The 71643-nt window shown below is 44.0% G+C and overlaps 1 protein-coding gene across 3 annotated transcripts; it reads left to right on the top strand.

Moving 5' to 3' along the window:
* Window positions 1-15333: 15333 nt before the first annotated feature.
* On the top strand, window positions 15334-56551 carry MAP3K7 (mitogen-activated protein kinase kinase kinase 7). 3 transcript variants are annotated; one of them, XM_029047091.2, is made up of 17 exons: window positions 15334-15549; window positions 20603-20713; window positions 23202-23267; window positions 24520-24565; window positions 25483-25621; window positions 26969-27093; window positions 28803-28931; window positions 30666-30796; window positions 32227-32308; window positions 33697-33836; window positions 34508-34634; window positions 37320-37400; window positions 43785-43852; window positions 50657-50762; window positions 52881-52942; window positions 53742-53857; window positions 55215-56551. In XM_029047091.2, the coding sequence occupies exons 1-17, from the start codon at window positions 15406-15408 to the stop codon at window positions 55393-55395; spliced, it is 1854 nt and encodes a 617-aa protein (XP_028902924.1). In that variant the 5' UTR covers window positions 15334-15405; the 3' UTR covers window positions 55396-56551. The 3 variants fall into 3 exon arrangements, with proteins under 3 accessions (XP_028902924.1, XP_028902925.1, XP_028902926.1); XM_029047092.2 differs by lacking the exon at window positions 37320-37400 and having other exon boundaries at window positions 15335-15549; XM_029047093.2 differs by lacking the exon at window positions 15334-15549 and having other exon boundaries at window positions 20689-20713; window positions 25463-25621.
* The last annotated feature ends 15092 nt before the right edge of the window (window positions 56552-71643 follow it).

The following is a 71643-nucleotide window of genomic DNA, read 5'->3' as shown; positions in this document are numbered from 1 at the left end:
ACAGTCTTGTCTGCGGCTGTTAAGTAACAGGAGGTTCTCTCCTCCCTATCCCACTTCTATACTGGTGTCTACCATCTCCAAGAGCCTAGAAGTGATGTGGAATAGCCACTCTTACCTCACCACCCCGGGGGTCAGCTGGCCCTGTCAATCAAGATTTTTTTTATTTTCTGATTTTATTTATTTTGTATTTTATTTGGCATTTGTTAAGTGCTTACTATGTGTTCTAAGCGCTGGGGGGGGATACAAGGTGATCAGGTTGTCCCACCTGGGGCTCACAGTCTTCAGATGAGGTAACTGAGGCCCAGAGAAGTGAAGTGACTTGCCCAAAGTCACACAGCTGGCAAGCGGCGGAGCGGGATTAAAACCCATGACCTCTGAATCCCAAGCCCGGGGTCTTTCCACTGAGCCACGCTGCTTCTCAAGAGGGAAGCTGATTTCTCTAGAGGGACTACTGATGGCCCCTAGGGATACTGGATGGGTCTTGGCCAACCTAGAAGTGTATAACTGTGGTATTTGTTAAGCGCTTACTAGGTGTAAAGTAATAATAATGTGTTTGTTAAGCACTTACTATGTGCTAAGCACTGTACTAAGTGCTGGGATACAAGATGATCACGTTGGACATAGCCCCTGTTCCATATGTGGCCCACAGCCTTAATCCCCATTTTACAGATGAGGTAACTGAAGCACAGAGAAGCAGCGTCATCTAGTGGATAGAGCACAGACCCAGGAGTCAGAAGGACCTGGGTTCAAATTCCAGCCCGCTGTTGGGTAGGGATTGTCTCTGTTGCCAAATTGTACTCTCCAAGTGCTTAGTACAGTACTCTGCACACAGTAAGTACCCAATAAATATGATTCAATGAATGAATGAATGACTCCACCACCTGTCTGCTATATGACCCTGGGCAAGTCACTTCACTGTGACTCAGTTACCTCACCTGCCTATCTTTGCCTGCATACTTCTAATATTGCCCCTCCTTTCAAAATTGACTATTCATTACCAATAATAATTGGGATTCTTGTAAAGTGTTTACTGTGTGCCATGCACTGTACTAAGCACAGGGGAAGATTCAAGATAATCAGGTCCCACACGGGGCTCAAAGAAATAGGAAAGAGAACTGGTATTGAATTCCCATTTTGTGGATGACGGAACTGGAGGCACAGAGAAGTTGAGGGACTTGCCCAAGGTCACAGAGCAGCTTTGGAGATTTTACTAGAGTAAAAAACCAATGAGTGACAAGAGTGTAAAACATTTAGCCACTGCTGGTTATAGTAATACAGGAATTTGTATTGAAAAATGTCAGTCATGGTGAGATCTTCAAACCACTGATCTCCCAATTCATTAATTCCCATTGAAACAGTGCTTTCCTGTAACAAGAGGTTATCCCAAAACACGACCACCACATTATTAGCCACACTATTTCAAAGATGATTCAGTGCAGCCTGTGGAAAGAGCACAAGCCTGGGAGTCAGAGGACCTGGGTTCCAGTCCCATTTCTGCCACTTTGTGTGACCTTGGGCAAATCACTTAACTTCTCTGTGCCTCAGTTCTCTCATCTGCAAAATGGGGATTCAATACCTGATCTCCCTCCGAGGTAGACTGAGCCCCACATGGGACATGATTATCTTGTATCTACTCAGTGTTTATTACAATGCTTGGCCCATAGTAAGCACTTAACAGAATTATGAACTACTTTACAGTCCTCTAGACTGTAAGCTCCTTGTGAAAAGAGCATGTCTACCAACTCTAATACTGTACTCTCAACTGTTTAGTACAGTACTCTATACACAATAAACACTCAAAAAATAGAATTGATGGATTAGCTGAAGAGGTGAGCAGTTTATCTCCTAAAATCAGAAGATAACAGGTCATTTGACCACATGTTCCTCATTAAAATACTGAGACGGCATTGAGGCCGGCTGTTTGAATAAAATACTTTCAACGGGAACTGCATATACAAAGGTCTCTCTATAAAGCGTTAAGAATACAAACTACTCCATTGAATCTCATAATTAAAAGCAATCTTTAAAAAAAAAAAAAGAAAGGAAAAGGCACTGAAAAGGATTAATTGGAAGAGGTTAAAAAGAACATTTTAAGTTCCCTGCAAGTTACTTCCGGGCTGAAGGAATCTGGTTCATTTTAAACGGTTTATTCTTTTCTCAACTAGAATTGGGACAAGAATAGCTGAAAGTCAGGAGGTTCTGAGCGTTTTACAAGAAGAACCATAGTGCCATCTTACGGAGAAAAAAAGTTGTTGCTTTTCCCCTTAACCACCGAAGTGAATGACAGGGTTATTTCCCTTGGTATAGTTGGCTAGGAAGCGAGAAAAATAAATAAAAACACCGGTGCAGAGGACAAAAAAATGTTGATCTGGGTGAATCGTCTTATTAATGCACTTTATCCTTCCCTTCCCCCTCTCCCCACCCAGGAGTATTTAATTGCCTTTTAAACAACCTAATATATGCATATCAAAATCTCAGGGAAGGCTGCTGTTAGACCTTAAGCACTGCAGTGTGTCTTTTTGAGAAATTATGTTTTTAATTTTGTAAATGAGTCCAGAGGTCAGGCAGTGAAAACACACTAATACGTATAGAACTAAGTGACCCTACGAAGAGATAGGTTCCTTGCAGACTTCCTAATAAGTGTTATGAATGCCTGCTTCTTTTTGTTTGAGCTGCCGAACCAGAGAAAAATACAATCAGCATGAAAAATGCAATACAGATTTTATTTCTTGGGAATTGTTAGAGTTGGTTCCCCCACCCCCCACCCTTTATATCTCAGTATTGGTGCATAAACGGAACCCGTATAACCTATAATTTATAGCCTGGCAAAACCGCCTAACACTTTCCTGGATAAATGACAGGGTTTGGGATCCCTAAGAGCAAAAAGATAAGCAAAGCTGAGAAATGCACACCAAAGGCTGACCTCTCTACCGTGGCTCTGGAAATAATCAAAAAGAATGCCACTGTTTGCATGTCCATAGCTGGGCAATGGGGGTGGAGGTGAGGCTGCTGATTTTGACATTTTATTCGGCGTGTGGCTGTTTAAACCAAATCTTCAGCCGCCAGCCCTTTCCGCATCATGTGCACGCACAGAGATTTTCCCATGCTGTACTGATTGTTATATTTTCTAGCTTCATTGTCCAAAGCGGTTTTCATTTCTTCGTCTCAGTGCCATGCTTTTCCATAAGTCTCCTCTCCGAGACAGTCCCTCTTTTTCTCATCACTTCTTTATTAATGGTATTTGTTAAGCACTTACTATGTGCCAGGAACTGTTTTAAGCCCCGGAACAGATACAAGCTACTCAGGTTGACAGTTCCTGTCCCATATGGGGTTCACAGTGTTAATCCCCATTTTACAGATGAGGTAACAGGCACAGAGAAGTGATGTGACTTGCCCAAGGTCACACAGCAGACAAGTGGCGGAACCAGGATTAGAACTCCCAGGTCTGTGCTCTCTCCACTAGCCTGGGCCTGCTTGCTTCCTCCATCCCTGTCATGATCCATCACCTGTGTGCTCCCTTCCTCTTACCTCAGACTCCTGTTTCTTCTAAATCTCCCCCTCTTGTTTCCCTGTTTACTCTCTTCTAGAATTTCCATTCTCCTCTAAGACCCAAACCCTGTGCCTCTATTCCTTTCCTCTTCCCAGAGACCCACCCCCAATAATGACAACAAAATGAAGATCTCGAGATCCCTGTGTAGGTCACAGCCATGTAAAACACAGCTTTTCCGCTAGTGATAAGTATTTAGTATTATTAAGTACAATAATAATAATATGTAAAGCACTTACTATGTGCTAAACACTAACCATTGGGGAGGTACAAGATAATTAGGTTAGACACAGACCCTGTCCCACAGGGGCTCCCAGTCTAAGGCAGAGAGAGGGCAAACTCCCTGTTTTACAGATAGGGAAACTGAGGCACAGAAAAGCTAAGTGACTTGCCCAAGGTAACACTATCAGGCTAGTGGCAGAGTCAGGAATAGAACCCAGGTCCTCTGACTCTTGGACCCATGTCTGTTCTATTAGCTCACTCAGTTGACTACAGTTGTGGGGGGTTTTCACCATGCAATAGCCACAGCAAGGTGGCATTTACTTAGCTTCCAAGTTTAACATCCTAGCCATAATCCCAGCTCTGCCGCTTGCCAGCTGGGTGACTTTGGGCAAGTCACTTCACTTCTCTGTGCCTCAGTTACCTCATCTGTAAAATGGGGATTAAAACTGTGAGCCCCACGTGGGACAACCTGATCACCTTGTATCTCCCCAGCGCTTAGAACAGTGCTTTGCACATAGTAAGCGCTTAACAAATACCCCCATTATTATTATTATTGCCAATTTTCAAAGCCCTTTCTGGGAAAATGGCCTATGGCAGAAAATTTCACAAACCCCAATCAAATTACCTAGCACCATTAAAAGGAACACAGCCAAGATTTAAATCTAATCACCCCATTCTAGGAATCAAGAGGGGTTTGACTTACTTGGCTTTCTTCCTTCTTTGCCAATCAAGTTTTGACTCACCCAATCCTTGGGCAATTCCCAGCATCGAACCCCAGGATGGGCAACCATTCCTCATACCGGTCATCGGACGATGCTGCCAGTGGTGTCGGGAGACCAAGGAGAAAGAGTGGATAGCTCAGTGCAGGCTATTACCACTACTGCAAAAACCCAACAGTGGTACTTGTTGAGTGCTTACTGGTGCAGAGCACTGTACTAAGCGCCTGGAAGACTACACTACAACTCAAACACACATCGCTGCTGGAGTAGCACCTAACTTTGCCCTTTTAACCATCCACGCCTGGGCAGTCGTGGCTGACCCCAAATGGCAAGGAGCCAGAAGAGGGTCCCTAGTGTATCTTGTGGATTTTCAAAGTAACCCCCACTGGGTACAATCTCTCCGACAGCAGCAGCCTTCGTACCCGCTAATTCCAGCTTCCATCTCCATGGTAAACCTGAAATGCAACTTCCCGGTTCTCAGAAATTATCTTAGTTGCCGCCAGGATTCTCTAATTCGGCTTGGCTTGTCAGATAAATATTATTTCGTTTTATAAAGGTGAGTTGAGGCTTTGGGAATAATATATTCTGTTTTTTAAGGAAGATCAATCTGGGACCTATTAAGGCCGATAATGAGCCGGTTAGATAAACAAACGAATCCATCCTGAGCAGGACAGTTGAGGTAAGCTATATTCATATGAAATTGAAACCAACTGGGAGGAGTGGTTTTGTCAGTTTTAATAAACTTGGAGATTCTTTAATCTTCCGCTGATAAGGTTTTTCATTTGCTAAAGATATTTTGTATTGACGAATACTCTTGGTTTGCCTGAATATTTAGGACTGTTGAGGTGAACTCTCATTTGGATCGATCGGGGATTTTTTTTAATAGAAATCATCTTAAAATGAAATTTGCCTTTGGGCTCTTTTATGGTATAGCTTTGGATCTCGTTCTCAAAAATAGAAAATAGTAGTAATATGTGAAATAGTGCATATTGGGATAGTGGAATTATCAAGGGCAGGTTATTTTGGAGGCATTAAGAATGCTTGGTGTCAAAAATATCATAAACTGAATAATGATGATGTTTGCTTTTCTTCTACAAAGTGCTCATCAAGCATTAATTAATGTTAATTAGCCAGGCTATGCAATCTTCAATACAGTATCCTTACCAGTGACCCCCCGAACTGTTTAAATTATCCTAAGACAAACTGCCTTTGTCATATCCTGTAGATGACTAGAGCCCTAACTTTCTACCAAAATCCCCAAGGGCTCCAGTAACCCCTCCAGCTTGGGAAAAGGAGGATGATGAGAACATCAACCCAAACGTTCGGTTGTTCCCATATATCGGTCCAATTCAGGTCCTCAGCCATTTCTCCAAGGCCGGGGCCAGGTCAGGGGAATGGAACACTGAATTAACTGCAAGGGCTGGGCAAGAAAAAGTTTGCAGAAGTTTGTGTTTGAAGACTCCACAGTCTCAGCATTACTGCGGGAAAGGGCCCAATTCATCAACCGGCAAAGTGAAGCCAGTCGAATTCTGACTCTGAGCATTCATTCATTCATTCAATAGTATTTATTGAGCGCTTACTATGTGCAGAGCACTGTACTAAGCGCTTGGGATGAACAAGTCGGCAACAGATAGAGGCAGTCCCTGCCGTTTGACGGGCTTACAGTCTAATCGGGGGATACGGACAGACAAGAACAATGGCACTAAACAGCGTCAAGGGGAAGAACATCTCATAAAAACAATGGCAACTAAATAGAATCAAGGCGATGTACAATTCATTAACAAAATAAATAGGGTAACGAAAATATATACAGTTGAGCGGACGAGTACAGTGCTGTGGGGATGGGAAGGGAGAGGTGGAGGAGCAGAGGGAAAAGGGGAAAATGAGGCTTTAGCTGCGGAGAGGTAAAGGGGGGATGGCAGAGGGAGTAGAGGGGGAAGAGGAGCTCAGTCTGGGAAGGCCTCTTGGAGGAGGTGATTTTTAAGTAAGGTTTTGAAGAGGGAAAGAGAATCAGTTTGGCGGAGGTGAGGAGGGAGGGCGTTCCAGGACCGCGGGAGGACGTGACCCAGGGGTCGACGGCGGGATAGGCGAGACCGAGGGACGGCGAGGAGGTGGGCGGCAGAGGAGCGGAGCGTGCGGGGTGGGCGGTAGAAAGAGAGAAGGGAGGGCAAGGTGATGGAGAGCCTCGAAGCCTAGAGTGAGGAGTTTTTGTTTGGAGCGGAGGTCGATAGGCAACCACTGGAGTTGTTTAAGAAGGGGAGTGACATGCCCAGATCGTTTCTGCAGGAAGATGAGCCGGGCAGCGGAGTGAAGAATAGACCGGAGCGGGGCGAGAGAGGAGGAAGGGAGGTCAGAGAGAAGGCTGACACAGTAGTCTAGCCGGGATATAACGAGAGCCCGTAACAGTAAGGTAGCCGTCTGGGTGGAGAGGAAAGGGCGGATCTTGGCGATATTGTAGAGGTGAAACCGGCAGGTCTTGGTAACGGATAGGATGTGTGGGGTGAACGAGAGGGACGAGTCAAGGATGACACCGAGATTGCGGGCCTGCGGGACGGGAAGGATGGTCGTGCCATCCACGGTGATGGAGAAGTCTGGGAGCGGACCGGGCTTGGGAGGGAAGATGAGGAGCTCAGTCTTGCTCATGTTGAGTTTTAGGTGGCGGGCCGACATCCAGGTGGAGACGTCCCGGAGGCAGGAGGAGATGCGAGCCTGAAGGGAGGGGGAGAGGACAGGGGCGGAGATGTAGATCTGCGTGTCATCTGCGTAGAGATGGTAGTCAAAGCCGTGAGAGCGGATGAGTTCACCGAGGGAGTGAGTGTAAATGGAGAACAGAAGGGGGCCAAGAACTGACCCTTGAGGAACTCCAACAGTTAAAGGATGGGAGGGGGAGGAGGCTCCGGCGTAGGAGACCGAGAATGATCGGCCAGAGAGGTAAGAGGAGAACCAGGAGAGGACAGAGTCCGTGAAGCCAAGGTGAGATAAGGTATGGAGGAGCATGAAGCATGAGCATGAAGACCAGAGAACGCAGAGAGCTCACTGACTGTCATTAGTGCGTTCATCCTTCTGGACTCTTTTTTTTCCCCTTTAAAATGGCATTTGTACAGAGCTTACTATGTGCCGGGCACTGTGCTCAGCGCTGGGGTAGTTACGAGCTAATCAGGTTGAACATAGTCCCCGTCCCACATGGGGCTCAAAATCTTAATCCCCATTCTACAGATAAGGGAATTGAGGCCTGGAGAAGTGACTTGTCCAAAGTCACACAGAAGACAAGTGGAGGAGCTGGAATTAGAACCCAGGTCCTCTGACTCCCAGGCCCACGCTCATCCACTTGGCCACACTGCTTCTCCCAGGATAAGATTCCTAAATTTCTCCAAATAGCCCTATGTAATCATGATTCTGTTAATGAAGCATTTACTATGTGCTTCCAAGATGATCAGATCGGACACAGTTCCTGTCCCACCCAGGGCTCATGATCTTATCCTCTGGGCCGGGAAGGTAGCTACCAACTCTGTCATATCATACTTTCCCAAGTGCTTAGTATACCACTTTACACACAATGAGTCCTCAAATACCAACTGATTTATGGTCACATCCCTTCCAAGAGGCTTTAGGAGTCAGAGGTCATGGGTTCTAATTCCAGCTCTGCCACTTGTCAGCTGTGTGACTTTGGGCAAATCACAACTTCTCATTGCCTCAGTTACCTCATCTGAAAATGGGGATTAAGACCGTGAGCCTCATGTGGGACAAGCTGATTACCCTGTATCTATCCCAGTGCTTAGAACAGTGCTCGGCACATAGTAAGCACTTAACAAATACCAACATTATTATCTCCCAACTTCCAGCCCCATGCCCTTCCCACTAAAAACTGTGCCTATTAAAGAATGCCAGGTGGGAGAAAGGAATTTGAACCCAGTGAAGAAGGAACTGCAAGCAAACCCCTGACACTGCTCCCTTGCATTCATTAGCTTGCACAAAAACTCCCAAAGCTATCCCTTTTTTTTAAAAAAAAAAAAGACATTTGTTAAGCACTTACTGTGTCCCAGGCATTGTTCTAAGCGCTGGCATAGATACAAGATAATCAGGTTGAACACAGTCCCTGTCCCACGTGGGGCTCACAGTCTCGATCTCCATTTTACAGAGGAGGTAACAGAGATACAGAGAAGTTAAGTGACTTAACCGAAGTCACACAGCAGACGTGTGGCACAGCCAGAACTAGAATCCAGGTGCTTCTGATTACGAGGCCTGTGTTCTATCCACTATGCCACATTACATCAAAATGTACCTTGGGAAAACAGAAGGGCTTATTGGTCAAAGGTTTTGTCGGATACCACAGTCACGGAGGAGGAAACAAGGTTGCCCAGGGAAGCACTGCCAGAAATGGGGGTGAGGGAGTGGGTCCGTGTATGTGTGTATATGCACGTGCATATAAGCCATACCCTAGAAAACCTGCAATTGGAAATGAAATGTCTGTAATAAACTGCAAGAACAAGGAAGGGCTGCACAGCAGCAACATCAGCGGGGAGAAAGATAAAGACTCCTAACAGATGAATCCAGGCAGGACTTTATGTCCGGTATTTGGTGGAGACTGATGCCTCTGGAAATTCATTGTAATATTTAAGCACTTACTGTGTGCAGAGCACTGTAATAAGGGCTTAGTAGAGTAAAATACAACAATTAAATGCATTCCCTTCCTATGAAGTTAGAAGACTGATTGTTTATCAGGCTAGCAGAACACTTGCTGTTAGGCCAGCTAGGACCCTAAGGTGCTTAGAACAGTGCTTGGCACAAAGGAATCACTTGAATGCCACCATTATCAGTATTATTATTAAAGCCAAAGGCCCCAGGGAAATGGGATGCAACATGACTTGATCAGCTCTTTTCCAAGTTCAAATTCAAAATATTCTGATCCCTATAAGTTTCCTCACTGGTTGGAGTCTATTTTCAAAGGATTAATCCAACCAAAATTACTGCACACCGGGTGCTGGTCTTTGAGCTCACATCAAGGTTCCAAGTCGTGAAGACCATATGGCATCCACAAAAACTGGCCGGTGGGGATTAGCGGTGACGAAACCAAAAAAAATCTGTAGTATTTGTAGTCTCAAACATCCAGAGCTCCAACACAGACATTAAAGTCAGCAGCCAGAGGAGAAAAAATGGAGAATCAACCCAAATCAGAATGCTTACTCCTAGATCTACAAACTTCAGTATACAATCAGACTACTATAAACACACAAACACTCTTCCTTAATCATATTGAAAAAGCTTGGAACATAACTACTCACAAGTCAACACCTAGAACTGGCTGTCCAGAGAAGCGTCTGCTGGGTGACTGAGAAAGCAGGAGAACTCCCTCCTCGTGCATTTAAAGACTCTGTGTTAAGTGCTGATTGTCCCTCATTCCCAGCGGATCCCACCCGTAATTCACGTTCCAGGCAACAGGTGTGGCAAGAATCCATTTCCTCTTTCAAATCCATCAGTGGTGGTTTAACTAATTGCAAACTCCAAAAACATACTTTAAGCATACATAACTAGCAATGCACCTTTTTTAAAAGGTAGATATTTAAGTACTGGTATACAAAAGGTTGAGAGATGTGGCCACATATTTGCAGTGAGAAATAATAATGTTGGTATTTGTTAAGCCCTGACTATGATGATGATGGCATTTGTTAAGCACTTACTATGTGCCAAGCACTGTTCTAAGCGCTGGGGGAGATACAAGGTAATCAGGTTGTCCCACGTGGGGCTCACATTCTTAACCCCCATTTTACAGATGAGGTAACTGAGGCACAAAGGAGTTAACTGACTTGCCCAAAGTCACACAGCTGACAAGTGCAGGAGCCGGCATTAGAACCCACAACCTCTGACTCCCAAGCCGGTGCCCTTTCCACTAAGCCACCCTGCTTTGTGCCAAGCACTGTTCTAAGTGCTGGGGGGGGGGGGAATACAAGGTCATCAGGTTGTCCCACGTGGGGCTCACAGTCTTCAGCCCCATTTTCCAGATGAGGGAACTGAGGCCCAGAGAAGTGAAATAACTCACCCAAAGTCACACAGCTGACAAGCGGCGGAGCTGGGATTAATAATAATAATAATGCTGGTATTTGTTAAGCGCTTACTATGTGCCGAGCACTGTTCTAAGCGCTGGGGTAGACACAGGGGAATCAGGTTGTCCCACGTGGGGCTCCCAGTCTTAATCCCCATTTTACAGATGAGGGAACTGAGGCACAGAGAAGTGAAGTGACTTGCCCACAGTCACAGAGCTGACAAGTGGCAGAGCCGGGATTAGAACCCATGACCTCTGACTTCCAAGCTCGGGCTCTTGCCACTGAGCCACGCTGCTTCTCATGTAAACATCCCTCTAGTACAGTTCACTTTCTGAAGGCAAGTCATTGCCTTCCCCTTCAATCTAGTTTATTCATTCAACTGTATTTACTGAGCACCTACAGTGTGCAAAGCACTGTACTAAGCACTAGTTCCTTTGGAGCCCAGCCTTTGGGCATGATGGAGAAGCCTGTTTCCTTCATTAATACCATGGATGAGACTTCAATACGCTTTCAGCTGTTGAAGGATTTTGCGAAATCAATTAGTATTCCAACAGAAAAGTATCCCATCTGCCTTGAATACCTTAATTATCATAGGACCAATTTGCCTCAAGAGCTCTTAGCCTTTCCAAGGATGGGATTGGTGTTGAAGTTCTTTTAGTTATCACACTTTTGCCCTCCAAGCAGATTCCTAAGGTGCTGAAGAGCTCAGACACTGAATGGGAAAATGCGAGTCCAAGGGAGTGTAATATTTCCAAATTCAGGTACTACAAATCCTTCACTCTGACTGCGACTTCAGGAGAGCTCTGTTTATTGAGAAAGTGAAGAGTCAGTAGCCCTAGTTTTTATGTCACATTTTCATTTGTGTCTCCCTCTGGCTATATGAAATGAACCACCCTTAATTATGGTCATAAATAAAACGAATTTAACTCTGAATTTTGTCTTGAGTAAGATCACCCAAGAACCTTGATTTGGTATTTTGGTGGGTGTTTGAAATAGAGCCACAGAATCACCGGAGATGAATGATCTCTGAGACATCATTGTTTCCTTACCACAAAGAATGGGGAGGGCCCTTTTGATTTCTTAAAGATAGTCTTTCTGTTTCTCTCTTGTCTGCAAGCTCCTGGCAGGCAGGATTTGTGTCCACCCACTCTATTGTATTGTAATTTAGGCTTCGGCTACCTCTTCACCACCAGAGTGCCCTCATTTACAACTTTTAGCCATTTATTTGTTTGCAACTTCGACAAAATGTTAATAGCATACCAGAAGGAATGACTAATCCCATTTAGACCCTTACCATGATTCACTAGACTTCATATTGCTATGACCATTTCAGCACTTAGAACAGTTCCTGGCACATAGTAAGCACTTAACAAATACCAGTGTTATTATTGTGATTATTAATAAAAACACCATTCTGAATTACACGTGAGAAGCAGCACATCAAAGAATTTTGAAGAAATTTGAGTTATTTCTACCCTGCCTGGTAAGTGCTAGAGGTAGATGGCTTGATGTGACTTGAGATGTTGGGAGTTGGGAAAACTTGTTAGAGGTGGGATTTGAGGAGGACTTTGAAGGTGGGGAGAAATGTGGTCTCATTAGATGTGAAGAAAGAATGGAGACAAAGACGAGAGAGGAATAAGGGGGAGAGGAGGAGGGAGTTTCAGGCTGGTAGAAAAGTGAGGCTGAGGAGATGAGGCAGAGGAATCAAGTGTGAGATAATGGCTATAAAGTCATTTTGGCAGGAAATGAGCAGATTAATTGGGCTGATTACTGTAGCAAGCCCTCCTAGAGAGTACAAGGAAAACTAGAAACACCTTCCTTGTCCTCAAAGAGCTTAGCCTGTGATAGAACATTCAGAACCAAAAGGTATTTGCAAATAATGGGAGCATAAAAAAAGAACAGACAATTACCAGTAAATGATTCAGTTATTATCGGGATGAAATAGCTGCAATTCAAGTAATTCAGTAGTGAATTCACGTAGAGAAGCCGCATGGCTTAATGGAAAGAGCACGGGCTTGGAGTCAGAGGTTGTGGGTTCTAGTCCCTGCGTGGCCACTTGTCTGCTGTGTGACTTTGGGCAAGTCGCTTAATAATAATGTTGGTATTTGTTAAATGCTTACTATGTGCGGAGCACTGTTCTAAGCACTAGGGGAGATACAGGGTCATCAGGTTGTCCCACTTGAGGCTCACAGTTAATCCCCATTTTACACATGAGGTAACTGAGGCCCAGAGAAGTGAAGTGATTTGCCCACAGTCACACAGCTGACAAGTGGCAGAGCCGGGAGTCAAACCCATGACCTCTGACTCTGAAGCCCAGACTCTTTCCACTGAGCCACGCTGCTTCCTGCTGAACTTCTCAGTGCCTCAGTTAGCTCATCTGTAAAATGGGGATTAAGACTGTGAGACCCACGTTGGACAATTTGGCCACTTTGTATCTACCCCAGCGCTTAAAACAGTGATTGGCACATAGTGAGAGCTTAACAAAAGCCATTATTATTATGTACATGATTAGTATAGATGTGCTGAATGTGCCCTATGTCCCCTCTAGACTGTAAGTTCATTGAATGCAGGGAATGTGTTCGTTATATTGTACTCTCCCAAGCGCTTAGTACAGTGCTCTGCACACCAGAAGCGCTCCACAGAACTGACTGGCCATAGGTAGCGAATGGGCTGAAATGACTCATGTGTTGTGAATTAATCAGGGATGGCTTCCTCAAGAACAAAGCAGCAGCATGGCCTTGTGAAAAGAGCACAGAACTAAGAGTCAGGAGATCTGAGTTCTAATTTAGGTCTGCCACTTGCCTGCACTGCGAATCTGGGTAAGTCGCTTATCTGTGCCTCAGTTTCCTCATCTGTAAAATGGGCTTCAAGCTGTTCTTTCTCCTCTGAGAGCCCCATGAGAGACAGGGTCTGTTTCTGATTTGATTGATCTGCATCTACCACAGCGGTTGGCGCGTAGTAACTGTGGTCTTCGTTTAGCACTTTCTAATAGCACTTCCACGTCACCACGTCTTGCTCCCTTTGCTCTTCCCCCTCTCTCTACCCACAACACTTATATATATATATATTCTATTTATTTATATTGATGCCTCGTTACTTGTATTGATATCTGTCTCCCCCACCCCATACTTTGAGCCTGCTGTGGGAGGGATCGTCTCTTTTATTGCTGTATTGTACTTTCCAAGTGCTTAGTACAGTGCTCTGTGCACAGTAGGTGATCAGTAAATACGAATGAATGAATGAATAGCTGTGTAATTTGGGGCAAGTTGCTCGACTTCTCTGTGCCTCAGTTACCTCCTCAGTAAAATGGGGATGGAGACTGTGAGCCCCACGTGGGACAGGGACTGTGTCCAACCCTATTTGCTTATATCCACCCCAGCGCTTAGTACAGTGGTTGGCACAGAGTAAGGGCTTAACAAATGCCACTATCATTTATAGTAATGTGAGGCTTTTCAGGACTGTTTTGAAGAAGGGCACAAGGGCAAGAATGCCAGTTAGGCATCAGAGAGGGAGCCAGCGCCCGGAGATGCTGAAGGAAAGATGCTCCACCCTTCTAGATTGTAAACCCAGGGTGGGCAGGGATTGCCTCTCTTTATTGCTATATTGTAATATAATAATGAGGGCATTTGTTCAAAAATCCCGGCTCTGCCACTTGTCAGCTGTGTGACTGTGGGCAAGTCACTTCACTTCTCTGGACCTCAGTGACCTCATCTGTAAAATGGGGATGAAGACTGTGAGCCTCACATGGGAAAACTTGATTACCCTGTATCTACCCCAGCATTTAGAATGGTGCTTTGCACAGAATAAGCGCTTAACAAATACCATTATCATTATTACTATTATGGATGAGTGGATGGATGGATGGATGAATGTAGGAAAGAATTCTCTGTGCCTCAGTTCCCTCATCTGTAAAATGGGGATTAAGACTGTGAGCCCCATGTGGGACAACCTGATTCCCCTATGTCTCCCCCAGCGCTTAGAACAGTGCTCGGCACATAGTAAGCGCTTAACAAATACCAACATTATTATGAATGGATGGATGAATGAATGAAGGAATGGATGAATGAAAGAAAGAATGGATGGATGAATAAATGAAAGAGTGGATGGATGGATGGATGAATGAATGGATGAATGAATGAAAGAAAAGAGTGAATGAATGGATAGATGAATGGATGAATGGATGGATGAATGAAAGAAACAATGAATTGATGAATGAATGGATGAATAAATGAATGCATGAATGGATAAATGAATGCATGAGTGGATGAATGAATGAAAGAAAGAAAGAGTGGATGGAGGAGTGAATGAATGGATTCATTCAATAGTATTTATTGAGCGCTTACTATGTGCAGAGCACTGTACTAAGCGCTTGGGATGAACAAGTCGGCAACAGATAGAGACATAGAGAATGGATGAATGGATGGATGAATGAATGGATGAAAGAAAGAGTGGATGGAGGAATGAATGAATGGATGGATGAATGGATGAATGAATGAGAAAAAGAAAGAGTGGATGAATGAGTGGATGAATGGATGAATGAATGAATGGAGGGCAGCGATGGCTTCCCTCTAGAGCGCGCTGCGTGGGAGGCCCCGGACGAAGCTCTCGCGAGATCTCCGGCCCTCCAGCCTCCTCGCAGAGCCCAAGTATCGCGAGATCCGCGGAGCGCGCTCTCGGAATCGCGGCGGCCGGGCCGCTCCCCCCCCCCCGCCCCTCAATGCGCCACTTCCGGCTGCAGACCGGAACCGGAAGCGCCGGGCGGGCCGGGGACCGGAAGCCGCCGGGGGGAGAAGGGCCGAGGGGAGAAGGGCCGAGGGGGGAAGGAAGCCCGGGGACGCCCATCGGACCCCGCTCCCTCCCCGGGGGAGGCCGCAGCATGGCCGCCTCCTCCTCCTCCGCCGCCTCCTCCGCCGCCGCCGCCGCCTCCAACCCCGCCGGCGGCGGCGGAGAGATGATGGAAGCCCCCTCCCAGGTCCTCAACTTCGAAGAGATCGACTACAAAGAGATCGAGGTGGAAGAGGTGAGGGCGGCGCCCACCCTCGCCCCGCCGCTCCCCGGGGGCCTTTGTGTGTGTGTCTCTCGTGTCCCCTTGTGTGTCTCCCTGGGTCCCTCGTGTTACCCCCCCTCCCGTGTCCCCTTGTCCCTTGTTGCCCCCCGTGGCCCCTTGTTACCCCCCCGTGTCCCCTTGTTGCCCCCCGTGTCCCCTTGTTGCCCCCCCGTGTCCCCTTGTTACCCCCCCGTGTCCCCTTGTTACCCCCCCGTGTCCCCTTGTTACCCCCCCGTGTCCCCTTGTTGCCCCCCCCGTGTCCCCTTGTTGCCCCCCCCGTGTCCCCTTGTTGCCCCCCCCCGTGTCCCCTTGTTGCCCCCCCGGGTCCCCTTGTTGCCCCCCCCGGGTCCCCTTGTTGCCCCCCCCGGGTCCCCTTGTTGCCCCCCCCGGGTCCCCTTGTTGCCCCCCCCGGGTCCCCTTGTTGCCCCCCCCCGGGTCCCCTTGTTGCCCCCCCCCGGTCCCCTTGTTGCCCCCCCCCCGTGTCCCCTTATGATGATGATGATGTTGGTATTTGTTAAGCACTGACTCTGTGCAGAGCACTGTTCTAAGCGCTGGGGGGAGAGACAGGATTTTGCGCCTGGACCACGTGAGGCTCCCAGTTAACCCCCCCTTTTACAGAGGAGGCCCAGAGAAGTGAAGCGACCTGCCCACAGTCACACAGCTGACACGTGGCAGAGCTGGGATTCGAACCCATGACCTCTGACTCCCAAGCCCGGGCTCTTGCCACTGAGCCACGCTGCCTCTCTAATGTGTCCCCTCCGTGTCCCTTGTGTTTCTTGTGTGTGTCCCCATGTCCCTCCCCGTGTCTCTTGTTTGTCCCCCCCCCCCCGGTGTCCCTTGTGTCCCCCTCCATGTCCCGTCCCCCCCCGTGTCCCATCCTGTCCCCCCATTTCCCCCCCAATCCCGCGGCCGTCCTCCCCGGGCCGCCTTCACCAACGTTTGGGCACAAGCTTACGGGGCCCCGTGTTCTCCAACAGGAAGGGCAATCGATCCATCAATGGTTTTAGGCGCTCAGCCGGAATATCAATCAGGAGTTCCAGGCGCAGGCCTGGAACGGTAAGCAATCGGTAGTTTTAGGCGCTGATCCGGTACTTCGATCAGCCGTTCCGGGTGCAGGCCCGGAACGTCCATCGATCAATAGTTCTAGGCGCTGATCCCATCCATCGATCAGTAGTTCTAGGCGCGGACCTGGAAGGTCAATCAGTGGTAGCAGGTGCAGACCTGGACCATCAATCGATCAATAGTTGTAGGCGCCGAGCCGGTCCATCGATCAGTAGTTCTAGGCACGGACCTGGAAGGTCAATCAGTGGTAGCAGGTCCTGGACCGTCAGTCGATCAATAGTTCTAGGCGCCGAGCCGGTCCATCGATCAATAGTTCTAGGCGCAGACCTGGAACGTCAATCCAGCGGTGGTAGGCACAGGCCTGGAACGTCAATCATTAGTTCTAGGCGCTGATCCGGTCCATCAATCAGACTGTTTTGTTGTCTGTCTCCCCCGTTTAGATCATGAGCCTGTTATTGGGAGGGGATCGTCTCTATTTGTTGCCGAATTGTACATTCCAAGCGTGTAGTACAGTGCTCTGCTCATAGTAAGCGCTCAGTAAGTACGATGGAATGAATGAATCAGTGGTACCAGGTGCAGACCTGGAATGTCAATCAGTCATTGGTACCAGGCTCAGGCTTGGAAAATCAATCAATAGTTCTGACCCGGTAGGAGAGCGCAGTACAAGAGAGACGGCGGACACAATCCCTGCCCACAAGGAGCTTATCCGCTAAGCTTAAAATCAAGCGATTTCGTTCCACGGTCAAGCTTGTTTCTTTTTGCAGGTAGATTTTTTTTTTTCCCCGTGAGCCTACTTAATAACTGCTCACCTATGGTAGGAGTTACCTTTTGTTTCTTTTATCGATGCTTTTTGTCGTTGGCGATGCTGAAGCATCTCGGTTTGCTTCAGAAGCGATGCGATCCAAAGTTAGTAACATTTTAAAGTGAGCCATTAGAAAGCAAAGGATCTTTGTTTAGGCTTCAGAGAAGCCCCAGGTCCTGCAGAGGTGCAGCCCGATAACAGATGTTTTGCCACCGTGGAAGTTAGTCAAGAGGCATGAACTCTGTCCTAACCTACATGGTCCTTTATCACCTCACTCTTTCGGTTGGCGAGAAGAAAGAAGGAAACATTGCACCGTTCAATCGTTTCTCCTTTCCTTTTTTTTTTTTGTAAAAAAAAATAAGCTTATGCAGGAGTGAAATGGTTCAGTCATTATCTGAGCCCTTTTGAGTAGGCTTAGTAACTCTGTCGCCTTGCTCCGTAAAGAAATAAAGCTCACAGATATAAGTTTAGGACGGTCCAAGGAAGCTTTCGGTGCACTTTAACAGCCTGCTGTGTGGTGGACTTAAGTGGCTGTGCTGTGCCTTCTCCATCTTGCTTCTCCTTGGCACTAGAGTAAGCCTCTCTGAGTGTTTTGTTTAAACAAGAGGGGAAACGTCTATATAGAAGAAGAATTTGTATAGTGATATGTCAATTCACCCTGTGTTCGCTAGACTTCATATTCTGTAAGCTCCTTGAGAGCACAAGGTGCCTGTCTACCAACTCTGTTGTATTGTGCTCTCCCAAGAGCTTACTTCAGTTCTCTGCACAGAGTGAGCGCTCAGTGAAAACCATCGATTGATATTTCAAAATGCACAAGTGTGTCATACAGTGCTCCACACCCAGTAGGTGCTCCGTAAAAATGATCTGGTGATGTTCTCAATGTGTGATCCATCTTACCGGTGATTGGGGTTTATGTTGGTATGAATGAGCTTTAAGATCCTAGATCCCATCGCTGTATATTAACATCAGACGTGATCCGAGATTCCATTATAAAGCTTGTTATCCTGAATTAGGGAACATATTTTGAAAATAGTAATTATGCTCTTGGATGAAGAGGGTTGGCGGAATTATTTGGTTCAGGAGCCAGTGAAGAGGTCGGTTTTTACCATCAGAGATATTGTGAGAAAGCTCACCTAAGGGTAGGTAGGAAAACAATCCTATTTAAGAGTTAGTTTCCTGAGCGAGGAAGGTGTCTTTACCTCTGGCCTCTCTGGCAACTCCAGGGTTATTGAAGATCAGTCCGGTAATCAATCAGCCGGCAGTACTGGAGGCAGGATCCCAGCCCTGGGCACCGCGTTTGATTCAAAAAGCTTTAGTTCGGGAGCCCCTTAGTGCCTCTGTTGGCCTCTCTAAATTGACGTTTCCCTTACGGTCTCCTGACCCATGTCTTCTGAAGAGGTGGCCACAGACGCTGCCTTCCTGAATGCCCATTGCAGCAAGGACTGAAGTAACTACTCCGTGACAACGAGACATATCCAAATTCGCCTTTTCTCTAGCTTTCTCAGACTCCGTTTTAAGTCAAATCTGACACCTTAAGACCGGATCTCCTCTAGCACGGAAATGAAAATGTTTTCCAGCGCAGGCCTTAAAATGGTTTACATGCAATCCTTCCAGGTGCTGCTCTATGGAAAAATAGCCGTCAAGCTGAAAATACCCAGGTTTATGACCGCTCGTTGTGGGTAGGGAGTGTGTAGATTATATTGCTGTGTTCCACTCTCTCAAGCATTTAATATAGTGCCCCCCCCCCCCCACACACCACAGTAAGCACTCAATAATTACGATTGATTGGCATTACAATAAACTTTCTGAACTTCTGGGGAGAGCTGAAGATCTGATTGTTTTATCATTGGATCATTTTCTCCCAGCAAATGAAACTACTACCAGTCCGTCACCTTTGGGCCAGGATTAGAAATGTTGCCCTAATAACACCTTGAAAACCCATAGTGCTGCTTATCACCTGGGATAGAAGCTCGTCAGTCCTTAGTGACATTATTTAGCATCAAACATCATGGAATGTGTTTTTTCATTCAGCGCCAATGGGGAATGCCCAGGATTCAGACCATCTAGGTTTCCACATATTTATTTTTATACATTCAGCTGTATTTATTGAGTGCTCACTGAGTGCAGAGCACCAAAGTAAGCACTTGGGAAAGTGCAGTAAAGAGTGAAAGTTTTAACTTCCCATCTGTTGTGCGGTTTTTTCCCTCTTCCATTGACATCTGTTTCCACTCAGTTTTCTGCAGCTTTAAATACTGAGGATATTCCTTAGAAGCAGTCCAATTCCAGTCGCATTCTCCTGTATCTAAGCTCCTTTTAAATCAAACTGCTGTCGTTGCAAGCCATTTTGCCGTGGTTTGTCGTGCACCGGACTGCTATCCTCTCATTAGATTGTCTGGTGCAGATCGCTGTTCTTATTTACTCCTTTCTCACTTAGGGAAAATCTTGTATTTTATCCAGTTACCAGCCTCTTTTGACACTTAGCTAGCAAAGATGTAGGGGTTTTTTAAAAACATCTCTCCCCTGGATCTAAATGAAGGTCTACTTTTTAAAATTGTATGAGTTATCCAAGTAAGTGTAGTTGCTTTCCTAATTAATAATAATTGTGCCATGATATTGAGTTTGCACCAGGAAAGTTCAAATCTACTAGATTAGAAGATTGTTAAAGACAGGGATCATAGCTAAACTCTTGTATTCTCCCAATCACTTGGTACAGTGCTGTGCACAGAGTAAGCACCCCTCCTCTCCCTTTGGTTCCCTCCCCTTTTACCCTCTGCCTGAGGAAGAAATAGTCTGAGGGAGGAAGCTCGCTTCAGGGTGGAAGCAAGTAAAGTAGGGAAGGTGGACCTTGGATGAGGTCCAGTTGAGGAGAGTGACAGGTAAGGTGTCCTGCCTCCCTGCGCAGCTGAGAGGTTGGGAAAAGGCCCAAAACTAGGCTGAGGCAGAGAATATCCTAAGATTCCAAGTCCCTTGTTCCGGGCACTCTGGGAATCTCGCATTCCTTCCCGCCACAGCAACAGTTCCAAAAAGTAAAATAAAGGCCCATTTTGCGGTGTAGGCCAGCCTTGCAAATCCAGCAGCAAGAACTTACCAGGGGCCAAGAATTGTTCTCTGGTTTCCCAAGCTGGCTTCTTTTGTGCTAACAAGTGTTCTCTTTCCTCCTAGGTTGTCGGAAGGGGTGCTTTTGGGGTGGTCTGCAAAGCCAAATGGAGAGCTAAAGATGTGGCCATCAAACAAATAGAAAGCGAATCCGAGAGGAAAGCTTTCATTGTAGAGGTGAGTTTCCCAGTGCCATGACTGGGCTTTTGGTTCCTTAGTCGGTGATAACGAAGGCATCGAGATCATTCTGCTAGTAGTTCTGCTCAGTCGTGAAATAGTGTGGTCCAGCAAGGCAGAGCAGCAAATGCAGCAGGGAATTACTTTTTCTCAACCAACAATTCATGGCAAGAGACTGACCATTCTGTACCAGGATGTCATCTGTCTTATTGCTTACCTGGGAAATAAGCATTCATAATGATAAAAATAATTCTGGTATTTAAGTGCTTGTTATGTGCCAAGTACTGTATGAAGAAGCACTAGAGATAATCAGGTCCCAAGTGGGTTGTACAGGTGGGAGAAGTATTGGACCCCATTTTTGCAGATGAAGGAACTGTGGCACAGAGTGGTTAAGTGACCTGCCCAACATCACACAGCAGGTAAGTGATGGAGCTGGAATTACAGCCCGGGCCCTCTTCCAGGCTCATGCTGTTTTCACTTAGCCATGCTGTTTTCTGAACAACTTAATAGTTTGACTGCATTTCATCTCCCTTATATTTGTTTTTAAAGACAGGTAGAAAAGGGTATCCTTTTGCTTTATCAATACAAGCATAGGCAATTTTGGATCACTCCATCTTTTATCCCAATTCCGCAAAAAGCAAATCAATTTTAATGTGAGGTTCTCTAGTTTGGAGGAAACGAATTCATTTCTGTTGGAGTTCCTCAAGGGTCAGTTCTTGGCCCTCTTCTGTTCTCCATTTACACTCACTCCCTCAGTGAACTCATTCGCTCTCACGGCTTTGACTACCATCTCTATGCAGATGACACGCAGATCTACATCTCCGCCCCTGTCCTCTCCCCCTCCCTTCAGGCTCGCATCTCCTCCTGCCTCCTGGATGTCGGCCCGCCACCTAAAACTCAACATGAGCAAGACTGAGCTCCTCATCTTCCCTCCCAAACCCAGTCCTCTCCCAGACTTCTCTATCACCGTTGATGGCACGACCATCCTTCCCGTCTCTCGGGCCCGCAATCTCGGTGTCATCCTTGACTCGTCTCTCTCGTTCACCCCACACATCCTATCCGTTACCAGGACCTGCCGGTTGCACCTCTACAATATCGCCAAGATCCGCCCTTTCCTCTCCACCCAAACGGCTACCTTACTGTTACGGGCTCTCGTTATATCCCGGCTAGACTACTGTGTCAGCCTTCTCTCTGACCTCCCTTCCTCCTCTCTCGCCCCGCTCCAGTCTATTCTTCACTCCGCTGCCCGGCTCATCTTCCTGCAGAAACGATCTGGGCATGTCACTCCCCTTCTTAAACAACTCCAGTGGTTGCCTATCAACCTCCGCTCCAAACAAAAACTCCTCACTCTAGGCTTCAAGGCTCTCCATCACCTTGCCCCTTCCTACCTCTCCTCCCTTCTCTCTTTCTACCGCCCACCCTGCACGCTCTGCTCCTCTGCCGCCCACCTCCTCACCGTCCCTCGGTCTCGCCTATCCCGCCGTCGACCCCTGGGTCACGTCCTCCCGCGGTCCTGGAACGCCCTCCCTCCTCACCTCCGCCAAACTGATTCTCTTTCCCTCTTCAAAACCCTACTTAAAACTCACCTCCTCCAAGAGGCGTTCCCAGTCTGAGCTCCTCTTCTCCCTCTACTCCCTCTGCCATCCCCCCTTTACCTCTCCGCAGCTAAACCCTCATTTTCCCCTTTTCCCTCTGCTGCTCCACCTCTCCCTTCCCATCCCCACAGCACTGTACTCGTCCGCTCAACTGTATATATTTTCGTTACCCTATTTATTTTGCTAATGAATTGTACATCGCCTTGATTCTATTTAGTTGCCATTGTTTTTACGAGATGTTCTTCCCCTTGACTCTGTTTATTGCCATTGTTCTTGTCTGTCCGTCTGCCCCGATTAGACTGTAAGCCCGTCAAACGGCAGGGACTGTCTCTATCTGTTGCCGACTTGTTCATCCCAAGCGCTTAGTACAGTGCTCTGCACATAGTAAGCGCTCAATAAATACTATTGAATGAATGAATGAATTTCCATTTTTGGCTTGGTAGCTCAGGAAGAAACTAGGAGTGTTTTCCTTATCCTCTTCATATTTTTGGGCGGTTTCTCGAATTCCGAGTCACCGCTAATTCCCTAGTAGGTGTGTGAATGCACATCTTCCCCAGAGCGTGCCTGTTCATTGCATTTGTAATGACTGAAGTAGATGGGACAAGAAAAGCTCAAGGACTGTGTCGGATCAGACCCAGTCTAACTTTGCTAGCTACATTTTTGAATGGTGTTGCTTGTCTAGTCTTATCAAGCCTCTGTTTGAATCAGCTACCGTTCCTCGCCAATTCCATGTAGAGTCCCTCTCTCTGTAGCTTGTTAAACTTTTCATTAGAGGATTCCTGATTTTTGCTTTCGGAAGATTAATATCCTGTTTTAGTTTGTGTTTTCATTAAGTGTAATTAGGACTGAATGCCTCCCAGACTAGTTTTTACAGGGCATTTCATTTGTTTCAGCTTCGACAGTTATCCCGTGTGAATCATCCTAACATCGTGAAGCTATATGGTGCTTGCTTGAATCCGGTAAGTGATTAACTCCTCCCAAAAAACTGTGTAAAATGAACAGTGTTTATTGAATTCCTAGATTCCTCCACAAGTGGTGAACAACTGTAGGTTATTTCCCAACATCATGAATCAACTCTCAAAGCCGCGCTTGGAAAACCCATGTTTAGCTGGGAAAACCTGACTTAGTATATACAGAATTATCCTACTTGTATCGTCTCTCCCCTGACCCCCAGCCGTCACATCAGTACTTTTGTGCCCCCTAAACACTTCAGCGCTCTCAATACTTAGGTTCCTGATTACCTAAGAAGCAGTTATGGACATAGCTCCAGTTCCTTCTTCCTTTCTGTAATTTATTTTATTGTCTTCCCTGCCAGATTGTAAACTGTTTGAGGACAGCCAACAGGCCTTGTAACAGTACTGTATTCTTCCAAATCCTTAGGCCGGTGTTCTGCACAAGTAGCCACAAAATAAATACTATTGATTGATTAAAATAAGTCTCATTTTAAGAAATGCCTCCGTGTAATATTTGTTGAACAGTGAAGGAAACCGAAATAATCTTTCAGTGATTGAATTTGAAAATATTCAAATCCCAAGTCAGGACCAAAACTGAGTAGAGTGTTCATATTTATATATAATATGTATGTTTAGAGATGTTAAAAGTTGCTTGTTGGTTTGGGGTTTTTTTTTTTAAAAAAAAAAAAACCAAACCTGGCACCATGAGAATGTTTTGTTGAACTGCTTAGTTCGGTTTCTAGTGTTCGTGCTTATTTTGCCCCAGCTGCACAGTGATTTCACTCACAACCATAATAATGTAGTGATAGCTCTGAAAACTCTTCAGATTTCCTTGATTCTTGGAAAAGAGATGGAAAGGGGTATCTTTCTGCAGTGTGTGCCGTAGCTATTTTCTGTCTTAATCTGGGAGAGAGGTCCCATCTTTCCCTTCCTCCTCCCAGTCAGCTTTGGAATGATTTCTGACCGTGAAATATGTTTAAATTAGCATATGTTTAGGGCAGCAGTCCCAGCTACTCATTCTATTGAACTTTCTCAACCGATTAGTCCAGTGCTGTGCTCACAGTAAGCATACCGATTGATCTGTGTGTAGCTTGCCGAGCCCCTTCTTCTAGAAATGTAATTGGCATTGTGTTCCTCAAGAAGATTAGCTCAGAGTTTAATTCATTGCCCAGTGTGATTGAGATGAATTCCATATCACTCGTGAATTCTGAACTCTCTTGCTTTAAAAAGCATGTTACTCATGTGTTTCTTCCTGAAGGTATGTCTCGTTATGGAATATGCGGAAGGAGGCTCTCTCTACAATGGTGAGTATCATTAAAACTAATGTTCTTCTGGAAGAGAAAATCCAGTATTTACGTAGAGACGCTTTTTTCTCTAAATGTTTCATTTGGCACCATCAATTGTTGAAACTCAGTTCGCATTTTATGCTACTGTTGCGTGAGAGATGACTTTTAAAAATTCTACCGGGCGGTTGTGCTTTGCCTTGCTCTTTTAATGAAATCTCTATTTCGTCCTTGGCACTTTCAGATTGCTTAGGAGTAAGGGTTTAACTTGGTAGAAATCCAGGCCCCAATATTTAACTCTCAAGCATTTCAAAATGTGCAACAGTTTTGCTGGTGCAGGATATATTACAGCCCTGGTCTGCTAAGGGCTCTCATTGCCACTCTGGGGGAGGTGCTTTCATTTCGGATCTCCATAACGGACCTAGCAGTCATTGTGCCAGTCTCCTTGGCTTTTGGCTTTCTTCGCAGAATACTTTAGCTGTATCACCCTCTTCCTTCCATCTCTTCTCCCATCCTTCTCCCACCCCGCACCATCTGTTCTAATTGTCCGTCCTCTGTCTTCTCCACTGTATTTCATTCTGCACAGTTTGGGTGGTTAGATGGGTGCCATGAAATTCTTTTTAATCACCTCTTACTCCGTCACATAGGCAGCGTGGGAGCTGCCCCCAATTCTCTTCATCAGAGGGCATCCTCTATGGAGAAATAAAAATGAGTCCCCTTTACTCTGGGCTCCCCAGCGTGACAGGAAATTTGTCGTCACTCTCCTAGACTAATCAGTACCTTCAGAGCAGGAAGAGAAATGTCCATAACGGTTACGGTGAGGAGTCGCGGGGAAAAATAAAGACCACCCAAAAGGTGCGGAGGTCCTTGTTCTATCTGTTTGGTGTATGTTGTAATATACAATAAAGTTCTTTTTAGTTTGTGCCTTTATTTTCCAGTGCTCCATGGTGCCGAACCCTTGCCGTACTACACTGCCGCCCATGCGATGAGCTGGTGTTTGCAGTGCTCCCAGGGAGTGGCCTATCTTCACAGCATGCAGCCCAAAGCCCTGATCCACCGAGACCTCAAACCACCCAAGTACGTTTCCTTCCCTCCCCCCCCCCCACCCTTTGCCTGAAAGTCACTGTTAATATAAAATAGTTTTATTCCCAATATTTCCGGTCGGTTTTTCCGAGTACTTTAGAGCCCCCCCCCCCCCAATATTTTTTATTTATCAACTACAACCTTTTTTTTTTTTAAACTCCAAAGATCATCTTGTGCAAGTCACTTCTCTGGCCTTGTTACCTCATCTGTAAAATGGGGATTCAGACTGTGAGCCCCACTTGGGGCAAGGGATTGGTATTTGTTAAGCGCTTACTATGTGCCGAGCACTGTTCTAAGCACTGGGGTAGACACAGGGGAATCAGGTTGTCCCACGTGGGGCTCACAGTCTTAAGCCCCATTTTACAGATGAGGGAACTGAGGCACAGAGAAGTTAAGTGACTTGCCCACAGTCACACAGCTGACAAGTGGCAGAGCTGGGATTGGCTCCACCCCGATTTGCTGTATCGACCCCAGCACTTAGTACAGTGCCTGGCACATAGTGAGTGCTTAACAAATACCATAATTATTATTATTGTTATTGAGAATAATTATTATTATTAACACTGTGTGTAGAGCACTCTACCAAACAGTTGAGAGAGTACAAGACAGAGTTAACAGGCAAGTTTCCCGCTTACGGTAGTATGGTATATTTGCCTGGAGGGCTGGGTACCATTCTCCATGTGCAATTCCCTCAGCCTCCACCCACCTCCTTCACTGAAAGAAAATTACGATCATGACCCATTGCAAGACCCTTATTGCACAAACTGAAACCTTTGAGAATCCTCTGGTGGTTAAAAAGTGCCTCACTTAAATGCTCACGAAGCTGAGAAAAAGGCTGCCCTTTTAAGTGTCCACTCTGTGGACACGCCTTATTGAGCTCAAATACGACTATTTCTCTATCACCAGCGTAATTAAAGTTTGAAATATTAAGTGATTGCGAATGGGAAACTGGTAACTAAAACAGAAGCATGTGGCCTAGTGGATAGAGAACAGACCTGGAATTCCAAAAGACCTGGTTTCTAATCCCGACTCCGCTACTTGTTTGCTCGGTGACCTTGGACAAGTCCCTTCACTTCACTGCACCTCAGTTACCTCATCTGTAAAATGAGGATTAAAACTGTGAACCCTATGTGGGACAGGGGCTGTGTCCAACCCAGTTTCCCTTTATCTACCCCAGTGCTTAATACAGTGCCTGGCATATTCTAAGCACTTAACACTTATCATTATTATTATAATTTCCCAGAAATCAGTCTTTCCGATTCTGTGTAGTGAATTGTCTCCTTCCTCTCCTCGACCCCAAATGATTGCGTCTCCAACCGTTATTTTTCATTTTATTAACAGCCTGTTACTGGTAGCCGGAGGGACAGTCCTAAAAATCTGTGACTTTGGCACTGCATGTGACATACAGACACACATGACCAATAACAAGGGAAGTGCTGCGTGGATGGCACCCGAAGTGTTTGAAGGTAAAAGCCCCAGAGGCCGTCGGGACGGGGAGGGTCTATGTTGGGTTCTAGGGCAGATCCAGACTCCACCCGATCCCTAGTGACACCACAGGCCCCTTGCAAAGCGGACTTCCCCCTCAAATAGGGGAAAGCCAGTCAGGAGAGACGGCTTTAAATATGGAGGACCAAGACCATCTCAGAGCAACATGGGTTGGCGGTGAAGAAAATGTACCAAAGCACCCACTTCGGGTCTCTTTAACGTGAGCCCTGATCCATCAGGACTGTGAAGCCACATGACTGGGGGTGGAGAGTTCTGATCGGTTTTTAACTACTGTGATCACGGTGACTGCAAACGTTTCCAGACCGCTGGATTATTCCATTTACGACTGTACTGCAGTTCCCTTTTAGACAGTTTGGAAGCAAAACACTTTGTCTCTTCCAATGAGAGAGACATTACCTCCACCCAAACAGGTAAAGATCTGGCTTCCCCTGACACAGACAGGAAATCAATCAGTCGCCCTCCTGCTGTATGCAAAGAATGGTAGTAAGAACTTGGGTGAGACTTGTGGAGGTTAAAAAAAAAAAAAAAAAGGTCCTTGCCTTTAGGGAGCTAACACTTTAACAGGAGACAGTGAAGAAGCCAATCGGTTTATATTTCTCCAGTTACTCTCCAAATTGTGTTGGTTTAATGTACATATTGGAGAATCAAAGTGCACGTTGAAGGCTTCCAGCAACTCCCTTACGTTTTGCCCTCAGCACCGGTAACCCAGATGAGAACCGGGATAATTTACTGCTGCCAAATCCCATTACTGAGCACTGTTCATTAGGCACAGTTGTCACTCTGGTAATTTGTGCACCGGTTTACACTGCATCCTCGGTACTTTTAATCATACCGATTCACTTACATGCAGATTTTGCATAATTCAGTCACTCCCCATAGAGCCTTTTACTCGTTACTGCAAATCAGCAGCGTTCCACTGAAAATTAATTACCTTTCTTTATTCAAGAGCCTTAATTGTCGGGTCTGCAAGGTATCAGAGGGAGCATATTAAAAAGATGGCCTTCCTTCAGAAGTTGAAAAGGAAATAGCCCAACGCTAAATTGGAGCTATACATCACTTCTATAGCAAAGCAATTTTACTAGCCATGGTAGAGACGTTCGGTGCTAAGTGAGAAACTAATTGTATTGCTTCAATAAGCACAGAAGGGGCTATGAAAGTGTCTGACAATCCACGTTACTGCAGAGTCAGTCCTGGCGTTTTAAAAATGAGTCAGAACCGTCCTGCGAGGAAGCGGTAATGTCAGTTGCTAAAGAATTGAGTGAGTAGGGCTTCCCTGTGCCCTGTAAGTTGTATTTTTACCGTGGAAAAGTAGCATTAACTCTGTGCCTTCTCACTGACAGTGTTAAGCTGGTCTCTTCTTTAATTTGGAGAAAATGTTCAGCTCGACAGGATTGCATGCTGCCAAGGTATTTTGAACACATGGAGATCTCTCTAGCATCCTAGGGGTGACGCTCCTGCCCTCCCTTCCCCAAACCCTGTGTTCCTGAACTTAATCACTCTTCAGAAAGATGGGAGAGTCCAGTTCAATGCTAGGCTGATCTCTGGTCTGTCAGGCTCAGGTCTCCCCTTTTCCCACCCTTGAGATGGCTGGGTGCCTTGGAAAAACTTGGTGTGGCTGGTAAATGTTGTGGGGAAAAGACTTCAAAACTGTGCTGGTGACTTTTTCCAGGTAGCAATTACAGTGAAAAATGTGACGTGTTCAGTTGGGGTATTATCCTTTGGGAAGTGATAACCCGCAGGAAACCCTTTGATGAGATTGGTGGTCCAGCTTTCCGCATAATGTGGGCAGTTCATAATGGTGAGTGAAAAACAGAATTCCACATTTACGTAAAGTCAAAGAATGTGTATGTGTTGGGAGGAGCCAGTGCGAGAGAGAGAGAAAGACACATGCCTGCCTGTCTTCCCCCACCCCAAACCACTTCCACATCATAACCTTCCTTTTTGTCAATTAATCAGTCAGTAACTACGGGGGAGCCAAAGGTTGAGAAGCAACATGACCTAATTGATAGAGCATGGGCATGGGAGTCAGAAAGACCTGGGTTCTAATACCATCTCTGCCACTTGTCTGCTGGGTGACCTTGGGCAAGTCACTTCACCTCTCTGTGCCTCACTTACCTTATCTGCAAAATGGGGATTAAGACTGAGGCCCACGTGGGTCAGGGACTCCGTCCAACCTGATGATCTGACATGAATCCAGAGCTTAGTTCAGTGCCTGACCCATAGTAAAATGCTTAACAAATATTTTAATAAAATTTTTAAAAAGGTCGAGAGAAGAGGGGCAAAGGTGTGAAGAGTAAGGTAGCTAATTTACTATTCCCCCTCTTATTTCAACTGTCAGCCCCATGTGGGTCAGGGATTATGTCTGGTGTGGTTATTTTGTAACTACTCCAATGCTTAGAACAGTGCTTGGCAGATAAAAAGCACTTTACAAATACCATAATCATTATTATTGGTTTTCAGTCTTTTCCCATCTGTGGCCTCAAAAAGATGCTGCTCTTATTCATAGTGCACAGATTTGATATTGGGATAAAAGGAATAGAAATCGTAAAATCCTTTTAATTGAACAAAACGTGGACAAGAATCAACTTTTGTCTTGTTAGATAGGACTGAGTCAATGTGCAGTGGGCAGACTGCCACAGTTACTTGCTGTCTCAAATATTTTTTGCAGCCAATTGTACTTTTTTTAGTAGTAGTAATAAGGTTTAATGAGCACCTACTGAATGCCATGCACTATATATATTATGTGCTTGGCAAATGCAACAGAAGCATGAGGATGTTTTGAATTGAATTTGTAAATGCAAGGGACCAAATACTAATGAAATTCTCCAGCACGTGCACTGCTTTACAAGTGTGATACTTAATTTGAATCCAGAGCATCTTTGATTTTTTTTTTTAGTGGATATCTATCTTACAGCCACGTGAAAGAATTGTAATCATACCACACACTTACTACTCTCACAACATCATCAAATGTATCCTCTGCATTTAAACAGATGTAGATTTCCTTCCCCTCCGTATTACATTGTTAATGTTAACAAGAAAGAAAACTTCACTACAAAAACAGAAATTCTCTGTATGCTGCAGGTAATAATAATTCCTCGAATGAATGTAGCACTTTTATTTTTTTCCAAAGAACTTTCTCATCAGTCAATCAGTGGTATTTATTGAGCACTTAAGTGCGTGCCGAGTACTGTTCTAAGCACCTAAAAAAGTATAACACAACAAAGTTGATAGGCATGCTCCCCTGCTGCGTATCAGCGATCTGATTTTACCCACTCAATATCCCTGTGAGTTAGGGAGAATAAGGGTAGTGGCAAAGCTAGGACAGCAATCCAGGTCTCTGAATTCCCAGAACCCTGTTCTTCCCACTAGGGTCACAGTACTTTTTGGATGACCCTTAGCTAAATCATAAAGTCTATATAAACATGAATAGTTCAAAATTCATTCTAGATCATCCCAGGAAGGACGTTGCAATTTTCTTTCAGAATGTAAACTAAAATTGCCTGTGATTTTTTTTTTTTTTTAATTTTAGGTACTCGACCACCGCTGATCAAAAATTTACCCAAACCTATTGAGAGTTTAATGACTCGGTGTTGGTCTAAGGATCCTTCTCAACGACCTTCCATGGAGGAGATTGTGAAAATAATGACACATTTGATGCGGGTATAATTTAAAACCTGAGGGTCTAAATTCATAGAGAAATGTATTTTTTCATTTGCTAAATGTAATGGATTTTTTTTACTGGAAGGTGGACTTAGGGTATTTTGGAAGTGAATATTAGTCTTTATACAGTCATATTTTTGTTATCTTCATTCAAAATTTGTTGCATCAGATCAGTTGGTACAGTTTTTTTGATCTTTCGTATTTTGTGACATTACTCTTAAAAATTCAAGTGCCACATTTGGAAACCAAAATTCAAGGACTTCCATTTTATTACATCCCCCTGTCAACCCCTGAGCAGTACTTTTTTTGCAAATGTTGTTATTTTTGTAGTATAATATTAAAACAATTATATCCCATCAAGTACTAGTCCAGTTGTCCCAATGCGTCCATTATTCCCAGACAAATGAGACTCTTTTCCAAACTTTTTTTGGCCACATTTCCTATATTTACTAAGGGACTTCTGAGACAATTCAGAGGAGCCCCAGGAAGAATTTATGTGCTGACCATTGGAGAATGGAACTCCCCAGGTTTTCCCTCTGGGACTTTGAACTGTTGGTCTAGCTATACAAAAAAACTTAATAGTTTCCCACATGAACATGTGGTCCCACTTTTTTACTGACTGCCTTTCCTCACACCAGATCTTACCATCTAATATGTTATCTAGACATGTGAGTGTGTGTGTTGTATATAATCAATCAATGTTATTTATAGAGCACTGTACTAAGCACTTGGGAAAATGATATAACAGAGTTGGTAGAAGTCATCCTTGCTCACAAGGAGCTTATAGATAAGGAATTTATACCTTTTTCTCATTATTATTGGTAGGCTAAGCCCCAGTTCCTCCAGGAACTGTCCCTGAATCATATAGACTACTTATAATGAGTAAGACTGCTCTGCTTTATGTTAAAGAAACCGGTATTGACTCAGTACTGAAAGTATCAACTGTTTGTCAGTTTTCCCGAGCTTCTCTGGAACAGCAGCCAACTAACCAGATTTTCTGAAATATGTGTATTTCCATATATATGTGTGTTTCTATATATATATCGAGAAAGAGATTTCTTTAAGGCAACCACTTAAACTTTCATCAAACTATTTTGCTTGCATCTTGAGTAAAAGATTATTTTTTTAAAACCCATATTTTCAAAGGGAAAAATAAAAGATTCTTAGTATTCTATTTATAGATCTGGAAAATGTATTTTGAGTGATCTTCCTAAATATAATAGCAGAATTGTTCTTGACATAAAAAGCTATCAGTTGATAGTACTCGCACACCACCTAAGGAAATATTTAGGACCCCAGTGGGGTTTAATTCTTCAGAGAAGTGGCCAAAGCCTTTATTAACTTCCAGGTGCCTTTGTGGCCTATATATAGTAGGATATTCATTGTGCTAAAAATGCTACAAGTTTTAAAATTTAATGCGTATTTTCCAGTACTTTCCAGGAGCAGATGAGCCTCTGCAGTATCCTTGTCAGTATTCAGATGAAGGACAAAGCAATTCTGCCACCAGCACAGGTGAACACCGAGCTAAACTACTAAACTACGAAAATAACTTGAGTCTTTAAAACTCAGAGGGCCTAGTCTAGTGTGATGCACTTGTCTCTGGTGTGCTGATTTAATTCTTTTAACGCCAGTTTTGAAACCTGAAATGAAGTCACTCAAAATTAAATCTGGGTGGGTTTGGGGTTTTTTGTGGGTTTTTTTCTTTTTCTTATGTGCAAGAATAGGCCATAAAGAAAGGGCTGCATTTACCATTCCAGAGCACAGGTGAATCTTCTGGCAGAGAATTGGGAAAGGGAAAAAGAGGCTGGTTTTTCATGAGGCATTGAGGCCAACTTTAAGAATGCTTCCTGCGTCTCATCTAGTCCTTGAACTGGTTTCAGACCAAAATACCCATAAGTCATCCCAGAATTTAATTTCCTTAAGAAACGCCTGGCTTCTCTCACTAACTCATTTCATTGTCTCACCACCCTCACTCATGGTTTTTTTCTTAACATTTAATGGAAAGCACAGCTGCTGAAATTTAGTCCCTCTCCCTTTTGTCCCATGGCAGTGGAGAACAATCTTTGCTCACTAGCCTGTCCATTGTCCCTCCCCTCAATGGGTATCACTGCTCTTTGCAGAGGGTTGTGTTCCTCCCGAGTGGTGCATACTGCTAAGAGTGTTTAGTTGGTTCCTGTTGTAAAATGAAGTTAATTCTCGACTTCTTCCCAAGCCCACCCTGCTGGCAGTTAATTCACTTCTGCTTCATCTGAGGGGATTTCATCCTTGGAGAATACCATGGGGAACCAAAATGCACCCTGAAAGAATTGCTCAAAAAGATCCCTATAACAAACAAGGTCTTGAAGCAGATTTGCAAAGGACAAGGAAAAACCTGTACCCCAGGACTGTTATGTGGCCTAGTGGATGGAGCATGGGCCTGGGAGTCAGAAGGTCCTGGGTTCTAGTCCCAGCTCTGCCACTTGACTGCTGCGTGAACTTGGGCAAGTCATTTAACTTCTCTGTGCCTCAGTTACCTCATCTGTAAAATGGGGATTAAGACCCTGAGCCCCAAATGGATCATGGACTGTGTCCAATCTGATTAGGTAGTATCTACCCCAGTGCTTAGAACAGAGTGTGGCACATAGTGAGTACTTAACAAATACCACAATTATTATTATTATTTTAAAATGCCTCCTCAGCCTTGGCATAATCATATAAGCCACTCTCACTGTCATGCACCCATGGGCTGGTTGCTTAGAGCACTGACTGTGAGCCCGTTGTTGGGTAGGGATTGTCTCTGTTGCGGAATTGTACTTTCCAAGCGCTTAGTTCAGTGCTCTGCACACAGTAAGCGCTCAATAAATACGATTGAATGAATGAACTAAGCACATTAACCATTCCAAATACTTTGGGTTTCCTAGGCTCATTCATGGACATCACATCTACAAATACGAGTAACAAGAGTGACACGAACTTGGAGCAAGTCCCAGCTACGAATGATACCATTAAGCGTTTAGAATCAAAGTTGGCGCAAACGATGAAGAACCAGGCGAAGCAGCAGGTAACCCTCAAGTCTATAGTTGTGCATTAATGCTAATCCTGATTGCAACAAAACTTCATTATTGCAACAGAAGTTTATTACTGCCAAACTACAGTAGACCGCATTTTAAGTACGGTTTTTATTTTCTCATGTGGAAGTCCTTTTACAGAACTTACCTTCTTTCACTGTAAAGCCTCAATTCCCCTTTTATCCGAAACAGCTGAGTGAACTTGTGTGCGTGTGTGAGATAATTATATCAAACTTTAATACTTCAATGACTGTGTGGTCCTTGTACCCCGAGTCCAAAATTTTTTAGGAAAAGGATGGTTCCTAGATCATCTGTGGAGAGCCGGTCACTGGTGGGGCAGTCTTTTACGACAACAGTGACTGGTCTGTCCCTCATTCATTCATTCAGTAGTATTTATTGAGTGCTTACTATGTGCAGAACACTGTACTAAGCGGTTGGAATGTACAAATCGGCAACAGATATCCGCTTCATATCCGCCCTCTTTGCCGATTCCTGTCTCTCTCCACCCCCAAGCCCTCTCCCCTTGTCTTGCTACTGTCCAAAGAAACCCACCACAGCAGAGTCTACAAGACCTCTGTGTCCCAGTCGACCCCTGCCTCCACACTTCCGCCGAACAGAACTTCCCCAAGTCGGCCACTGACTCAGCCTTCTCAAACTTTAACAGAGCGACACTGGGCGCTTAAGCTTGGGAGCATCTCGTGGGAGCAGCGTGGAGAGCCTGCCCCCGTCGGAGAGCAAGCGGATGAGCGCAGACATGTCTGAAATAGAAGCGAGAATAGCTGCGACCACAGGTAAAATGGGGGTGGGGGGCAGGGTGAGAACTCTGATGGTGGAAAGAGTAATTATATGTATTTAACCCGGTTGCTGTCGGATTTCGGTGTGGTGGTGGCTGCTATCTGCCAATCATAAATGTCGGGTGTTTGGATCTGAAATTAAGTTTCTAGAATCAGGAGCAAGATTAAAACGAAGCTTTTTAAGTTGTTTTCAGCAACGGATGTAATTACAGCTACACTTGCCCGAAAGTATGTCCTCATGAAACAGAAAGTTTTGGAAGTCTAATTTGGGCATGTGTGCTCCTCCAAGATTCTTCCAAGAGCTGGTCTGGGGTTGCTTGCACAGAGCAAAAACTCCCTCATATTGCAAGAGCTGAAAGTGACTGAAATTTTCACTAGCAACAGAGAATGTTGGTAAAGTGAGATGTCTGGCAATGGATGGGCCTAGGAGGATTTTTCCTTTAGTCAGAGTGATAGAAGAATCTTCTGTGAACCTGACCAAACATGTATGGTTTTCCTTGCAGGTTGGATGCTAATCTGGTTAGTAGTATGTGTATTTCCTTCCCCACAAACACACACAGGTACATGCGTGATTGTATTAGCCATTTTAAGCCAAAGCCTGTATTCACCATTATTTTCCCAAATTGAATTCAGGAAAGTGTAGTTCTTATGTCACAGTTTCTGGCCTGAAAATTGAAAGGGATGAAGTTAATCTGAGGAAACCAAAATCTTGGCTTCTGTCTTTCATGAAACAAGAGTTAATGGGGCCAAAATCCTTCTGGGTTTGATTCAATTCAGGAAGCAGAGATTGACCTAATTCACTGTTTTCCATCAGAGTGAGAACTTTGGGACCAAATTTTACATTCTTCCAAAACGTGATAATGGACAGTGGTGACTAGTGCAGAAAGTAAGTACTGCCTTTGCAGTGTACACTTCGCACATTGTGTTTATGTGGAGCCAGTTTCCCCCTCCCTGAGAAAGCCCGGGATTTTAGGTGTTTCTACTGAGCGCAAATTGTCCTGGTTCCGTTTTTTTCCCCCAAGACTGCACAGGGATCAACAAAGAGTACATTTCATCCTGATCTTTCAGGATTGTGCTGAAATCTGCCCATTCAGACCTGGCTTCTTGGCCCTTGGGTTTCACAATGCTCGCTGCAGACCTCCCTGCCTGACTTGCCGGGGGCCAGCAATATTGGAGGCTCTGTGCTTTCCCCTCAGCCCTCACTGCGTGCCTGTTTCCCCCTGTTCCTGCGCTTGTCTGGGCTCAGATTCGAGGCCCAGAAGGTCTGCAACACGAGCTATCAATTAAGTAGACGTTCAGGCATGGGGCTGCAGGCTGGAAGCAGTGGTGGTTCGTGGCCCCATTAAGGAGTACGCTCTCCCGGGAGGTGATGATTTGCCCTGACTGGCTTGGAGCAGGGGGCACTCCCCTTCGCAGATTTTGTCAAGAAAGGTTTTCTATGAGAAAAATCCTCTCCAAAATTCAGTCCCTCCAGGGAGATCCACAGCTACCTCAGCTGAAAAGGTTGTTGAAGTTCTTTCTTGTTATCTGCTTTACTCTTTAGATGCTTTTCAGGGGTTGTGAGCATACTCCTGTTGGTCTGAAAGAAACTGTTCAGAATGCCAGAAGTTCTGTTTGGGATTGTAACTTTATTTTTATAGGGATGCTTGTTCAGGGTCACTGGATAGTGTTAGGGAAAATGGAGGCAGGAGCGGAAGAGAACAACAAAGTGTTTTTCCCTGCAACCGTGTATCTGCGCCCTAATTAGATTATTGTGTTTAAACACGGGGTAATATTTCACTTGAGTAAAAATAATGGATTTAATTGGTCTTTATCCTCCTGGGATGGACATATTTGAATTTACACTAGTAAGCTCTGTGAGGAACCTTGGTGGCATGCCATTGTATTACCAGCTAATAGGTTTAAAACACTCAGAAACAACACTTAGTCCGGCTAATGCTGTGTATATTTGAATTTCATTTCACATCTTTGTGGTGTACGATGTTGTACGGTTGTACAATGTTTGACAGTTCTCAGTCCTATTATATGTTCCCAAACCCAAACTAACGTGCTCTTCTTAAACTAGAATTTGATTTATTTGGAACTTTGAAAGTGTCATAACATTCTGGGATAATTGGTATTTTCCTAGAGCCCATCTTCACATAAAAGCAAGTTTCCTGACTTTTTAGAAGGGCCCATCACATGAGTAGAAGTGATCTTTTTTTTATCATTTTCAGGAATAAATTGCCTCATTCACTTATTGAATTTTGCTTTAAAAGGTTGATGGGGCTATTGTAAATTTGAGTTGCATCATTTTTGTATAGCAAGACCATGATTGTCAGATTTTCTTATACAGGATTCCTGATGCCCACGTATTTATCAGGCATAGAGTTCAGCAATCATGTTTCTCTGTTTTCATGCTGCTTTGTCTGTCTTTGACCTTTGATTTTTTTTTTACTTCGGCTACCTACAACTAACATGTTAAACGTTTTTTGTACTTAGAATTGTGGTTTTGCTTGTTAATCTCTGCTCTTCTGTCATAAGCATGAATGAAAAGTTAGGTAGTTTTATTCCGCATGACGTGCGTTGCATGAAACGTGTCTTAACATAGTCATAAGAAAAGTGTTTTTGTTTTGTGATTGGTCGTTTTCTGCGTTACCAGCTGTGGTTGTTTGCATGTGTATTGTATGTGTATTTTTGCAGCCTATTCCAAGCCTAAACGGGGCCATCGTAAAACTGCTTCATTTGGCAACATTCTGGATGTCCCTGAGATCGTCATATCAGGTATCACAAACTAACTCAGCTGGTCAAATGAGCTAAGAAACTAGAATAATGGCCACAGTATTTCAGACAAAATGCTCCTTGCTTCCTTGCTCCAATTCTCTCCAGCAGTTCCTCGGCCCAAATGGCGAGGCAAGCACGAAAACAATGGAGGCTCAACCAGATTGTTTTAAATGATCAACTGGGCATGGGAAATGTTTCCAGATCTCAAGGTTGTGAAAGGAAGTTTCTCACCCACTGAAAATGCCCTGGAGAAAGAGGAAACACCTTTTCTGTCTTCACAACCCACAGCATTTCCCTTCTCCATGTTTGCTACCTTGGTCCTGCTACCTTGGTTAACACCCATCCATCGTCTTTCTGTGGGTAGCTACTGTTGGGGGAAAACCAAGAAGGGACCTTATAAATAATTTTGCTCCAATATCCATATTTATTAAACACCTATTGTGGGTACTAGCACTGTTCTAGGTGCTTGAAGAACATACCAAAAAAATAAAAAGTGCATTCCCTGCTGTTGAGGAGTTTATAGTCCCAAAGGAAAGACACAAATTGATGATTGAAATAGTTGTGAGAATATTAATAATGGAACCAAGGGAATACATGTATCAGCGACAAATCAATGAGTTGATCCAAATACGAGTATTGAGGATTCTGTTTCTCAAAGCAGTGACCATATAAAAAGTAAGAATTGTATTTTTTTTCTTCGATGCATGTCTCTCTAAAGCATCTTGCCTGTTTTTCTCGCTGTTAAAATCAGTGTGCTCCTTTTGTTTTGGAAAAGAGTGTACTGCATGTCTTTTTTTTCTAGAATAGAGCTGGAGGAAGCATTCCCATTCTGAAATCAGAAAATTAAGATTAAAATGTAATTTCCCTCCTTCCCCCCTAGAATAACCCAAGTTTACCATGGAACATCTAAATAAAATATGTTTAGAAATATGGTGGGTTTTGCATTCTAAGAATTTCTCCTTCCACTTTGGGGTTCATTTTGATGGATTCCCCAGGAAGTTTTATAAATTGGTCAAGAAAAATACTTTCTAATCTTTTCTAAATGGAATTTAGTAGCTTTGGAATCCCTCTGAGGATTGATTAAAAATAAACATTTTGCCTTTGAGTTCGAGTAGCCACAGTATCATCTGCAGGGTTCCATTTCCGAGATTAGTGTTGTTTTTCTTTGGAACTGAGCAAAATACGGAATGAAAGGCCATTCTTATTCCAAGGCACTTGTGATTTAGATCATTCAAACATCAGCTGTCATCATAGACTAAGATGCACTCGTTTCCTCACAGTAAATAGGTCATAAACAAAATCACTTTGTTTTTATTCCTCAGTGAATTCAGCCATAGAGTGGAAAGGTCACCCCCCACCTCCACCCCCCCCAAGAAAAAATCCCTTCAGCTTCTTTTTAGTAGCCTTGGTGGGTTCAGAAATGACCTCTTCCACCCAAACTCTAAATCCTGAGGGTATTTGGGAGTCGGGAAGGAAGCCCCACCGGCAGCATCAGACAGCTATGTCTTAAGCCCCAGAGTGCTTTTCCATTCGCCTCAGAATCTTATGAAATTTCACAGCCAAAGGCATTCACCGACTGAAACCCCATCCTGTAATGGGAAAATCCCAGTAGTAGAACTGCAGGATGACCCATGGGGTTAAAAGACCTGCTCTCAGGTCGATTCTCTCCCAGAGAACTGTCTGTCTGCCTGTCCCAGAGACATATCTGCCATGCCCTGGCCTCTCCCTCTTTTGCTCTCTCTCTCTCACCCTGTAAGCATAGCTAAAATGGCTGGAATTATTCAAGCTGTCAGTAGTAGGCATTCAGCGTGAAATTCCCATATCTGTTGTATTTGTTCGCCATCACGTAAGCCATAAATATTCCCACATCTATAAATGAGATGTTTGCAATTTCCATTGAAATGATGGAGGTAGGTTGGAGGCATTCCTTTAAGGAAATAGTGTGCTGTAATGGATAGAGCATCTTCTGGGAGTCAGAGGACCAGGGTTCTAATCCTAGGTCTGCCAGTTGCCTGCTATGTGGCCTTGGACAAGTCACTTAACTCATCTGTGTGTCACTTTCCTCATCTGTGAAATGGAGATTCAGTATGTGTTCCCCCTCCTTAGATTGAGCTCCATGTGGCTCTGATTGGGTCTAACCTGGTTATCTTCTGCTCTACCCCATTGCTTGGCACAGAATAAGAACTTAGCCAGTTCCAAAGGTCTTCAATAGAAAAGACATAAAATAACATTTTTATGCCCATTGTAGAATTGTTTTCCTATTTCTGTAGATTTCAGTTTTCCCTTTTTATCGTCAAAGACAGAGGGGTCCTCTCAGAGACTCAGGAAAGTTCAGAAGCTGTAGTTTTTTCTGCTCCAGACCGTGAAACAGAAACTTCATTTAGTCCACTCAAGACCACTCATCAAAGCCTGAGCAATCCCCCATTCCCTGGGATGAGTTCATTTTAAACCAAAAGTTACCCAGATTGAAGGGAAGAGCCACAAGCAAGATTCCCCAGTTTGCCCGTTTAAACTTCTAGATTAACGATGGGGACCGTATCAATCAGTGGCATTTATTTGGCATGTACACGTCCCAGTGGATAGAGTCGCGGTTCAGGTGGGATTCAGTAAAACCTGGGCATTAGTCCCTCGCCTGGCGGAGGTTTGCCGAGCAAACTTGGCTGAGAAACTAAATTTTGTCTCAGGTTCCACATGTGGACAGCTATCCGTAACAGCAGTTGTTTTCAAACCCGGAGCTCCTCCGAGGAATGACACTACGTGAGCCAGCAGACCATTTGGTCCCTAATTGATAGGGAAAGTCCCAATATGTGGAACTTAAGCGTCTTCCAGTTCAGTTGATGGTAGCTGTCAGCAAAATCTCAGCCAGGAGCTGCAGTCCTGGGGCGGGGGACACTATTTTCTACTCGGTCTATCCTCCCTTTGCTCTGAGTTCGCACCCTCACACACTCACTGACATAAATACAAACACACACATACACACACCAAGCCAAGAATACACAGAGGCTATAATTTCAGACAGCCAGAGTACAGTGTGTCCTGTGTATGTTAAACATTTTTGGTCACCTTGTCTATCTTATGGGAGAAAAAATATTATGTTCTAAGATAGACTTTGACTAGTAGATTATCTGTGGACATATGCTAAATGTGTCCCTTAGGAAGCATAAGTAACTAGATTGTGAAGTTTCTTAAACATATTCAAATAGCCCTTGTGTTTCTGTAATATTCTAAGGTGGTTCAGTAATACAAGCATCCATCCTCTGTAAAAATGTCTTTTGTTTCTAAGCATTTGAAAGTATTCCATTCTCCCTGTAGCTGGAGGATCCTGAGTTACTGTAGGTTAAGGAAAATCAGTATTTTCCTTTCCTAATTTTTATTTCTAGGACTAAAATAAATGATGAGTTATGTCTGCCTCTTGAAGGAGCATCTTCATTCTGATATTTGTTCAGGGAGATCATAATATTGAATGAAGGTCTCTCCAGTCATTCTGGCTGCATGCTGTTTTAACTAGGTGTTCTGAATAATTATGCCAAAAATGTAAAATGTCAATTTTCTAAATGCATGATTTATTTTTGTGGAGGGTTGTGAGTGTATGTGCTCTCAACTTTATTTCAGCCTGAGTTAAAATGTTCTTGGTAATTCATAAGTTTTTATTATGGAATTTGTTAATCATAGCATTTAAGCACTTACTAAGTATCAGATGCTGGTTAGATACAAGTTAATCAGGTTGGATACGGTTCCTGCCCTACATGATGCTTGGAGAGAGAGAGAGAGAGAGAGACTGAATCCCTGTTTTACAGTTGAGGAAACTGAGCCACCGGGAAATTAAGTGATCTACCAAAGGTCACACAGCAGGCACCTTTTAAAGCTGGAATTAGAACCCGGTTCTTCTGACTCACAGGTCTGTGCTCTTTCTACTAGGCCACACTGCTCCTCATCTTTTGCATCCCTGTTTCACAAGCCCTAGGATACAATGGGGTGCATATCTGTTTTTAGATGCCAAATAATTTGCCTTTTTATTTTCAACATGCACGCATATAACAGACACCCTTCACATTATCGCAGACTGGCAGGGTAACAGGCGAGCAGCATCAGCGGGTTCCATAGTCATTCCTAAGTGGTTCTTCTTCTTTCCCCTTCTTTCTTTGTGGTTTCTGGGTGATTTTTAAGGTTTTAGGATGACTTCAAAACTAAGGTTTCATTTTTTTCACCTATTTATTCAGAGGAGACCTTTTTATTCAGCCCTTCTGGCTGGCCCCCACGACTCCAGTCTTCTGCCACTTCCAAACCAGCTACCAGTTGTAGGCGAATTATCAACAGCAGCATTTGAGCATTGCAATGTACTAGGCACTTGGGAAATTCAGAGCGATTCATTCCCTGCCCACAAGGAGCTCACACTATATCACCTCCTCTTTAAGTGTAGAGATCCCAAGTACCCCGGTGCCCCTCCACCCCAGTTCCAGCAGAGTTCTTTATGGGCAATGCCATGGGTCAGCGCAAGCATTGGCAGTCCTTGACGTTGCTTTAAGAGGTACATTCTTTGAGGTTCAAACAACCTTCTGTAAAAAAGAGAAACTTCACTCTCAGTCCAAATTTCTTGAGAGCACCCTGAGCCGTGTTCATCAGAGTAAGCAAGAGATTGGTTATTTTACATTCCTGTTTCTGAAGCGTGACTTGGAGCTTGAAGCAACCAGTATTTGTTGATTGCAAACCCCCCTTGCTTTGCATGAACTATCTGCCAGGTGGATTTTTGCGGTTAATTCTAATTAAGTTGCATCACCCAAATCAGCCGGTTTGACTTTGTGCTGCTAACTTGGAGATTTCTCATTTAAAAGCATCCACTCATCTATCAACCGTACTTCCGCCACACTCTAAAAATATTAATTTTGACTCCCTCACCCTCCTAGTATTTTCATTTGTTTGGGCGATGTTTGGTATTTTGTATCTTTCGCTTGGTTTTTCTACCATGATCTAATGGCTTAATGACCCACAGTTGGGATTCCTTATATTTGCAAACATGGCTCCTCTGAAATGAGAATTCCAGATATTTTTACCGGATCATTTCATCCAGGCTAATTTTAGAATGGTGCCTAAAATTGTTGTGTCAGTCATGGTAGGAATAAGCAGTTTTTCACAAGGAGGCGGTGTTACGGTCTCTGAGTCTACGATTCAAATGAGAGGGTGATTCAGTTAAAATTGTCCTAAGGGAAGATACCCTAAAATAGCTGGATGTGAAAGATGTCAGTGTTTTTGAGTAACGCTGCTGATTGGATTAATATCAAATTCTGGGCCCAAACGGGTGGGGGAAATTCGTTTGAATGTTATGAAAGGCACAGGATCGAATTTCTGTAAGATCATGAGGTTACAACTGTTAGAGTGAATATTTGGAGTGCCACCAGTAGTGGGAAAGTTACGTAATGCCGCTTTGAAAGTCAAAGAATGCTGAGCATTGTGTCAGCTGTCACACAGGGCATTTTAGCGTTTCCTTTTGGACAGCTGATGGCCCGGTGGAGAAAGCCAGATAAACAGTCCGGCACATTAGACCGAACTGCAGAGGGAAATTACATTGCACAATTTTCAGGCCGCTTTGTTGAAGATTTCCCTCTTGGAGGACTGCAGCCAACAGCGTTAACGTTTCTGCAGTGTATCTAGCTGTCAGAGGTTTGACCATTTCTAGCAGACAGATATAGGGAGAAGGAAGAATTCTAGCTTCCTGGATCCATCGACAGCAAGGTGCAACTTTGGAAACCGTGGGAAGGTAGTTGAACTCGGCATGTTGAACAACTAGGGAGTAATCACCAGCTCCATTTGGGGGTTAAGGGATTGGCGGTTGTCTTGAAGAGTGGTCATAACTAGGAGACCAAGTGCGCCTTTTACCAGTTCTTAACATCACATCTAAATTAGTTGAACCAACCCAAGCAGTGGATCTCGGAGGGAGGGGTACACTCCCTGCAACCCAAGAAATTCCAGATAAAGCCGATCGTGTCTTCCAACGAGCTCACTGCCTTACTCCTGAAACCCCATCACGTCAGGCCCTCGAAATAGATGCCGTCATCAGCCCCAGCCCCCGAGCTTTAATCCTTTCCAAACACATGACAGAAGATGGTGGAAGAGAAGGCAGCAGCTATTAATGTGGTAGGAGCGGTTATTGTCTTGGGGTCTACTTTCTGGAGCAGGCCAGCATTTTTTGGACACTGCAGCTGTCTCTTCCTCTCCTTGTCTTAGTTCTCCCTCTTTTTCTTTCCCTCCACCCATTCCCTTTCTCTCCTTTTTCCCACATCCTCTCTTTGAATTCCCCAACACTCCAATTGTGCAGCAGTTGTGTATGTTTCCTATTCCTGCTTTGCCTGTGAGCAGACTTCAGCATTCTGTCTTCCTCCTCTCCAGCAGGCAACGGGCAGCCGAGGCGAAGATCTGTTCAGGACCTCAGTGTTGCTGGAACCGAATCCAATCAGGTAAACCTTTTTCATTCTAGCTCTTTGTCTTGCAAAAATAATGGAGAGAGAAGGCCAAGCCTCTCTAGCAACTTTTGCCAAACTAATTTTTAACTGCAAGCAACTTGGTGCCCACCTCCTAATGGTGACTTAGAAAGGATTTCCCTGCTAAGCTGCTTGCTCTTTCTTTTAAATGCTTAAGGTTTAATGCCTGAAAGCATCCGGCAGCAGATCATATGGCTTGAGTGATCTCTTGGGAATCTCTGGTGAAAATCCAAATATACAGAGAGAAATGAATACGATAGCCCCGTAGCATTTAAAGACTGTTGTTGCTTGGTCTGCCACTTGGTAAATCATTTTTTCCCCCAGTTTGCATCCCTGTCACCCTGTAGAGTGTGTGCGCCTCCCTCCTTTTTTGCAAATGAAGGACTCGTAGCTTAAGTAGGTTGTGATTTCCCCAGTAACAAGACATTAGTGTCCTCATAGGGAGCAACCTCTCAGACCATACAGTTAAACTGTTCCCAGAGTGAATGTACATTCTAAGAAAGGACTAAACAGAGAAAGAGATCCTCTACTTCTCTGTAATAATTAGGTACCTTCTACGTGCCGTTCACTGGACCAGTAAGATCCGACACAGTCGGATGTATCACATGGGGTTCACACCCACTTCTTTCTCTCCTTCCGTTTGATTAACTCACCTCACATCTATGATCCTTTGTCTTGCCTCTTCTCCCACGGTATTCCTTGATTCTTCCCTCCTCAGTCTTCCTTTTTTATCATCACACATTCCAACTTGAAGCACACAGTTGCATTGGTTGCATGCCAATTCTGTAGTTTCGCCAGAGAAAGCTAAGATGTCTGCGTGTAGCCCGTACAGAAAAGTTATCCTTAGGATTCTCTCTTCTGTATCAGAAACAGTAACGCATTTTACCTTTTTAGTTGGTCCATGGGATTCGGAAGCTTTAGAAAGAAATGTAAATGTGGCAACATCATGCCAAGTTTGTAAAATACCTTTTTATCATTTTACAAGGGACAGTTTATGAATAAGGCATAGGAAATAGAAATATAATTTGGAAATCATTCCAGTACCTAGTTCATGCAAAATATATTTATGTACATGTTGCTTATTTGGAACACTCTGCTAGTTCAATTAGAGTAAAATCTTTATAGCAACATTACTTCTAGGATGATAAATCATCATTTTGTTTTTATGAGGCACCAGGAATTTCAGAAGTACTCAGCCATATTTAATGAGGATCCCAAAGCTTTGAGGTTTAATCCTCGTAAACACCTTGGGGATAGTTAAGGCAGATACCCTCTGGCTCCATTTGACGATGAGAAACATTAAGATACATGGAGATTAAAGAGAGAACAGACCCGAACTTCAGAGGTCTAATCTACCACCCTGCCCAGCAGTGAGACTTTGATTATGTAGTGAAATCGTAGCCGTTAAAATTCCATGGGACACAAAAGTATGAACATGGGATGAATTTAAATTTTGATGAATCTTGACTCCATCCAATTAGCTGTTCATCATTTATGCATTTGGAGTTACCAGAGCTCTGGGCTTTTCACATTTTTCCATTTCTCTCCATTGTTTTTCATCTCTATAAGTACCCTTAGTATGAAACAGTCACAGTTTGTAGCAAAGAGCTGGACGTCTACTTTGAGTTTGGAGTGGAATTAGTGCTGGAATTGGTGCTGTCCTTACCCTTGCTATTCCATTTGTAATCCCACCTTTCTCTCTCCAGTCATTGTCCTCTGGCTATTAATGGCCATTCAATTTTTACCCACCGACCACTTAAGAAAAAACATCATTAGCTAAGAAATGGGTTTCTTCCAGACCTGCCACGGTGTCCTCAAATAACATCTTCACTCTGAAATGCTGAGTCGTTTCCGTTTCGTAATGGGTGCTTCTGAATTCATTTGGTGCTTTTAAAGTAAAACCAAGGTACTCTGAGAGGAAAAAAAAAGGTCTGGCAAGTTGAATCAGAAAAAAATGCAGTCAATTTTGCTTTGGAATGACCCTTTCAAAATGGTGCACCCCATTGATTATAAAAAGATTGCCCCAAATGAGCTACCTAAAAATTGGCTTGTTAAATATTTCAAACTCTTGCTCCTTAATCGCCATTCTAGGTGGTGAAGAGGATAAGCAATCCTCTCAGAATTCTCAAAAATATACCCTTTTTTTTTTTTGAGATTTTTAAATCAACAGTATCCAAATGCAAGAGGGAGAAATTTTTTAACATCTGAAAACAAGTTTGTGAGACTTTCCTCAATCTTTTCAAAATGTTACTTATAAATGAAGGGGCAGGGCCTTGACTGTATTCTAGAAATGATAGCGGTGCATGGATTGTGAGAAAGGAGCAGATCGAAGTGGCCCTGTGAAAAGGGAGGAAAGGTGGGAGCTGGGTCTGGAAGAGAGCAGAATAGACAGGTTTAGGATTATTCCAGTCTCCAGCACGTTCTGCAGAAGGGTGAGCTCCATCTGGGATAGAGACTGCACCTGATGTGGCCTAGTAGAGAGCTCAGGATTGGAAGTCAGGAGTCCTGGGTTCTAATCCTGGCTCTGCCACTTGCCCGCCGCATTACCTTGGGCAAGTCATGTAACGTCTCTGTAAGATGGGGATCCTGTCCATGTTCTCTGTCCTGCTTTGACCTTGAGTCCCTTGTGGGACCAGGGACCATGTCTGACCTGATTATCTTGTATCTGTCTTACCAGTTAGTACAGTGTTTGGCACAGAGTAAGTGCTTAACAAATGCCACAATTATTATGTGTAGTAGTAGTCATAGTAGTATTAAGGTTGAGTCCAAGCTATTTAAGAATGGACTGGAAGAAACTGGGAGCCCTTTCCTACTCGCTACATAGTGTCCTTTCCAGGTGTCCCCATCTGGGTTAAAAGAACGCTTGCCATTTCCAGGATTTACTCTTTGGTTAAGACTGATGAAAGAACATAGGGTGGTTCTGTGGAATAAAAGACACAGGACAAAAGAAAGAGAAAGGCATTTTTCAGGGGTTTCCTCTAAGGGAACAGTGAAGCATCAGTTTAGCAAGACTGGTCTCTCATTAATTGCCTATTTTAGTGTGTTTGGTTCTGGCCGCTTAATACTCTTGGTTACTGAAAGAATCTTCAGGGTTGCAGAGCAGGTCCCAGATCTTCTGGTATTTTCACACTAAAGCCAATCTTCAACTGAGGGTAAATCTGTGGAAGAGGCGAGTGTCTGAGCTGTGATCCGATTAGAATGGTCAGCTTGACGGTATATCATGCATTCCCTGGAGGTTCTCTGCATCAGAAAACGCCCAGCGTATTCAAGTAGTGAGTTTTTTTCTGACCAGCCAGTAAAACTACACTAGTCTTTCCAGATTCTGCCTTGTTAAAACATTCATTGTCAGCATGTATTGAGCAACACACTACAGCAGTGTTTCATGCCTCGGGATGTTGTGTTTATGTGTCTTTATTTAGCAAGTTCCCTGGAGGATTCCTTTTATTTTAAACCGCTTCTATTTTAAACAAAGGTCCTGTCTTATGAAAATGTTTACCCAATCTTTCGGGTGAGATTGAAAAGCAAGGCTATTACTGGCGGTATCTTTAAAAATATCTCCCGATCACTTTTACAGAAATAGGGCAACAGTCCCGCTCGCATTCCAACTCTGATAATTATCTCCCTTCATGAAGTGCTGCTGTGGTTTAAATTTAACTGAAACCATAACAAAAGGCAGGGTTTTGACACTATAGATAATCGTAGTCCTCCCACACTTGGAGTCGCTGTCAAATTCTGGTCACCGCATTTTAGACCAGAGAGCTGGGGACAGTTCAGAGGAAGACAGGGCCATCAGGGGGATGGAGCAGATCCCATAGAGGAAGGGGTTGAAAAGATCAGGGTTCCCAGTCAATTAGTCATATTTATTGAGCACTTACTCTGTGCAGGGCACTGTACTTAGCGCTTGGGAAAGTAGTCTGGAAAGAAACAGCCCAAGTTGGGACGTGATTGAAGATTAGAAAATGATGGTGGTAGAAATAATGGTCACGGCACACACGGAATAGTTATTCCTCAAATCCCACAACCCCAGGACAAAGGGGGACACACCCCCGCTGCAGTTTGAAGGTGATAAGCAAAAAGAAACTCGTCTCCACACAGTGCATAGTAAACATTTGGAATGTATTACCATGGAAATTGCACAGCCCAAAAATCTCTAAAGGTTCTCGAAAATGTGGGATAATTCATAATGGGTTTTCTGGGGACCAGGTCAGGAATGTTGAGAGGAAAAGTTCCTAAACATTAAGGTAGCTGGCAAAGAAGGCAACCTGTACACAGTTTCTCAAAATGCCCCGAGGCCACTGTCAGAGACAGAATATCAGGCTGAATGTGGACCATTGATCTGTCCCAGGATTGGCACTGCTCATGGTCTTATTTTCTTATAATGTCATATCTCCTGGGGCATGGGCGTCACGTTTTTAAAGAACCAGTGGCTAAAGGGAGACCATGTTCAACTTACAACGTGACTGATGTGTTATACACACACACACACACACACACGTTTCCATACTTTATCCTGACAGGTATGCGTGGTCGGAAGAATATTCCCCAACTGCATTCTAGGCGAAGCACTTGATGAAAACCTACATTCTGGGGACAACTGACTATGCATGGTGTTCTTTCCTATCCTAAACTTCTTTGCTTTATTAAACACTTGCTCTGCAGGAAGTCAAATTTTCTCTATCCTTTAAGCCATTCAAGCTTTTTACTAAAGTCGAATCAATTTGAAAGTGCTTTAAAATTTCTGAAAAGTTTGCAAGCAACAGGTAAACTGCGGTGGAAGGGAATGTATGTCACCCATACTGGAGCTGTAAAACCAGCAGATTGCCAAAAAAGGCACTGTTGTTGCTGTTAGTCAAGGAGAGAAATTCAAGCACAAACCAAAGGGCTTTTCCAATAAGAGGCTATAGATAGCCCTTTTTTGGGTTATCTTTTGGGTATATTCATAGAGTAATGTGGCATTTTATGAGTTTTTTATCTCCTTATTTGTGATTTTTCTATAACTCTTATAACTTCCATAGATAATCAGCGTGGCTTAGGGGAAAGAGCATGGACTTGGGAGTGAGAGGTTGAGGGTTCTAATCCTGTCTCCGCCACTTGTCAGCTGTGTGATTTTGGGCAAGTCACTTCACTTCTCTGTGCCTCAGTTACCTCTTCTGTAAAATGGGGATTAAGACTGAGGCCCACTTGGGGCAAACTGATTACCTTGTATCTACCCAGCACTTAGAACAGTGCTTGGCACATAGTAAGCGCTTAACAAATGCAATCACTATTATTATTATTCTAAAATGTCTGAGCCTCATGGTATCATTCATTGAATATGGCTATATTCTTTGAGATTCTATCCTTTATGGATTGGGGCTTAGATTATAGCCTCTTCTGTCATCTTAAATTAGCATGACCAAATTGAAAGCTTGAGGATGCAATTTCAGTCTCATTCCCAATGTGCATTGGTTCAAGAACTTTGGAGGAGGAAACTATGCGTGGGTTAAGTGATGCATGTTAGTGGATAGATGATTGAGAGGAAGTTGAAACTAGAGCTATTCTGAAAGTGGACTTGAACATCGTAATTATCAAACCTGATCATTACCATGTCACCTGATGGTTTGCAAGTTAAGCAGTGGAGTCATTAAGTTAGTCTTTCTGATTATATTCGTTGATACGTTCATTGACATTTCTTTAAAAAAAAAAATTTAATGTATCTTGTTTCTAAAGAATTTACCATGAACACTTTTCTGGCCTATTTCTCTTCTTCGAAAGACCAGTTTACCTATGGCATAGAATCCCATTAACCTCTGGAAATCTGTTTGGCTTCTGTCTGTTCAACACAGGGACTGTTTAGACCTTCTGCCCCAGTCGTCCGGGAGTAACATTACCAACTGCAGTCAAAACAGTACCAAAGCCCTCCTTCAGTTAAGCCATCCACCGTTTATTGTCGTTTCAGTGAAAATCATTACTGAAGTTTTCCCACTTAGTTTCTGCCATGAAACACCCAACCTTTGTGGCCAGTTACACTGTCATCTGTAAAAGTGCCTAACCTTTGCTCGACAAACCATTCTTAGCACCACAAAACTTGAAGATTCAAATAGTTACTTTTGGATAATTGGACAAAAAGAAGCAGTTTAACAAAATAGTGGGCTGCAGACAGGCCCTAAATAATGGTGGTATTTTTTAAACCCTTATTACGCATCAAGCAGTGTACTAGGGTAGATACAAGATAATCAGGTCAGGTACTGTGCCCACATCTCAGTGGGCTCCCAGCTTTAATATCTCCTCCCTCTTCAGATTTTTATGATTACTAGGAATTTTCCCAGTCCTTTACCCACTTGCAATTTTGTTTGGACAATTGAGGATCCTCAAAAATGTATGTTTCTCTTGGCTTGGCTTTGATCTCGGCAATCTTTTTAAGGTTCCTCTCTCTAACGAATTGGGCAAGATACTTCACTTCTCTGTGCCTCAGTTACTTCAACTGTAAAATGGGGATTAAGACTGTGAGCCCCATGTGAAGCGTGGATTGGGTCCAATCTGATTCTTGTATCTACCCCAGCGCTTAATACAGTGCCTGGCACATAGTAAGCACTTAACAAATGTCTTTTAATTAAAAAAAAAAACTATTAGCATCATTTTTCAGAGGGGCATCAGGAATACAGTTTGTGCTTCTTAAGTAAAACCACCTAAAACCCCGCCTTCAGCTGGTCTGCCAGACCTGATTTTTTTACGGCAAATATGATTTGGGCTCCGATTTCAGAAATCCCCTTCAGTGTCAACCTTCCTCTTTTTATCTAGGTGAGCAGTAGATCATCCAGCCCCAGTGTCAGAATGATCACCACCTCAGGACCAACGTCGGAGAAGCCAGCCCGCGGCCACCCTTGGACACCTGATGATTCTGCAGGTGATCCACTTGTTTCTCTGGTCTTAACTTAGGGTGTCCAGGGAGGGAGTCATTGTTTCTCTTCCAGAAGTGTTACTTGAGTGAACAGAGCCTTGAATTAAGGGAAGAGTAGTTTATGTGTTTTGGTTAAGTGATCTAAGTAACCATCAGATTAGAGCCCTGTGAGGGCCAGATGTGCCTAAGGGATCCTGTCCCCTCCTGCTAAATTCATGTGGGCTCAGATGTCCTCCAACCGCTTCCAGTCTTCTGATGAAGCCACGAGGCCTGGTGGAAAGAGTGCGGGCCTGGGAATCAGAGGATGTGGGTTCTGATCCTCGCTCTGCCACTGGCTTTCTGTGTGAGCTTGGACAACTCACTTCATTTCTCTGGGCTTCCGTTTCCTTGTCTGTAAAATGGGGATTCAATATCCGTTTTCCCTCCCCCTTGGAGTGTGAGCCCCATGAGGGTCAGGGACTCTGATCTGGTTATGTGTATCCTCCCCAGTGTTTAGAACCTTGATTAGCATATAGTAAGCACTTAGCAAATATTAATAATAATTTCAGGCTGTGGGGAGATGATAAAAGTTCACTTGCCCAGTGGCCAGACTACAGCTCTCCTGGACAGTGAGTGAAAGTTCAGCAGAGGCACTAGACCTATTCCCTGCCCATAGGGAGTTCATACACTCCCCAGCAGCCTTTTGGAGTGTGGCAGGGAGGAGCCTGACACCATCATTACCTATTTTGGGCAAGATTCCAGGAAAAATCCAGCCCGTTAGGGACAGTGGCTCAACAATCAAGCTGTAAAACTGGCCTTACGAACATTAAGAACTCTTATCCCCATTTTTGTTTCCATAATTTGAAGATGGAGTTGCAGATAGCCTGTAATTTGCAGAAAGTTTTCAATTAGACCTAAAGTACAGCCTTCCTATTTCAGGCAGGGAATGTCCTTTTATAGCTCCTACTCTTCGTGATGGGAGAAGAGCTGGCAGCACCTAATTTTCTGAGTATGAAAGGTCTTCTAAAGATTTCTATGGTTTTAATGTCTGATTTAAGGAATCAACTAATCGTGTAATTAAGGGAGGAGATTTAGTTATAAACAACCTACCTGGTCTGGCTTAGGTATGTTCTTCATTGCATTTTCATAGAGACAATTATGTAATACCCAAGAATGTCCCATGAAATCAGGACATCTTGAAGGGAGCTTGGCTCTTCTGCCAGGAGATTCGTCCTTTCCCCTGAATGGTCTGTTTTAGCCCTAAATAGTTCTGTGGGAGGCATTGGATTGATGGGATTTTGGTGGTGGTTTTGATTCCCCCACACTCAGCTCTCGCAAGCCATTAATTCATTGTCCTATTTATTGAGTGCTTACTATGTGCAGAGCACCGTACTAAGTGCTTGGGAGAGGATAATAGGACAATAAACAGACACATTCCCTGCCCACAATGTTAATGATTGCTTGAAGGCCATTGAAGCAGTTGAGCGCTCCCTCGTGCTGACAGAGAATCAGTGAACACCTGCTTCCAGTCTTTCCTTAATTGGGAGAAAATGTGTTTGCAAGTGTGGTCATCACTAACTAGGATTAGACCGATCTCTTCTGTGTTTGGCCATTGGGCATAAGTACTGTTCATATTGGAGTGCAGCTAATTGACATGCTTGGCCTCATGACTTAATTGACAATTATTTCTGCCTTTTCTGTTCCCATGAGTGTCATGCAAGACAACTCTATGTTTAGCAGTGGGTGTGCTCACTGGTTTCAGTGACTTTAAATTTAGTGGGGACAAAATCCGTACAGTTCTTGAACGTAGCTCCTAGCCCAGCCTGCCTCCAGATTTTCCATTCCATCTTTCACTTTCGGTCAGTTTCAGTAGGGCTAGTCAGAGGCTAAGTCAGCAGCAGGGACTCGGACCAGAGGGTATGTTACCGAGCAAATTTACCTCCGTTCATTTTGCGGCGTTTCCATGCATCGCACAGTCACTGGTGTCTGGGTGATCCCTTTGGTTTGGCGTAATGCAACATCCAGTGTTGGTTTGCTTATCTTGTTTCTAATCTAAGGTTAGAAGAGCATGGTTCCATTGCTGTTGTGGGCTTTCTGTATATAATTGATCTCAGCCAAAAGGGAAAAAAAATGTTTCAATTTCAGATACAAATGGATCCGATAACTCTATCCCAATGGCCTATCTCACCCTGGATCATCAATTGCAGGTGACAGTTTTATTCTCACCCATTGCGAAAGTCCCCCATTTGTGTTTTTTTTTACCATTTTAAGAATCGGTTCTCATTTTTCTCTTCAGCAGTGGCAGTAGTGATGTCTCATAGCTGTTGTGTGTTGAGTTCCGTTTATATTAGTCCTTAACTTTTATTCAATGGATACAATTGCCGGTTTAATGTGGATGGTCAAAAATAACAGAACAAGAATGAAGACGATTGATTTTAAGAGCAGCCAAACTTGTTGTAGTCTGGAGTGAGAAACGATCTGGTAAAAGTAATAGAATTTAGAATGTGCAAATTGTAATCATCTTGTCCCAGAAGGGAAAGCTTGTATTTTCATTCAAACCATTTATTCTCTTCCCTTTTTGAGTAATCAAAGCTCTGTGATGAGCCTGACTTGTGGGTTCTCAGTGTGTTTTTACTTTAGTCTCCACTCCCTGACAGAACTAAAGGTGACTCAGAGTATCCAGAATATAACGAGGGTCAGTGGCTCTACCCCTCATCTTTTGGGGTGATGTGAGTAATTTGACAACCAGAAATTGAATTCCCAGAGATCTGTTGATCAATGCTCTGCGTGGCAAAGGAAATGTTAAAGCAACAAATGTAAATTTCAGTCGTGAGTCAGCTTTGGCCACCATTTACTAAACGTTTCCAGGACGTGGTTTCACACCTGTTTCTAAAAGCTTTCTTGTTTATGCAATCCTAGCAAAGATGTATTTATTAGTTACATTCTAGCAGACTAGATTTTGAGGTTGTATTTGATTAGTTTTTAACATGTCTGATTTATTTTCAGCCTCTTGCACCATGCCCAAACTCCAAAGAATCTATGGCTGTGTTTGAACAGCATTGTAAAATGGCACAAGAATATATGAAAGTGCAGACAGAAATCGCCCTACTGTTGCAGAGAAAGTAAGTCGTTATCATCTTGGTTAGTTTTCCAGCTCACAGGTTTCTTGTAAATGTGTCATCTCAGATTCTCATTTTGGGTCAGAAGCTATTCACACTGTTTCATGGTAGCCCAAAGATTTGTTTTCAAACGTCTTCAGCCTCTCTTACCAATATTATCAGAGAAAAGTGAGTTGAGCATTGGGCCTTCAAGAGAAGGTAGTTCTGGATTTCAAAAATAGGCTGATTTGGGAACTATAATCTGAAGTGAGAATTGGGAGCATTTAGGGTTGGGGGGTTTTACACATCCAGGTTTGTCTGTCTGTCTCTGTCTCTTTCTCCCTTGTCTCCCCATCTCTGTCTCTGTATCATTGTCTCCCTTGTCTCTCCCTCTTTATCAATCTCTTCCCCCCACCCACCATGTTAGGAGAAGCAAAACTAAATACCTGGCATCTGAAACAGTTGTCCTAGGTTTCACTCTTTCAATTTTGTGATTTTTTTTTAAATGAACAATTTTTATTGGATGCCTACCAGGGAGTCTGTTAATCTAAAGTAAAAGTGTATGAAATCTATATTTAATAGATGTTAAGGAAAAGGAACAGGAAAATAATTCCTTAGCTGGAACAAATTATTTTTAACCCAGATGCATTAGGACAGGCATAAATTTATATATAACGCTTCAAAGAGAAGGATCTTGTTTCCTTCCTAATTAAGTGGTATGTTTTAAAGAATAAAAATGTTTGTGTTGAACAGCGTCTTTTGAAATGCAGTAATTTGTATTAGTGCTGGAATGGATTTAGTTGTCTAGCGTTGTGCGTCAGATTTGGATTTTAGTGGTAAAATCAAAGGTATTAGACTCCCTTAACCATCACCTCCCCGCCATGTTTTCAAAGGCCAGTCAGTAGGATGTCTCTAGCCTGTAAGCTCCATGTAGACAGGGATTGTGTCTGTCTACCCTTCTGCTTTGTATTCTAAGCGCTTAGTACAGTGTCCTGCACACACTGAGTGCTCAAGAAATACTGCTGATTCATAAATACCATCAATTGCTCTCCCCTTCCTGGGAGAAGAACATCACCAGATAGAACCCACGAAGATCCTGCCCAATTGTCAGTACTCAGTGAGAGTATCCCTTATGAGGTTTGGTTTAGTGATTGCCTCCTAACTACTAATTCCAAAGAACGGTTTTCTTTGGAAAAAATTAGCATTTATCTTAGAATTTAAGACAGATAAATCATCTTTAAGCTGGCAGATTCTAAATTCTACTTGATTCCTGGACTGAACCACATGAGTCAAATTTTATCTGGAGATGCTAATAGCAGCCGTTAGAATGTTGTGGATGTTTAAACTGTCTAATATTTGTATTATGTGGTATTCCTTCTAGGCAAGAGCTAGTAGCAGAACTGGACCAGGATGAAAAAGATCAGCAAAACACATCTCGTCTGGTACAAGAGCATAAAAAGCTTTTAGATGAAAACAAAAGTCTTTCTACATACTTCCAGCAATGCAAAAAACAGCTGGAGGTCATTAGAAGTCAGCAGCAAAAGCGGCAAGGCACTTCATGAGTCCCCACACCTCTGAATCGAAAATTGTGCACCGAAAAAGAGACTCTCTTCTTAATCCCTACATCGACAATCCATGAGTGTTACCTTTTTGGGGTGTTTCAAGATTCCGGTGCCTAGATCTGTCTGCTGCATATGGTACACCATATATTTCCTCTGCTCTTACAGCGGACACACAGTTCAACAAAACTCGATGGATAGCCAGAGGTGTCCGTGACTTGAAAAAACAGCAGCACTCACCAGATGTAGTGAACCGGGCTGTGTGTGCGTTTTCCTTGTGACAGCTGACCTAGCGAAAACGAGATAACTCAAAAATGACGGCCAAACGTGAGCTCTTCTTGGATTCCATCTTTGGGGGTTACCTCAGAGCAAAACAAAGTTTGAGAATGATTTTGTTCGTACTTCTCAACTCAAATGGAAAAGGCGTGTTTTGAGATGAAAGCGTGTATCCTACAAGTTAGCCAGGGGGTGTACTTGCTAGAGAAACTGGCGGGGGGGGGGATTTTTTCAAAGGCATTTTTGGTCCCCCCCAGAGGCTCAACAAAAAGCCTGGATCAATCAGACGCTGTTGTCCCCAGTTGGGTGTTTTTGCCCTCATCACTTCTGATCTTCCCTCTGTGTCATAAGGGACTCCACTGCCTTCCTTACTTAGAAAAGAAAGAAACCCTGCCTAACAGACATTGGGCAAGACCTTAATGGGGGCATTGGGGGCAAAACGTCAGGCCTCTTGTTAAAAACAAAAAATAATAAATGTATTTTAAGTGTGTGATTGGAAGTGTGATTGTGTGTTAAGACTTTGAAAGCTTTTGTGCCTCTTGCATCCCGTAAATGAAATTAAAAAGCAAATGGCTCTTACCCAATTTGAATTATCATTCTATCCTGGTTTTCACCAAATAAAAGAACCACCAGTATCTATCCCTAGTGCAGAATATTTGATTTGAATCAAAAGACTCGGACTTGTGAAGTGATGTTTTTTCCTTGCTTCCAAGGAAAATGCCAAAATTGGGAGAGGCCAGGGAGGAGGTGAAAATAAAACAGCTTTCTTCCCCTGATTTATACCTGTAATTCAAACAGTCTGTGTTCCGAGTAAGCTTCCACTAGAAGCTTGCTGGTTTTTTTGACTGAAAAGTAAAAGCTGCTATGCAACCCGTCAACCAAACACGGTGTCAGTACTTTCATTTGCCTTGATTTTGAAGACAGAAGTAATTTGGAGTTATTACAGTAATAAAAGACCATTGAAAACATATAGTTGGGGGCCAAAAGGGCTGTATTTTCTCAGCCGGGGCCGAGTTCAAAACAAGCGAAGGCTTCTCGTGAAAAGGCCATCTCAGCCCCAAGGTCTAATAGTATCGTCCTCCGCGAACAGAAAATAGAAAAAATTTAGGGGTTGTGTCATCAGTGCCAAAAAGATCATCAGAGATTGAGCGGGGATTATTTGCCTTGATTTCAGAGGAACAGTCTAAGCCTATGCCAAATTCCCTGTCACAATATATACAGTAAGTATATAACTCTAATAAAAAATGAAGGACAATTTCTTCCCAAACAGTATCGTTTCTGCTTCACGATGAATCTATTATTGGAAGTCTCTAGGAGTTAAAAACTTACCTCTTGTTCTGTTTAAATAAAGGAGGGCTATCATTCCCAAATCTCACCAGATAATCCGATTAGTTAGCTGAAAAGTGATATGGGGATCAACTTAAGGGCACACGTATTTATAGCAAAATGTAATTGGCAGAGAAAATAACATTAGTATTAGAAATAGTGGATGTTCTAAAGCATCGCTGCTTGCAGACCTCAGTCGGGAGGCTGAAATGGGTTTCCAGACCCTGCCAGCTGTGAGAAGCTCCTTCCCCGTGGGTCCAAATATGACCGTCACTAAGCATGTCAGCTCACTGTGGGCCGGTAATGTGTCTGTTATATTGTGGTATTCGTTAAGTGCTTACTATGTACCAGGCACTGTAGTAAGCGCTGGGGTGGATACAAGCAAATTGGCTCGGACGCAGTCCCTGTCCCACGTCGGGCTCCCAGTCTCTTGGACTCTCCCAAGTGCTTAGTACAGTGCTCTGCACACAGTGCTCAATAAATACAACTGAGGAGCCCCAGGCCTGCTTTTATGGGCTGTTGTTGGCCCTTCCCCAGCCACTGTGCTCAAGACCCACCGCAAGAGTCTCATCCTTTAGATTATGGACAGAATCACTTGAGAATCAAAATTGCGACGTTTTGCGGAAGGTTAACACTAGCGTCTCGTCAGACTCTCCAATCCGAAATTATACAGAGCCGGGGCTTAAATGGGTTTGAGTTTACATTAAATTCCTTGTACGCTGAAGGCCAAACTCAAGGAAAATTCAACTCCAATTCTCTGATTGTTGTTCTGCATAAACGTTGCTCGGGTCCTTGGAAAGGTAGGGGCAGGTGGTGAAAATCCCCTTTTAGATGGAAAATCCTCCACCCCTCCACCACCACACCTTTTCTGGGAGTTGCTGACAAAGAGTAAGTCTGATGTTGAGTTTTCTTGTCTCTGTAGCATATGGAGCCTGGGAGACTGTTCCGTAAATGACCGACAGCAGCCAGTCGGACCAGGACGTGAGGTTAGCTGGGGCCTGAATAATCCACAGACCGGCTTGCCAACCCCTGGATAAATGAAGTTATTTATTCTTTATTAAGTTCTCACCACCTAACTTTGTTGTTTTTTTAAACAACACTTGCCCTAGTTCCACTGTAGCAGCCTGGATGAGGCGCGGCTTGTACCTCAGTGAGATGGATAAATCAGCGGTGGCATTGATTGAGCCAGACAGAATGAACACAATATTCATTCGCCTTAGAGTAGCATTGGTGTGTGTTAAGGGGACTTGTGTGGCAGTTGTTTACAAATGTTATCCTTGTCTTTTGTTGGAATGTTTTGGAGTGTATACCCTGTACGCCTAACTCTCCCTTTGGTGTCAGGAAATAGAAACATCTTTTATTTGTTTCTGGGCCAGCTTCTTTCCCCTCATTTTTGACCTCCTAGTGCCATTTGGAATATTTTATGTAAGATATTGGATAAATAAAGTATGCCTCTATATTCAGTGTGATTCTTTTTTTTCCCCTCAGATATACATTTTAGTAGGGGGTCTTTTTTTAAGAAAAGTTGTAGACTAATTCATAACTTGTACTTAAACACTGAATGATTTCATGTGACTCAGGAGCGAGCCAGGAGGCTTTCCGCCTGCATCGGTGTCTGTACATTACCCAGGATCTAAGAAAAGAAGTGCCGATAGATTGGGCCCGCTCTCTTCCCCACAGTGACTTGTCATTTTCAGGAGGCCTTGGCTCCACTGCCCTGAATGAATCAATGGCTTTTATGGAGGCCTACTGTGTGCACAGCATTGTACTAAGCACTTGGGAAAGAACAATATAAGAGAGTTGGTAGGCACATTTGCTATATAAAGGTAAGGAAATTCAAGGAAATATAGAATAAAACTAGCACTATTTAAGTCATCTGTTGTGATACAAAGGTTTTCAAATGGAGAGGAAAGATTCCGCTTAGTGTCTTAAGTAAAAAGATTAGCATTAGCAGGCTCCCTGAGGCATTTTCAATATGTTTGAAGATGTTTAAGATCATTATTTTACATGCCAAGAATTTGTTGATTTAAATTAACATGTAATCCCTTCCAGCATTTGCCTTCTACAAACAATATCTAAAGGCCGGAATCATTTTACATCCCTCTCTGTTTTAGTAAGGTAGGAAGAGGTTGTGAGACTTGACCAAAAACAAATCAGTCAGTCAACAGTATTGAGTGCACACTGTGTGCAGGGCACTGAACTAAGCACTTAGGATAATATGATATAGCAATAGACCCAATCCTTGCCCTCAAAGAGTATAGTCTAGAACAAATAGAAATGGAAAGCAGGGCTGACCTTACTGATGTCTGCAGTCTTTTTCAAAGAAGCAGTATGGCCTTGTGGAAAGAACAGAAGCTTGGGAGTCAAGAGACCTGGGTTCTAATCCTGATTTTCTGCCACTTGCTTGCTGAATGGCCTTGACAAGTCATTTAGCTTCCCCATACCTCACATTACTCATTTGTAAATGGGGATTAAATACCTGTTCTCCCTCCCACTTAGACTGTGAGCTCCATGTGGGATGGGGACTGTGTCCATCCTGGTTATGTTGGTTATCTACCCCAGTGCTTAGCACAGTGCTTGGCTACTTAAATGATACAGGTATTACTTTTAGAAAATGTAGCTCTGAAGGTCTCAAGAGTTTCAACTGGAGTAATCCTCCATTGTATGCCCCACTTCAAGTGCCATATCCACTCACTATCTCCCAGCCTGTCTAGTCCCCTACCCGTTTTTATGGTATTAAGATATTACCATATGCCAGACACTGTACTAAGCACTGGGGTAGATATGAGCTAATAATAATAATAATTGTGGTATTTAAGTGTCTACTATGTGCCAGGCACTGTAACAAGTGCTGGGGTGGATGCAATCAGATCTGATTGGACATACTCCTTGTCCCACGTGGGGCTCACAGTCTTAATTCCCATTTTACAGATGATGGAACTGAGGCACAGAGAAGTGAAGTGACTTGCCCAAGGTCACACAGGAGACCAGTGGCAGAGTGGGGATTAGAACCCAGATCCTGACTCCCAGGTCCATACTCTATCATCTAGGCCAGGCTGCTCTTCTAGACTGTAAGATCATTGTGGGCAGGGAATGTGTCTGTCTATTGTTATACTGTACTCTCCTAAGCGCTTAATACAGTGCTCTGCACACAGTAAGCGCTCAATAAAGATGCTAGACTGACTGCTCCCCCTCACACACTGATGCATTAATCTGTTTCAGCAAGTGAGTCAGTGAGCCCAGCCTAAACTTTCAGAGCAATCAACACAAGCTACCACTAGAGGATCGTGTCCATTAGCAATATATTGGTTTTTATTTAAATTGTACTTCCTTCTCTTCGGCCCACCCCACTACACCCCATTTTTGTTTTTTCAAACTCTTTTAAGCTAGTTGGCAATAAACTCTCCCTCCAAAATGAGCAGTTATTCAACTGGTGAGTTGCATCCCATTTTAAACTGGCAAACAATAAAATGGAGTCTTTCTGCTGTAATTGAATAGTCAGTCATAATGGTTAAGTACTGGGACAGGATAATTGCTTTCTGAAATGTGCAAAATTGGACCTTTTAGGATAGCTTGAAAGGGGAAAGTATCTCCTGAGCTTACTGTAGGCCCTTTCCAGTACCTGAGGTGGGGTTTTACAGCAGCGACCAAATGATTCTCTGATTTATTTCAACCGAACGTGCAATAGAGAAATGAAAGACCTGAGAAAAATTGGACCAGCTTACTTTGTTCCAGAGACCTCTGGCCCAAGAACTTGGATGAAAAAACAATTTATGCTGCTAATGGTTAATGCAGTTCCACCCACACTCTGCTTGCTCCCTTAACCAAGACACCCAAAATTCACTCGACAGAGAAATGGCTGTCTGAAGCTTAGATTCTGCAGTGTTGCTCTGCTGAAGTTCTCTAAATTAAGTTAAGGGAATATGGAACTTGGCTTTCAAGGGAGACTTGGAATGGTGTTTCTTAAAGCAATTGGTTGTGTCTTTTACCTTGGGAGTTTCCCCTTTTTTTATGGTGTTTGTGATGCACTGTACTAAGCACTGGGATAATAAATACAGGCTAATCAGGCAGAACGCAGTCTATGAACCACATGGGACTCACGGTCTTAATCCCCGTTTTATAGATGAGGTAACTGAGGCACAGAGAAGTTGTGACTTGTCCAAAGTCACACAGCAGGCAGTTGGAGGATCCAGAATTAGAACTGAGGTGTTTCTGACCCCTAGGCCATGCTGTTTCTTATGTAAGTCTCTTCACCTTGCAGACTAATTCTCCTTGGAGTGGTCCCACTCTGAGAGAAACAGGACAGAGAATCAATTTATAGGTTCTATTCTGATCTAAAGAAACAGAAGTGGAGAAGGAGGGAGAGGAGGAAGAGGAGTCGACATGAAGGGAGAGATGGAAGAGGAGGAAGAGGTGGAGGTGAAGAAGCTAGAGAAAAGTACCGGAGCAGAAAAGAAGGCAGTGATGGGACGAGCTTGAAAAAAGGCAAAGATGAATTCCTTTTCTCCTAAATGATCAGAGTGAGCAGATTTCAAGGAAAGCACAGTGACTCAGTCTCTGGAGAAGAAAAAAGACTTGAAGAATCTTTGGCAGAAAAGCATCCTCTTGAGAAGAAAGAGTGCCAGGAGGGCACTGTATTTAGATTTGCTCTCTCATCTCACAGCATTTTTTTTTCCTTTCAGATGAAGGCCCCGGCTAATCAAAGGAACTTCAAAGGACTCTGATCTGATGGCAAGAGAAAGTTTGCCAGGATGGCAGCAGTAGCAGCGGCAGCAGCAGCAACCACAAAGAAGAACTAGTTCATTCATGAGACTCTTCGCCTCCTGCCAGAGTAATTGGGGATGGCTGGCTTTTGCGTGTGAATACTGCTTGCGCTCACCTTACTCCAGTGGCAGTAAACAGGTGCCCACTGTTGGTTTACCATCTGGAATCTAGACCCAGCCAAATCTTTCTCTTCAGGATATTGGGGGTGGACTCAGAAGCAGCATGGCATATTGGGATAGAGCACAGACCTGGGAGTCAAAAGGTAATGGGTTCTAATTTCAACTCCACCACTTGTCTGCTGTGTGACCTTGGGTAAGTCCCTTTGCTTTTCTGTACCTCAGTTACCTCACCTGTAAAATGGGAATCGAGACTGTGAGGCCCACTTGGGGCAGGGACTCTGTCCAACCTGTGGCCTTGAGTAAGTCACTTTGCTTTTCTATGCCTTAGCCCTCACCTGTAAAATGGGGATTGAGACTGTGAGTCCCACTTGGGACAGGGACTGTGTCCAACCCGATTTGCTTGTATCCACCCAGTGCTTAGAACAGTACCTGGCACATAGTAAGTGCTATTATTATTATTTTTATTCAGTCTATAGTCCAATGAGCCTCATTTTATCTGATGATGTTGATGATGATGATTGATGATAATATATTTGTTAAGTGCTATGTGCCAAGCACTGTACTAACCACTGGGGAAGGTACAAGGTAATCAGATTGGACATCATCCCTGTCCCACAGGGGGCTCACAGTCTCAGGGGAAGAGAACAGATTTTACAGATGAGAAAACTGAGGTGGGGAAGTAAAGAGTCTCGCCCAAAGTCATGCAGCAGGTGCGAGGCAGAACCAGAATTAGAACCCACATCCTCTGATTCCCAGGTCTGCGCTCTATCCACTAGGCCATGATGCTTTCCCACATTGAGTGGTGAGGTAATAATAATAACAATAATAATAATAATAATGTTGGTATTTGTTAAGCGCTTACTATGTGCAGAGCACTGTTCTAAGCGCTGGCCTTGTATCCGGGGGAAGGAGGAGAGAGCAGAGGGTCTGGATAACCCACCAACAGGATCTTCAAGCAGGATCAGTAATGCCTTTTTTCCAAGAGGTGCTCATCAGTTGAAATTGCAAACTAAAGCCAACTTTTCTTTCCAGCTCAGAAATGCGGAATCGTATCTAGTAATCGTATAAGCAGAATGGAAGCAGAAAGTCTGGCTTTTTAACAAATTATAAACCCAAAGTAGTCAATCAGTCAATTAATGGTATTTATTGAGCACTAACTGTGCCAAAATTTGAATGGATAATAATAACAATAATAATAATTGTGATTTGTGTTAACTACTTACTATGTGCCAAGCACTATACTAAGCACTGGGATAGAGACAATACAGTCAGATCAGACTAGATCCCTGTCCCAGACAGGGCTCACAGTCTAAGATTATTATTTAGGTTCAATTGTGAGTTCCATGTGGGGTAGGGACTGTGTCCGATCTAATAACCTTGCGTCTACCCAAAGGACTTGGCCCATTGTAAGTGTTAATAAATGCCATAATTATTATTTAAACCATATAACTGCCTTGAAAGAGAAAGCGGCAGTCACCTGAGTGTCCTCGAACTCCTCTACATATAAATGGGTGCCTCGTCAGTCTTCGCATCCGAGTTATTTAAGAGGACATAACGGCATTTTATTTTAATGGTAATTGCAATCTCATGCAGAAAATGCCAATGCATAGGCCAAGATGAGAACCATGAGCTTGCAGGATAAAGCACAGCTCCTATTAATGAATTCCAATTTGTAATTCTTTGCACAGTTTGAGATTTGAAAGCTGTGATTAAAATTAATTAGGTTAAGTAAAGTTTGCCCCCCCCCCCTTCCTCCGTGCAGTGCAATCGGAAGACAAATGCAGAAAAAGGTTGGAGGAACCGGCTGTGCTTGGAGGCTTCTCTTCTGGAGAATCAGGGGGACTTCTTTTTTCAGAGGCTGATTACCGTACACCATATCTCAACCAGGGTGTATCTCCTCAAGAAGTTAATTGAACCTTTAAACCCTGCTTCTTCTTACACTAAGGGAGGGGGGGAAGCACTGTCCTCTGCAAATAAGGATGCTAAGCAGATGCAATCAAATGTTTTATCTCAATGGGTCACAGGAAGAAAGCCAGGAGTCTGGTCAAATTTAAGGAGTAGTTGCCCTCCAATTTCAGTGCCAGGAAGGTGGGGGAGGATCCCTGGGGATGTGCCTACTTACCATACTGATTTGTGGCGTGGCCTAGTGGAAAGACCACTGCCTGGGAACTAGAGGACCTGAGTTCTAATTCTGCCACTCGTCCACTGTGTGATCTTGGGCAAGGCACTTAACTTCTGTGTCTCAGTTTCCTCATCTGAAAAATGGGGGTAATGATAATAATGATGGTATTTGTTAAGCACTGTGCCAAGCTCTGTTCTAAGCACTGGGGTAGATACAAGGTTGTCCCCTGTGGGGCTCACAGTCTTAATCCCCATTTTAGAGATGAGGGAACTGGGGCACAGAGAAGTTAAGTGATTTGCTTGAAGTCACATAGCAGATAAGTGGCGGAGTCGCAATTAGAACCCAAAACCTCTGACTCCCAAGCCCGTGCGCTTTCCACTAAGCCACGCTGCTTCAGCCCTATGTGTGACAGGGACTGTGTTCAACCTGATTATCTTGTATCCCTTTAAACTGTAAGCTCATTGTGGGCAGAGAATGTGTACATTTATTGTTATACTCTCCCAAGCACTTAATACGGTGCTCTGCACACAATAAGTGTTCAATAAATATGATGGAATGAATGAAGGAATGAACTGGAAATAGGGAAGATCAGCAGGGCTGAATGGAGAGAGCACAGGACTGGAAGTCGAGAGCCCGAGCAACCCTAAAAGCTGTTGGCAATGGAATTATTTGTTTTTTGATTATGGCATTTATGAAGCGCTTACTGTGTTCCAGGCACTGTATAGTGCACTGGGGTTGATACAAGATAGGTTGGACACAATTCATGTCATGGAACTCACAGTCTCAATCCCCATTTTACAGATGAGGTAACTGAGATGAAGAAAAGTGAAGTGATTTGCCCAAGGTCACCTAACAGACAGGTGGCGGAGCGGGGATTAGAACCCAGGTCCTTCTGACTCCCAGGCCCAGGCTCCGTCCATTAGTCCATGCTGTTTCTCAGAAGGGTTACAGTGGGATTGGCCCTAGGTCTGGAAGAATGAGTCCATTCTGATCCTTCAAATCTTTTAGAATTCAGGCCAGGTTATCTAATGGGTAGCGGTCTCCAAATCACCATTCCAGCCTTTGTTAGGCCTTTCTTGAAGGATCCCGAGTGAAAAGGGGTAGAAGAGGAAGAAGCAGCATGGCCTAGTTGAAAGTACCCAGGTCTGGGAGTCAGAGTCCTGGGTTCTAATCCCAGCTCCACCACTTTCCTGCTGCGTGACCTCGGACAAGTCACTTTACTTCTGTTTCCTCAGTTGTAGAATGGGGATTCAACACTTGTTCTCCCTTCTATTTAGACTGAGAGCCCTGTGTGGGACAAGGGGCTGTGTCCACACTGGTTAAATAATAATAATAATAATAACGTTGGTATTTGTTAAGCGCTTACTATGTGCAGGGCACTGTTCTAAGCACTGGGGGAGATACAGGGTCATCAGGTTGTCCCACGTGAGACTCACAGTTAATCCCCATTTTACAGATGAGGTAACTGAGGCACAGAGAAGTTAAATGACTTGCCCACAGTCACACAGCTGACAAGTAGCAGAGCCGGGAGTCGAACCCATGACCCCTGACTCCGAAGCCCAGGCTCTTTCCACGGAGCCATGCTGCTTCCCTTAAAGTGTACCCATGCTTAGTACAGTGCCTGGTACGTAGAGCTTAACAAGTACCGTAAAGCAAAACAAACAAAGAGGAGGAAGAGAAGGAGGAAGAGGAAGGGAAGAAGTCCAAAAGGATAAGGAAAGGGAGAATGAGGAGGGGGCAGTGGAGAAAGAAGGGCAAGAAGACGCAAGGGAGGGAAGGAGGAGGAAGGAAGAAGAGGATGGGTTAACAACTCTAGAATTTGATCCTTAGAACAGGTCAACACATCCAGAATTAGTTGACCTTTAGAACATGATGCAAGGACCTATTTGTTTATGATGGCTTTTTCCTGAATGATGAACTGAATTTATTTATAGGTTTTTGGCTAGGAAAAGGGAGATAGAAGTTTATTGTGCCCATGGGTTCCCCAACACCTCCTTCATCATACACACAAATAGGCCCACACACACATCCACACAAATAGACATATAAACACACCCAAATAGACACACATAAAAATAGACACATAGGCGCACTTGCTCTTCATTTGAGGGGTCAAATTACCATTCTTTGACAATGGGGATAATACCTGATAAAATCATAACAGTTCATTCATTTGTATTTACTGGGCATCCACACTTACTAGGCACTTACTTGCCCAGGTCATTTTTCTAAAAAAATGTTCAGTCCATATCCCATACGGGATTGGGAGTCAGACGGTCCTGGGTTCTAATCCCGGCTCTGCCGCTTGTTTCCTCTGTGACCTTGGGCAAGTCCCTTCACTTCCCTGGGCCTCAGTTCCCTCATCTGTAGACTGGGGATTAAGACGGTGAGCCTCACATAGGAAAGGGACTGTGTCCAACCCGATTTGCTTGTTGTAACAACCCCAGTGCTTAATACGGTGCCTGGCACACAGTAAGTGCTTAACAAATACCAGAATTATTATTACTATTATCTTCAAAATGCTCCTAAAATCACATTTCCTCCAAAAGGCCTCCCCTAAACTTTCATTTTCCCCTGTCTTCCCTCCTTTCTCGTGACCCCGGTGCACTGGTATCTGTACCTCTTAAACACTTGATACCCCACCTTCAGCCCAACAGCACTTAGATACAAATTCTTTCACTCTGTCACTTCCCTTAATTATAATTTATTTTAATGTCTGCCTCTCCTCCAAGATTGTAAACTCCTGGTGGGCAAGGATCTAGTCTACCAACTCTACTGTATTGTACTTCCCCAAGTGTTTAGTACAGTGCCCTGCAAATAGAAACACTCAATAAATACCATTCCTCGCCTGGAAGGTCAAACTTCACCATTAACTTTAAGGACCATGTCTTCTTGGGTGAAAATCTCCCTGGCACTTCAGTCATCTGAATTCTTAAAGTTCCTTTCCTAGCATGCACTAGGCATATAGTAAAACTTGAGATTGATATTAAAGGTCTAGTCCTCATATGCCAGAAGGTAAATAAACATATTTATTTTGAGCTGCTGTTCCCAATACTTAGGTGTAGATTTATTAGATTGCTCCCTAGCTCCAGGGTATATGCATGGACATAGATTAAATGATTCATAGCTATGATAAGCACTTAGTACAGTGGTCTGCACATAGTAAGCACTCAATAAATACTATTAAATGAATGATCAATTTATGTGTGGTATTTATTGATCACTCCTGTGAGCAGAGCACTGTATTAAGTGCTTAAGTGCTCTAATAACTGTTGTTATTAGATGGGGCAGGGTGTGCTCAGCTTAGTTTTCGCCTCCTCCTATTTGTACTTCTTTTCCTTCTCTCTCCCCTTCCTCCCCCTCCATTTTCTTGTATCTATCCCAGTGCTTGGACAGTGCCTGGCACATTGTGAGAGCTTAGCAAATACTATTAAAAAAAAAAAGACAAAACCCGCTTCTTGCCTTGGCTCCACTGGTATCAAGCACTGTGTGAAGACTATCTGTTCAACTCCTGGATCTGGGTCTCTTCCCCAATCAGTTCAGCAAGCTTCTTAAAGATAAGCATCATGTCTACCAATGCTTTTGTATTAGCAGAAGCGGTGTGGTTTAGTGGAAAGAGCAAGGGCTTGGGAGTCAGAGGACGTGGGTTCTAATCCCGGCTCCTCCACTTGTCTGCTGTTTGACCTTGGGCAAGCCGCTTAACTTCTCTGTGCCTCCGTTACCTCATCTGTAAAAAGGGAGTTAAGACTTGGGACAACCTAATTACCTTGTATCTATCCCAGTGCTTAGAACAGTATTTGGCACATAGCAAGCACTTAACAAATACCATTATTATTATTATTTTTATTATTATTATTATACTCTCCCAAGTCCTTGTAGAGTCCTCTGCCAGGAGTAGGTACTCAATAAATATCTACTGATTGATTGACTGAAGACTCTAATAAGAATAATGTTGGCATTTGTTAAGCGCTTACTATGTGCAAAGCACTGTTCTAAGTGCTGGGGGGATACAAGGTGATCAGGTTGTCCCACATGGGGCTCACAGTCTTAATCCCCATTTTGCAGATGAGGTAACTGAGGCTCAGAGAAGTGAAGTGACTTGCCCAAAGTCGCACAGCTGACAAGCAGCGGAGCCGGGATTTTGAACCCATGGTCAAAATTGAACCCCTGGTCTACAGACTCTAGACTGTAAGCTCGTTGTGGGCCGGATACTGCCTATCAACTCTATTATACTGTGCTCTCCCAAGCGCCTAGTATAGTGCTGTGCACATAGTAAGCACTCAAAAACACGATTGATTGATCGACTGATTGCCGATCTGTCCCTACTTAGTTGCAAAGACCCAAAGTGATGAATTCGGGGCCCGACAGCTCTTTGAGCCTGGCCCCTTCAGATCCTCATCTTCTATAGAAAAGAAAACAAAAAAATAAAACCCTCCTCGCTTTCACCCATGCTCTCAAAGTGAAAAATTGATTTTTTTGCAAGTATGAGGAGACTCCATCGGCAGGAGCCTCGCCTCTGAACGCAACGGCTAGAGTAAGGTCCCAACCCAACTACCTCAGCCACTAGATGGTAGCACAGGCCTAACTTTCCTTCCGTCCTGTGAAACATCAAATCTCAGTGTTCATCCGTGTGATGCCCGTGTGGTTTTTCTGATTGGGACAAGCAGAGTCATTTGGAAACTTACGGTCTGGAGTATCATTTTCAGTGTGCTAGTTGTTCTGAGCTTTCTTGGCTCACTTTGGCCTGCCAGGGTCTTTCTCATCAACTGGGTCGTAATTAATATGGCGAAGGAAATCCAAGTGAGGGTGATCTCGCCCCCCAGGTTTTTTTTGTTTGGTTTCGTTGTTTTTGATGGTATTTTAGCGCTTACCATGTGCCAGGAGCTGAGCTAAGCAATGAGGCAGGTATAAGCTGATCAAGATGGACGCAGTCCAGGTTCCACGTGGGGCTCACAGTCTTAATCCCCATATCAAGGATTAGGTAACTGAGGCACAGAGAAGTGAAGTGACATTAATAATAATAATAATATTTGTTAAGCACTTATTTTGTGCCAACCACTGTTCTAAGCACTGGGGGAGTTACAAGCTAATCAGGTTGGACACAGTCCCTGTCTCACACGGGGCTCACAGTCTCATTCCTCATTTCACAGATGAGGTAACTGAGGCACAGAGAAGTGAAGTCACTTGCCCAAGGTCAAACAGCGGGCAAGTGGCCAATTTGGCATTCAACCCAGGTCCTGTTGACTCCCAGGTCTGGGCTCTGTCCATTAGGCCATGCTGCTTCTCTGGAGAATAAACTGGTGTTCTTCCCATTGAATGCCAAATGATTTACATTAGAAGTGCCCAGGAAAGAAGAAAATCTCTTTGGGTTCCTTGGAGGCCCCAGGGAGAAGGCCCTTGGACTCAGAAGATCTGGGTTCTAATCCTCCTTCCACCACTTTCCTGCTATGTAACTTGGGCAAGTCATTTGACTTCTCTGGGCCTTACTTCCCTCACCTGTAAAGTGGGATAAGATACCTGTTCCCTGAGACTGTGAGTCCCATGAAGAACAGGGGGATTCGTGTCTGATCTGGTCACATATCTACCCCAACGCTCTGAATGGTGTTTGGCACATCATAAGAGCTTAACAAGTACTATTATTATTACTACTAATAAAAATAGTAATAATAAATGCCATTTCCCCCAGGCAGGCCCTGTGAGGTTGGAAGCTCTCGTAAAGATGCAACACTCCAGCCCCAGGAGACCAAAACTGTGCTCCTTTCCTGTAGAGCTCTCACAGGAAGATGTGAAGGAGTAGTGTGGCCTAATGGATAGAGCACAGGCCCGGGAGTCAGACAGACCTGGGTTCTAATCTTGGCTCTGCCACTTGTCCGCTGTGTGACTTTGGGCAAGTCGCTTCATATCTCTGTGCCTCAGTAAGCACGTAGTAAGTACTTAACAAATACCACTTTTTAAAAAAAAAGATGTCTAAGAGGTAGCACTTTATTCACTGCCCACTCACTAGTGGGGAACGTCTTTTACTTGGCTTCCTTTGGCCCTCTTGGAACCCAGAAGGCACTGCCTTGGAAGTTCATCTTTCCCTGGTGTGTGGGTGTATGGGGAATGCCAAAAGGAGAGATGTTAGCAAGGGGAGATTCAGGTCTTTGAAATGGAGAAGCAAGTTTAGCGAATTATTAGGCCTCAGGTTCTGCAGTCATGTGGACAGAATAGAGAGCGGAGACCACCGAAGGGCTGTTGATAACTGGACAAGCCCCCAGTGCAGCCACGGCCGGGACTCCTGAAAGGCCTGGTCCCTCCAGGACTGGGAGGTGGGGGGTGGGGAGGGGACAACGGGAGAAGCCCCATGGCCTAGTGGACACCGCAAGGGCCTGGGAGACAGAAGGACCTGGCTTCCAATCCCAGCTTCGCCTCTTGCCTGCTGTGTGACCTCAGACAAGTCCCTTCACTTCTCTGTCCTCTAGACTGTCAGCTCGTTGTGGTCAGGGAATGTGTCTGCTTATCATTATATTGTGCTCTCCCAAGCGCTTGGTACAGTGCTTGGCATACCATATATTTGATTGACTATGAATAGATATGCACCTCAGTTCCCTCATCTGTAATATGGGGGATTAAGACAGTGAGCCCCGTGTGGGACATGGACTGTGTCCATTGTGTCCATCTTGATTAGCTTGGGTCCACCCAGTGCTTAGTACAGTGCCCTGCACATAATAAACGCTTAACAAATACCACAAAAAACATTGTGCCTAAGAGGAATCAACCCTGGGCCGATTTTACATGCTCACATAATGGACGAATGGGGCTCCCTGAGGGGTCCTGCCCATCCTTTCCATGTGAGGGGATTTACAGGTGGGAATTGGGCAGGGTCCCTGTCCCACAGGGAATTCACAATCTAGTATTACTATTTGAATCTAGTATTACTATTTGACCTTCCAACCTTGGATTTCACTGGCTCCATTCGGATCCCACAATACGGTCTTGAGCAAGAGAAGGGCAGACCTTTCTTGAAGAGGTGAAGAGTAAATTCCTTGTGGACAGGGATCATGTCTACCAACTCTGTTGTTGTACTGCACTCTGCTGTATTGTAAAAAAGCAGCATAGCCTAGTGGAAATAATGTGGGCCTGGGAGTCAGAGGATTTGGGTTGTAATCCCAGCTTCACCACTTGTCTGCTGTGTGACCTTGGGCAAGTCACTTAGCTTTTCTACATCTCAGTTACTTCACCTGAGAAATGGGGATTAAGACTGTGAACCCTCTGTGAGACATGGACTGTGTCTAACCTGATTACCTTGTATCTACCCCAGCGCTTAACAAATACCATTAAAAAAAAGTATTGGTGCTCTCCCAAACACTTAGTACAGTGCTCTGCACACAGTAAGAGCTCAAAAAATAGCACTGATTGCTTAAGGAGGTAAGTTCCTTGAGGGCAGGGATCATGTCTACCAACTCTATCAAACCGTACTCTCCCAAGCATTTAATACAGTACATGCTCAAAAAATACCATTGATTGATTGGATGGGCTTGTGGAAGAATAGGAGAAAACAGACCAGGTCACTCCTGAATTCACTTGTTCGAAGCCTAACCAATATTTCAGAACTTTGAGAAGGTGTTTGGCTCTGAGGAGATTCTGCCTGGAGCGATGGGAATC

Source organism: Ornithorhynchus anatinus, chromosome 19, assembly GCF_004115215.2.
Source record: "Ornithorhynchus anatinus isolate Pmale09 chromosome 19, mOrnAna1.pri.v4, whole genome shotgun sequence".
Classification (NCBI taxonomy): domain Eukaryota; kingdom Metazoa; phylum Chordata; class Mammalia; order Monotremata; family Ornithorhynchidae; genus Ornithorhynchus; species Ornithorhynchus anatinus.
Note: the sequence above shows the minus strand (reverse complement) of the source record. Positions and strands in the feature narration are given on the sequence as shown.

Bases quoted from the DNA above. Each gene is read 5' to 3' on its own strand.
- MAP3K7 (XM_029047091.2), top strand. From the start codon at position 15,406: ATGGCCGCCTCCTCCTCCTCCGCCGCCTCCTCCGCCGCCGCCGCCGCC. The intron at 33,837-34,507 runs GTAACCCTCAAG...AAACTTTAACAG, and splicing joins AGAACCAGGCGAAGCAGCAG to AGCGACACTGGGCGCTTAAG. The intron at 37,401-43,784 runs GTATCACAAACT...CCTCCTCTCCAG, and splicing joins CCCTGAGATCGTCATATCAG to CAGGCAACGGGCAGCCGAGG.